We start from the raw sequence: 61,366 nt of genomic DNA, 5'->3' as shown, positions 1-61,366 counted from the left end.
TGTTTAACATTTTAACCTGCTGTTTTATATTTTTCCTGTTTTACCTGTTTTATTCACATCTGTAAGCTGCCTGGCTTTGAAACAAAAAGGCAGTCGATGATTATGGTGATAAATGTGTGAAATAATTAATGTGATAAACACTGGGGGTCTTATGTTAAATAAATCAGTCCTAACCCCAAGAGAAAGAACTCTGAATTGTGATGTGCTGGAGCAGTTAAAAGTGGAGTTCAAGTAAAAATTCACTCTGCATCAACATTTGATATTTTCAGTAGCATATCAAATTTCAAATCCATTTTTAAAAATGTAGTTAAAATTATTATAACTGAAGACTACCAAATTAAAATTCTAAAGATGTCATGGAAAACACTCAAGCAGTTGCAACCCATTCAACAACTTCAACAAGAAAAGTTAAGTGCCAACCGTTTTGTTCCACTGATTTGTGACATAGGTGAGACTGGCTGACAAATTGCAGCCTTGCTATGTGGGTGGCAAAAACCACAGAAACCTAGTCCAATTTACATAGTGAATAAAACACGTTCCCAGCTCTGTTAACCAGTGACCAACATCTGTCCAGATCAAAATGAGCTTAAATGAGGGAGGGTGAGTAGCTCATTTAGCAACTGAAAAACGAAAGCAGCAACAGCCCAGGTCTCCTTTTCCAGCCCAGAAACAGACTAAGGGAGCACACTTTCCCATCTGGGTCTTGCTCTGCCCCTGAGAGCTTCTCAAGGGACCAGATTGGCTCTCATAGCATGCAAAGGACCAAACCTTGCTAGCCAGAAAGCAGCCTGACTTCCAGCTGCTTGCTGCAGTGAGAGTGCAACCTAGCCTGCTGTGGAGGGACAGTAAACCTGCATTTATGGGAGACAAGCCTAGTTTTATTACACTAGTCTAACACTATGGGTATCAGAGAGTACTCAAGACAAACTGAATATGGCCCAGGAAGCATCTCCATTCCATTAAGATAAACAATTTATTTCTACCATTCTTAATCTTTGATTCCACACAACGGCATCTTGGATAATGCTGAAGTTCTGACTTGACGAAACACTTCCAACCAAGACTTTTAGGTAGGACTGGTTAGGGAAAGTGACCCAGTTGATGATATCATATCCAACTGACATTTCCTTGTTCTCAAGCAAGACTTCTTGGGCAGCTCCATTGTTAAAATGGATGTTTTCCAGGAAAGGATGGAGCTAGATTGGGATAAAACAGAATAAAGTTTATAAAGTGCCATCCATAGTTTCTGTGTGCTCAATCTGGCATTTGATCATGTAGAAGCATTGGACCTGAAATAAAGTTCAGAGGAATCAAATTCAGAGGCTTTCTGTCCCTTTATCTCCACACAGTAAAATAGTAGAAGAGTGGATTAATTTCGGATCTTGACTGAGAGAAACTGCAACAAATATTTAAAATGAAATCCATTTTCTCAGTATGCTCTCTCAGCAATCTACAGCTCTACCACTGTTGACATGAACTGCACAGCAGACTCCCACCAGTTCCTCATAGGTTTACCAATACTTAGGACAACCAAAATGTTGCCAGATAGTGAGCAAACTTCCATATTCTCCAGAGCTCTTTGTTAGATAGTGTTTTTTTGGGTGGAGGTGTGTGGAATGTTCCCATAGAGTACTTTGGTCCTGTCTTTTCTTCTGGTAATCTGATGCAGTAGCCATCCTGTGTTGAACCATGCTAAGCTTGGTAGCCATCGGGTGACTGATGCTTTTCCAAATTCCAAACCTTAAAGTGATTCTTTACCTGCCATGGCTGGACATCCACATGCTCCAGTTTGCTTTTATGCAACATAGTTCTTGGTTTGGAAAGGTATCTGGCATGCAAAGCATGTGCCACAGCATAGACAGCATTGTAGATACCAAAGCTCTCACCAGACATATCCATCTCAAAAACCTTGGCAGGAAGATCCTCTAAATCCCCCTCTCTACACCTTTCACATCGTAGCAGTGCTAATTGCCAGAACAAACAGAGGAACATCATTAGTGTCTTATGAAGCTTTACATTATGAAGAAATTCCCTGAATCCTGGCACTGTATCTGCATGGACTGAGAAAGAAAAGGCACCAAAGAAAATGTTTCTGCCAATCAGTTCTCCATTGGGTAATGTGCTGAAATACCACCCAAGGGGCATGATCCAAACCTTTCCTATTTTGCTCATCATATTGATTTCATTTGCTTCCATCAACTGTGCTAGAGTATTAAGCAGGAATGCATCCACCTTGAGAACAATCACACTGGCATCAGCTGAAACAAGTGTTTGTATTAAGTCCTTGATTCTTACAATGTAATTCAATTGCACGTCATTGTTAAGAATAAAGTTAATTATTCTTTCCCTTTTCAAAAAGGCCATGCATATACTGTTCTGGGCAAACAAGGGTGTTAGTTTCTTCACAAAACTTTCCCCAGCATCATCATCAGATACAATAAGGCCAATCCATGTCCATCTGAAATGCAGAAGAAGCTGAATGATCCCCATATGGTAGGTAGTTTCCCTTGGTGCCATCCGGTACAAAAAAGGGAAATCACTTTTGCCTCTTTCTGTAGCTTCAAATGAACCAAAAGTGAGCTAATGAACAGACAGACAAAGTATATATTAAAACTAAAAGAAAAATAAACCTGCCTTTATTATAAGCAACTGCACCCAATGGAAACCATCCATGTGATCATTGTGGTCACACATTACATTCAACAAGGGTAAAGGTAAAGGTACCCCTGCCTGTACGGGCCAGTCGTGTCCGACTCTAGGGTTGCGTGCTCATCTCACTTAAGAGGCCGGGAGCCAGCGCTGTCCGAAGACACTTCTGGGTCACGTGGCCAGCGTGACAAAGCTGCTCTGGCGAGCCAGCACCAGCGCAGCACATGGAAACGCCGTTTACCTTCCCGCTATAAAGTGGTACCAATTTATCTACTTGCACTTATGGGTGCTTTCAAACTGCTAGGTGGGCAGGAGCTGGGACCGAAGGACGGGAGCTCACCCCGCCACGGGGATTCGAACCGCCGACCATACGATCGGCAAGTCCTAGGCACTGAGGTTTTACCCACAGTGCCACCCGCGTCCCATCAAAAAAAAATAAAAATAAACCTGCCTTTATTATAAGCAACTGCACCCAATGGAAACCATCCATGTGATCATTGTGGTCACACATTACATTCAACAAGGGTACAGTCTGTGTATTTGTGTGTTAAGCTATAAACTCATACCCTTATTCATATGCAATTTTCAATGAGTGTATGGTCTGTGAACAATACAATAATATATGTAAGAATAGAATAGGTGTCCCACTAATGCGCTAATTTTCATGAATGTGCAAATAATGATAGAATGTTTTCTTTTTGATTTAAAGAAAAACTGAAAAAAAATTATTAAGAGGAAAATGTTTTGGATAATTCAACTCAAATATAGTCACTACATGTGTTGATACAGATCATGTCTCTCTGTTATAGCCAGCACCTTGTATATGTAGCTAAAGGTAAACCTACAGACCAACTTTTTATAACCTTAGTGATGGATTTATTATGCTTTATTAGTTGTTCTATGATACTTCCAGTATGGGTGCATGAGGCCCTTCTCTGTGTGTCCCCTCCACGAGAGGTCTGGAGGGTGGCAACACAAGAAAAGGAATTTTCTGCAGTGGCTTCCCATATGTGGAATGGTCTCCCTGGAAAGGTTTGCCTGGCACCTTCATTAGACATCTTCAGGCACCAAGCAAAAACATTCATCTTCAACCAGGCCTTTGGCCTTTAACTATTTTTAGCCTTTTAGAAGTGAGAGGGATGTTTATAATATATTTCTTTTTCACTCTTGGCTTTAATGTATCTTTGTGTGTGGTGGGTAGGGGGGTTCTTCCTGTTGGCCTGTTTGTAAGGCATTTTGGGTTGCCCTGGCAGAAAATTCAGTGAAGAATAATAATAATAATTTATTATTTATACCCCGCCCATCTGGCAGGGTTTCCCCAGCCACTCTGGGTGGCTTCCAACAAAATATTAAAATACAGTAGTACATCAAACATTAAAAGCTTCCCTAAACAGGGCTGCCTTCAGATGTCTTCTAAAAGTCTGGTAGTTGTTCTTCTCTTTGACATCTGGTGGGAGGGCGTTCCACAGGGCGGGCGCCACTACCGAGAAAGCCCTCTGCCTGGTTCCCTGTAACTTGGCTTCTCACAGCAAGGAAACTGCCAGAAGGCCCTTGGCACTGGACCTCAGTGTCCGGGCAGAACAATGGGGGTGGAGACGCTCCTTCAGGTATACTGTACCGAGGCTGTTTAGGGCTTTAAAGGTCAGCACTAACACTTTGAATTGTGCTCGGAAACGTACTGGGAGCCAATGTAGGTCTTTCAAAACCAGTGTTATGTGGTCTCAGCGGCCGCTCCCAATCACCAGTCTAGCTGTCACATTCTGGATTAGTTGTAGTTTCCGGGTCACCTTCAAAGGTAGCCCCACATAGAGCGCATTGCAGTAGTCCAAGCGAGAGATAACCAGAGCATGCACCACTCTGGCGAGACAGTCCGCGGGCAGATAGGGTCTCAGCCTGCGTACCAGATGGAGATGGTAAACAGCTGTCCTGGACACAGAATTGACCTGCACCTCCATGGAGAGCTTCGAGTCCAAAATGACTCCAAGGCTGGGCACCTGGTCCTTCAGGGGCACAGTTACCCCATTCAGGACCAGGGGACCACTGGAAATCATTGACCAATGCAACCAAGGCAGTTTCAGGCCCACGATGAGGCCTGAATCTCAACTGGAAGGGATCCAAATGGTCCGCATCTTCCAGGCATGCCTGGAGTTGTTCAGCAACCACTCACTCAATCACATTGCCCAAGAAATAAACAACAATCATGTAGCCTGCATGTAAAATCATTTATACATATATTGATATGCACAAACCTGTGGAAACTTATAGTTACTTAAGAGGATGGCCATCTGCATAGAGTGTTCTGAACTGAATCCCCCAATAACAGACAATGCATTTTTCCTCTCACACCTGTAATTGGGCATATTCTTTTTCTGCTTAAAGAGTAGATCCAGGATGACCTCGTATGTTCTTCTGGAGTTAAACAGGTTGTCATAGATATCGAACCCCAGTGTGATGTTGGGCAGGAGCCCTGGGTTGTCATTAATCTCATTAATGGCAAAAATCAAGGCAAAGACATGTTGATAGTATTTCAGCTTTGTTCTGTAATGAGGTTGACAGTGAAACTTAGAGACATCAATTAGAGAGAACATAAATTGCTATTAGCAGCAGAGATATCTCTTTAAAAGAGATGCCACACACATCCAAACAAGACTGAGAAATGCAGGTTAAGATCAGAAAAAACTGAATCAAGGGAATGTATTTTGAATCATCATGTATGAACAGAGATGCTCAACTGAAGCGGGGTGAGGGGGAAGGATAATATTTGATGGTAAATCTGGGACAGATGAAGCCACATTTAAATACTTTAAATCATGGACAACTCACTGCGGGTATGAGAAAGGCAGGTTAAGATAAAAAAATAAATGTGGAACAGAGGAATGTATTATGATTCAGAATGTGAGAGGAGAGTTAGACCAATGGGGAATAGGGAGAATATTTCTTTGTAAATCACTGGCCTTTGGATCGACTGGACTTAATATTTGAAACATTGGATGGAGCTGCCTTTCTTCAGTAATAGTAGTGGGGATTCTCCATTCCTTTCTCTACTTCCCTTTCATGCTCTCCTGGCTCTGCTTGTCATGTAAGAGAGATACAGTGAATTGACTCAGCTTTGTACAACAGGCTGTTTTAAAGGGCTACACCTAGGAGAATAGGGTGGGGTCAAAATCCTTCCTATTATGGAGGCTCTTTGGGGTAACAGTTTCCCCCACTAGGGGGTTGCATTTTGACCCCAAACCTGTGTTTTGCAGCCTAGATTTCTTCAAAGATATTAAGGAACTGCTATGAAGATTTCTCACTGGGAAATCTGGGAGTGGAAAAGACAAAAGTGAAGTTTAACAAAAAGCCATTCTGATAAAAAGGTTTCATGCATAGTGTGAACTTATGGTCCCAACTCTAGTTCTTTCCAGGGTCACTTATTCAGGGGTGCCAACTTAAATAAAATATTGTGGGGGCCCAGGTAAGCCCCACCCTGCATAACTGCTCACATGATGCAGTGCACACACACCATTTGAATGGGAATGCCCATCAATTTGGGGGGAGGAGCTCCTAGGAGTTGGCTGCTATGCACTTATTCAAAGTCAGAAAAGCTTATCCAGATTGGATTTTAGGAATTCAGGGATTTGAATGCTCGCCACTCCTTTAAGGCAAATCTACCTAGGCATCAAATGTTGTTTCTGGGTGTTTATTAAAAGCAGAAATTTGAACGATACATTTTCCTCATTAACTTCAGTTAAACCCTTTGAAAAATTAGCTGTTTTGGATATTCCACAAACACACCTGCAATGTGACTGTTGTCAAATGTAATGTTGGCAAATATGAATATGAGTTATTAAAAAAAAGACTGTACAAAACTTACAAAGGAGCATCATGACTTCCATCTGGAGCAACTTTAAAATTGAGCAAATATACCCCAGGTTGACTTAAAGAAAGAGCCCCACCAATCACTACTTCTCCAGGCTTATACAAATGGTCTTGGGTGTTAATGCATGCTCCTGTCATTTCACTACAGGCAAAAGGAGGAAGCTGAAGCTGTAACAATAGCATCAATAACCAGCATCTTGGTTTAAAGACAAGCCTACCATGCTGCAATTGAACCATAGCATGCTTTGCCACACACACAGCAGGGATAGAAGATGGTCAGTTTGTCCTTCCTGCATTTATCTCTGCGTTCTCGTCTGTAAGTGGCACATTGCATCCAGCACTTGTGTGAGGTCAACATTTCTGTTTTAATTTTTGTCACAGATGAAGTAAAGCTAATAATAGTGCTTCACATAATTACAGAGTAAATTAATTTCTCCCTGATGTCACCTATGCTGTTTGTGAGAACCAAATAATTTTTTCCCCAGACTCGACCAGGTTTCCACCTGCTTCAGTGAAGTTACAATGTTTGATGGTTTTGGTAAAAGAAGTGGATGAAGTTCCAAGCTTTTCCGAGGCAAAGGTGAAGGACCCCTGGACAGTTAAGTCCAGTCAAATTTGACTATGGGGTGCAGTGCTCATCTCACTTTCAAGCCTAGGAAGACAACGTTTGTCCATTTTTCCAGTCATGTGGCGAGCATGACTGAACCACTTCTGGTGCAATGGGACACTGTGACAGACGTTCTTTCATCTTGTACCCACACTCAACTCCATCCACCTTTGTCTAATGAATGAAGCCTTTCCCCCGTTTAAATAATGCCTTATGTAGTACTTGTTTCTTGTCCAGTATCCTATTTAAGCCACACGATCTTGTCATTTTGCCACTATGAGTAAGCCTGACTAGTTCTTCTTCTTCTTCTTCATATCCCTGCATTCCCTTTCAAAGAATAAAATGGGGCCCTACAAAAAAAAGCTGGCTCATCTAATGGCAATTAAGATTCAGGCAATTTAAGCTGTCTGTTACGAGAAGCACAAAAAGTGTACTAGTACAAAAAAAGACACATAAGAAATAAATTTGCATTCAGTCATTACTTTCATGGGGTTAGCAGTTTACTAAGTCCAGTAAAAAAGTGCTTAATGGTAATACAATAGAATACAATACAATACAAGTAGGAAACAAAAACTGGTCAATCATTTGCTGTTTGAGTTATCAGCATCTTAGTATTGCTCAGTCAATTTTATTGTATATAGCCAAATGCCTTTATAATGGACAGCAAAGAATAAAAGGGAAACTTTCATCTAAAATCATACAATTCAACCTGTAGCAGTTTACAACCTAAAAAAATTGCAACATTAAAAATTAAAATTGGAGTGCATTCACATAGCTGGAACAGAGTTTCTTGGCTGCTAACACAAAATTGGCTACCTGGTGTGTAATGTATAAATGTTTATCTGCTAGGAGTTCAACTGTGTCTTCCTGTGTGGATTACCCTGCAAGCCAATTAAGAATTGGTGATATAAATTTTCCTGTGGGCGTTGTATACAGGGGACAAATCAGCAGATAGTGTGTGATGTCCTCTACCTGATGGCATCCATATATACATTTGCAATCCATATGGGGAATTCTCCAATATCTCCCCTCTAAATTTGCTGAGGGCATCTGTTGGAATCCGAGTTATACAAAGAACCTGCATAGTTTTGGGAATGTCAGAATTGGGCCTTGAGTGATTTGCTTTAATTTGAAGGTACCAAGTAGAGTAACGACCTGCAGCGATGGATGGCATCCTGGTCCTGGTTGGCATCCTGGTCCTGGTTGGCATCCTGATCAAAAATCCAATTTCTAAGGTCATGTGGGCAAAGGGCTAATTAGTTATCCATCTGAAGCTTATAAGACCTAAGCTTATCTTGGCACTTTTGTGCCCAGCCCCCTGTCCTTAGTTGCTCTAACCAAAGCTTAGTAAGGTTATGATCCTCAAAGGCATTTAGTCTGTGCCAGTATCTCAGATAGACTAGATCAATTCTGGCTACTAGCAAGGGAGGCCCAACTCAGTTCTGAGGTGGACTACTGGTGTCCTGCAGGGAAGCCCCAAAATCTGCCTCATAAATTTATTTTGTAGGACTTCTATTTCAGATTTTACACCAAATTCATCTTAGTATTGAGATTGGCCCTGAAAACAATCATGTAACATTTGGGGAGAAAGATACAAGCTAATGCACAGTTTACTAAGTTCAGGAAAGAACTTTTAAATGGGACCCCCACCCCCAAAAAACATGTAGCAAACAAAAACTGATCAATCATTTCCTTTTTTGGTTAGCAGCACCTTGGTATTCAAATCAGCCTTGGGGAGAAACGATGCAACATTTCATGTGGGAGATGCAAGCCAATAGCCCAGTGTTGGAGGCCAAGATGGCAAAAACCTCCACAGCCATTATATATTTTCCCTTGATGCTTAGGTAACTTGGAATAAATGGCATCGAAACACTGCAAAACACCAACACGCTGAAGGGGATAAATTTGGCTTCACTGAAAGTGTCAGGCAATATTCTAGCTAAGAAAGCTACAGTGAAGCTGATCATGGCTGGAAAATCCATGTAGCCCAAAATGCAATACAACATGATAACAGAACCTTCATTACATTCCAGCAATAAAAAAGCAATATATCATCAAAGTGAACAGATTGCAGGAATTACATATTTGGATGAAAGAATGGAGATTTAACAGGCAAAATCAGCCCATCCTTTTTCCAGTTAGCAGGTTCTTTTTGTTGAGATCAGCCCTGAAAATAATGATGTAACACTTGGGGAAGAAGATGCAAGCCAACAGCCCAGTATTGGAGGCCAAAATGGCAAAAAGCTCCACAGCCACAATGTGTTTTCCCTTGGTGCTCAGATAACCAGGAATAAAGGAGATCCAAACACTGCAAAACACCAACATGCTGAAGGTGATAAACTTGGCTTCATTGAAAGTGTCAGGCAAGCTTCTGGCTAAGAAAGCGACAATGAAGCTGAAGAGGGCCAAAAAGCCAATGTAGCCCAAGACACAGTAGAACATGGTGATGGAACCTTCATTGCATTCCAGTATGATCTTCCCAGTCTGTGAGTACATGTCAACATCTGGGAATGGTGGAGAGGACAACGACCATGCAATACAAATACACACTTGTTGGAGGGAGCAGGAAAGAACAATGGTAATAGCCACTTTTTGGCCCAGCCGTGTTCTGATCCTGTTGCCTGGCTTTGTGGCCCAGAAGGCCAGGATCACAAGGATTGTTTTTGCCAATATGCAAGAAACTGCCACAGAGAAAATGATGCCAAAGGTCATTTGTCGAAGAAGGCAGGACTTCCCAGGTTTGCCAATGAAGAGCAAACAAGAAAGATAGCACAACAGGATGGCAATGAGAAGAACACAGCTGAGGTTCTGGTTGTTGGCTTTGACAATGGGTGTGTTCCAATGCTTTAGGAAGGTTTGTGTCACAAAACAAGTGATCACAGCAAAGGAAAGAGTAAAACTAACCAAAACAATCCCCAAGGGCTCTTGATAGGATAGGAAAGATATAAGCTTAGGCATACAGTGGTCGTGGATCTCATTTGGATAGTGATCTTCTGGGCACATGGTACAATGAACTGCATCTGAAAGGTATAAAGAGAATATATTATTGAAATAGCACTCTTTGCTTTAAGCAAGAAGGATTAAATGCCATAATGCCTTGTGAATGCCGGACAAAAATGATTCAATCCAAATGTTTTAATGAAGGCGTCTCAATTCCAAATATGTACTAAGCACAGAACAAAGCCGAAAGACAGGAGGGTTACATTCAGCAAGGTACCTCAGGGTGACTTGAAGAAATGATCATTAAAATAATAATAATCTTTTTGGTGGGGAAATAAGACCTCACTACTTGCCGTAAGGTGGGGCCCAGGCTTTGGGGCTATATCTTGTCATGCCCTTTGGAATGGGAAGTGTTTGGCTTTGCCAAGCAGAGTCAGCCCACCATGTCCCTGAGTCACACTGAGCCAGTTGCCTCAGGCAGCAGACAGGGCACAGCTGGGAGGGGGGAGAATGTCCCTCCCACTACCACCACCCATGTTGCCCTCGAGGGAAAAGGTCCCTCCACCACTGGCTGGGAAGAGTGGGGCCACTGCTGCCACAGACTGTTCCTTTCCATCTCTTTTTTTTCTCTCTCCCACCTTCTTCAGCATGCTGGGGCTGATTTCTCAGGAAGCAGCAGAGGTGGCAGCAAGGGGCAGATTTTATGAATAAAATGTTCAAATCATCACTTGTGTCTTACTTCTTTATTTCTGGGTCTGGTTGCAAAACACAACCGTTTTAACTTAAGTGTGTCCATTGACAAAAATATCCTGAAAACTGATTCACCAATACAGTTCCAATATATTCCCTTGCAATCATGATTCAAAACACTGAAGGCTGATTCAGGACAGTAGTCCCAGGGTGGAGCTATGCTCATCATTTTTAATGTTAAGGAAGGGTTAAGAGATGGTTTCGATAATGTAGATGAACACATGATGCCCTCCTTTTTACATTCATAATGTGTTATCACCTTGTCTTTTTATCACTTAATGAATAATCATTTTATGCTGCGATATTGGTAAAACACTGCTCATATGTCCCTATGTAGCATTTTACCTTCTTTTTTATGTCATTGAAACTCCCATCCCCCTCCAGTGGTATTTGAGGGGCACAGAAATCAAAGACAATGGAGGGAGGGAAAGATGGGAGGGAGGAAGAATTAAAATGTAACACCAGAGGACAAAGCAGAGCAACCAGTGACCAGGAGCAGGGAAAGAAACAACATTTAGGAAAATGTTGTGGCCGGGTATTATTTAAATTAGATGCAAAAACCAAGGTATAAAACATGTTAATTAATAAGTATGCCCTGTGACGTTTTAAAACAACATATCTACCATCGTCCTAATAACAGGAAATAACATTAAACACGTCAGTGTAGATCCCGCCCTGGACATTGTTGACCACTGAACTGCAAAGTAGCTCTGTGAAGCAGAAGCAGTGCCTTTCTTGAACAGTTTTTCAGTTGAGATGTCAAACATGCCCAGTGAAAAGCACTCAATTGTTGGTGGCTTTTCTGTAGAGAAGCAACTTGCAAAAGTGCATTATGCACAAAGAAGGATTGACACCTCTGACAAACTGAGATGTGAATCTTGTGGGGTGTATGCTTGCTTCTTTGCAAGCAGCTTCCCTGCTGTCAAGCCACATGTAAAGGAGCAGGATTGGCACCTCTGCTGAGCAACCGTTCAGTGGAGGCCCTGATCCTACATGTGACAGGGTGCTGCTGTGCAAGAAGCTTGTCAGAGAATTGAACTCCTGCTCCTAGTTTGGAAGTGGGAGGAGAGGGAAAGCAATAGCTCCTTCCTGCTTCCCCTTCCCGGTTACATGTTCATTAAAAATAAGTTCCTCCCTAAAATACTTCAGAACCAGGTTAAAGGTAGAGCAGGTGGTTAACCCTGATTCAAGAGCCCTGGATTGAGGTTTAGTATTGTATGTCAGTGCATAGCCCTGCACACTACAGAACTATACTGATAATTCTTTTGCTATGTTGATAAATCCTCAGTAGTGCCAATCTGCATAAACACGGACTTGCAAATTGTAATTTCTCAGGGACCTGAATAGAATTAGGAATGCACTGCAGATGGAAGAGTGTTTTTTACTTTTTCCTGCTGTGCTGTGGTCCTGATAAAGTATAGAACACAAAACTCATGTTTCTAAAATTTATTGTACACTGTCACATACCCTTCTTGTTAGAAATCATGTTTTCTGAGCATGGAGTGCAGTCATAGCAACAGGCTGGTTTTCCTTCTTGAACTATCTTACTGTGTCCAATATGGTAGCTTTCAACGCATATGGAACGTGGTGGCACCTATTCATTAAAAAAAGGGGGGGGGAATAGAATGCATGAACCTTGTCCTCAAACATAGGACAGCCCATCACTTCTGTCCTTGCATGAAATTTGATGTGGTTAGGGTCTTTTTAGTGGTGGTGCTGAGGTGATGAAATTTCTTCTTTCTTTTATTATATAAAGTTTTAACCTGGTGTTTTATTTATTTCCTGCTTTTTATTTAGACTTATTAAGGTGTTATGCCTGTTTTGGAATTTTGTAAATATGCAGATTTGTGAAAGGGGCAGAAATGGGGAAACGATGAAAGCAAACTATAAGGGGTGTTTAAAGATATGTAGCAGCCTGTATTCCTAATGCTCCACTGTGCTGCACATTTTGTGATTTTTAAATATTCTGCTGGGAGCTATGACTTCCTAGAAAGTGCATATAGCCCCACACTTTGACTCTTTTATTAATTGCCATACACAGCTTTTTTTACTATTTCTCTGACAAGAAGCACTATATACCACCTGTTCTGCACTACAGCTCTAACACTAGGAGCTAATCAAGTTTGCTATTTGGTTGCATGCCCTGAAACCCACCCCATGGAAATAAAGACACAGTGAAGACAGAATTTAGTTTAAAGGTTAATGAGCAAATTTAGGCCACAACTTTATTGAATACACAAGTGTGACTGGTATTGGCTTAGGCATTGGTATCTAATGACTATAACAGGCTCCTGCTAACCCAGCAGGGAACCCGCAGGGGTAAACTACCAGCAGAGAGAACTCCATCAATGTATATTGACTGGAGCTCACCCCTGGGGTTCCCGGGGGTCCTGGCATGGCCCTAGCCCCTCCCCGGGCTTTGGACAAGATCCATCCCGGATTCCTTTAACGGAATACCCTATCAAAATGGCGGGGCAGGTGATGGCTGCACATCCCCTCCCCACATCCCCTTAAACCATTGCTTAACTGTCAAACCTTACAAAGTTGTGACGATTGCTAAGAGGTCGGCAAAAACCAAGTGGCCACAGCCAATCTGCCACACTGGGGAAAATTCCTACCCGGCCCCTGTTCCAAAACACGTGACCAACTGAAGTCCAAAGCAAGGCCAGACATGACCTAACTAACAGGTGGGAGGGCGGGTGTTCGGCAGTGCAAAGCAAGAGGAGGTCCCCACATCGTGCTGTCGATTAAATACCCCCAACCCTTGTCACGTCGCCGATTGGCCAAGCCATTTGGGGGGGGGGAGTCCCAGAGCAATATGGACCCTCTGTTAAGAGGATACAACTTCCCAGAGCAAGCAAGAGGCCAAAGTCCTGTCAGCTGGAAAGCTGACAGGCCCCTAGCTGCGTGCAGCAGTGGGAGTGCAACCCAGTCTGCTGCTAAAAAAACCGTGAACTTGGATTTGTGTGATATTTTATTACCCAGGTCAAGCTCTGGAAGGCTCGGAAATTAGTAAAGAGAAATTATAAACTGAAGGGTCTGCAGCGGGAGTGCAAAATGGCACAGACAGCAGCTCCATTCCATTAAGATACACAATTTCTTCCTACCTGCTTTAATCTCTGATTCCACACAATGACATCTTCCATAACGCTGAACATTTGGCTTGGCAAAACCTTTCCAACTAAGACTTTGATGTAGGACTCATTGGGGAAAATGACCCAGTTGATGATATCATACCCAATGGACAATTCCTTGTTCTCAAACAGGACTTCTTGGGCAGCTCCATTGTTAAAATGGATGTTTTCCAAGAAAAGGTGGAGCTAGATTGGGAGGCAGCACAACACCTTTTATGAAATGGCATGCATAGTTACTGTGTCTATTCTACTGTGTCTATCTTCCATTTGGTCATTTACAAATATTTTAAAATTGGACCTGAAGAGAAGCACAGAGGATTCAAAATCATAAGATTTCTGTCACTTTATCTCCACATAGTAAGATAGCAGTGAAGGTGAACTGATCATGGAGTTCAATTGGGAGAAACTACAATAAATATAAAAATTGAATCCATTCTCTCAGTATGCTTTCCCAGCATGCTTTCTACAAACATACCACTGTTAAAATGAACTGTACAGCAGACTGTCCTCGGTTCCTCATCAGTTTATCAGTACTTAGGGCAACAAAGGTGCCACAAAATAGTTAGCAAACATTAATATTCTCCAGGGGAGTGTGTAAGAGTGGGTGAGTGCCAGTGTATACACCAATACATCCTGGGACAGCTGTAAAAGGTAAAGGTAAAGGGACCCCTGAACATTAGGTCCAGTCATGACCAACTCTGGGGTTGCGGCACTCATCTCGCTTTAATGGCCGAGGGAGCCGGCGTACAGCTTCCTGGTCATGTGGCCAGCATGACTAAGCCGCTTCTGGCAAACCAGAGCAGCACACAGAAATGCTGTTTACCTTCCTGCCGGAGCGGTACCTATTTATCTACTTGCACTTTGACGTGCTTTCGAACTGCAAGGTTGGCAGGAGCAGGGACCGAGCCACAGGAGCTCACCCCGTTGCAGGGATTCGAACTGCCGACCTTCTGATTGGCAAGTCCTAGGCTCTGTGGTTTAACCCACAGCGCCACCCACATCCCACAGCTGTAAAAGATCTCAGTAAATATATTCTCAAATATCTACAGTGAATGACAGTTAGTTTGTTCTTCCTGATGAGTTTCTGTTTGAAAGGGCTCAATCTCTACATTGAAAACCCCTGTTTAGACGTGCTCGCACTTCTTTAGTGTCAAAATTTGAGAACTAGTCTGCCTTCTATTTTGAACAAATAAGGGTGGGCAAGGAATATATTTTTCTAAGCATGTGCAGTGAATGGTGATATAGATTCTTTTGCTGAATCTCAGGCAGTGGTGGTGGAGATATGTCCATTCAGTTTCGCATCCATGTCTATTTTTCTGGTGTTTTGATAGATTGCAATGTTGTGTTATGCCATGTTAACCATGGTAGCCACTTTGTGACTGGTGTCCAAGGCATGATCTCAAATTTTCAAATAGACAACACCAGCCTCAGTGCTTTTTTTCCAGTGGAGTACACCGGAACACAATTCCAGGAACTATTTTTTTCCGGGTGGCAATGGCCGTGGTAGGCTTCTTCACCTGGGTGGCAGCTCCCCAGTAGGTTTGTGTATGAGAGACAGAGCATCAAAACAACTAACTTCTCAGCCTTGGCATCAGGCCACACTCCTCCCCCATGCACTGGCCCCTTCCCCATGTGTGCCACTACCCCCATCTTTTAATGTGAATATGCCCTTTCTTTCTAGAAAGAAAAAGCATTGCCCAGCCTTAAAGTGATTACACTTTACCTGCCATGGTTGGACTTCTTCATGCTCAAGTTTGCCTTTATGCAACAAAATTCTTTGTCTGGAAAAGCATATGGCATGTAAAGCATGTGCCACAGCATAGACAGCATTATAGATACTGTAGCTCTCACCAGACATTTCCATTTCAAAAATCTTTATAGGAAGTTCCTCCAAATTCTCCTCTCCTCTACAGCTTTCACACAGTTTAAATGCAGTTTTCCATGGCAAACAGAGAAACTTCTCTAAAGTATCATCAAGATTTACATTCTGAAGAAATTCCTTGAATTTTGGCATTGCAATTGTGTGGACTGAGAAAGAAAAGGCACCAAAGAAAATGTTTCTGCCAATCATTTCTCCACTTAGTTTACTGACAAGATCCCACTGAAGAGGCATTATCCAAACCTTTCCTATGTTGCTCATCACATTGATTTCAATTGTTTCCATGAACTGTGCTAAAAAATTAAGCAAAAATGTATCCATCTTGAGAACAATCACATTGGCATCACCTGTAACAGATGTTTGCATTAACTCTTTGATTCTTACAATGTAATCCAACTGCACGTAACTGTTAAGAATATAGTTAGTTACTGTTCTCAAGAAGGCAACACATATTTTGTTCTGGGCAAGCAAAGGAGTCAGTTTCTGCACAAAGATTTCCCCGGCATCATCATCAGATACAACCAGGCCAATCCATGTCCATCTGAAATGCAGAAGAAGCTGAATGATCCCCATATGGTACGTAGTTTCCCTTGGTGCCATCTGGTACAAAAAAGGGAAATTGCTTTTCCCACTAACTGCAGCTTCAAATGAACCAAAAGTGAGCTAACAAACAAACAAAAAACAAAAGAACTCTGCCTTAATAAGCAACTGCACCCAAGGACACATTTCATGTGGTCACTCTGGTAACACATTAAATTCAACAACGCTAGTCTGTGAATGTGTATACTGAAATACCTTAGTTAAGCTATACACTTATACTATTAATCACATTAAATTTACAAACTATAAATAATATCTGTAAGAATAGAACAAGTGCCCCATGAATATGCTTATTTTCATGTACATGCACCTAAACGTAGGATTTCTTTTTGATTGACAATGTATTTATTCAGCGAGAAATATTTTAGATACCTCAACTCAAAAGTGTTTCAACACATCTGTTAAATGACTTTTCTCTGCTACAATTAGTCACTAGAATGTGTAGATAAAGGAAAACCCAGGTCTCCCACAGAGCCGTGTTTTACTGAAGGTGTCTTCTGCAGCAGGTTCTTGATGCAAATATAGTGTTCTGGGGGTGGGGTTATGCTGCCTTATTAGTTGTCCTGTTATACTTCCTATAGGACCACATTATTGCTATCTGTAGGTATAATAGGACAGCTAAAGTGGGATAAAAGCTACAACAACACAGAATATCTGTGGCCTTGAAATTTACAGGATTTCAGGACATTACAGCATGTGCACTGATTGAAAATGAAGCAATATGACCACACCAAAACTTTTACAGGCACAAATGGTACTGAAAGGGATGTTGTATGATCCCTCCAATTGCTTCATGAGCACAAATCATCATGAGTGCATAATAAAAAAAGTCTGGAGAGCTCTCTAATGTTCTTGTGTTACAGCCCTGTATAATAGAATAAGAATAGTCTCTTCATATTCATATTTGTATAGATCTGTTCATTATTAATTAATTAGTCCAAAACATAGCACTGCTGAGTTTACCATGTAGAGCTTCTTAGCAGCTAAATATTTTTCTGTTACCTTTAGTCATTGTGCAACACAGATAGCCCAAAGTTATTTGTTGTAGTAGCTCATTAATTTAGGTAATCTAAGTCTATGGTTTTAAATGGCTCTAGTATGAATGTAACGAAGAGCAAATATAACCATATTTAGGTGTTAATTTATGTGTAGAAGTTTAGTTTTTAATCAGCATTCCAACACAGTATCATTAACCATTAATTACTTCCACTTTTGAGAAACAACTTCTCATTTTTTTCATACTCTTTTTATGAAAAAGGAAGATTGATAGAGCATAATTGAAAAGCAAGTGGACATCATCCATATGAAGCTTGAGTGTGCATACCTGTGGGATCCTGTAGTTGCTTAAAATGGTAGACATCTGCTTGGAATATTCTGAAGTGAGTCCTCCAATTACAGATAATACATTTTTCCTGTCACACTTGTAATTGGGAATATTCTTTCTCTCCTTGAAAAGTAGATCCAGAACGGATTGGAAGGTTATTTTTAAATTGTATAAATTGTTGAAGATATGGAACCCCAGGGTGATATTGGGCAAGAGCTGTGGGTTGTCATTGATCTCACGAATGGCAAAAATCAAGGCGAAAACATGTTGATAATATTTGAAGTTTGTGCTGCAATGAGGTTCACATTGAGATTTATAAAGGTGAGTTTGGGATTGTTCAATTTGCTATTAGCAGCACAGGTTTGTTTGCTTTTTAAAATTGCTGCTGGATAACTTTCTACTAGCTGGAGTAAGGGAGGTTAAGATGAATGTATTTTCGTTCAGTATCTGAGATCATAATTGTTCAGTTGAGTCAGACAGAGAGGGAACAGGTAGAGTAAGTCATTGTAAACTCAGGGCAGATGCAGCCAGATTTTATCCCATTGATTAGCTGTTTGCCTTTGGATCAGTGGGACATAATATATTAACATTAGATAGTTCTTGCCAGTGGAGCAGCCGGTTTTGAGTGGGGAAAGCTATGCAGGGTACTCCCTTGTACCTCTTTCTCTTCCTGCCTGGTATATTTCCCTGGTGATTCATGCATACACTATGCATAACATGCAGTGAGAAGGCAGTGAATTGGCTCCGCTTTCATTCTTTCCTTTCCTTTTAGGTGGGGGCATATATAATGGGACACAACATTATAAAGTGGGCTGTTTTGAAGTGCTTTCCCTAGAAAAAAACTGGGGGTGGGGAGCTCAAAATCCTACCCCATTACAGGGAATCTTTTGGACATTGCTCCATACAGGTGACAGGATTTTGACCAATAACCCACATTTTCTAAGGGACACGTTAGTTATGAAAAGGAACACTTTGTGGCATTCCAGAGGAATTTCTGCCATGCAGTTGTTGGCAAATCTAACATTGTCAACCAGGATTAGAAGTAGACAAAACTGTACAAAACTTACAAACCAATATCGTGATTTCTGTCTGGAACATCTTTAAAATCAAGTAAATAAACCCACTGTTGTTTTAGAGAAACAACCCCACCAATGATTACTTCTCCAGGCTTATACAAATGTTCTTGGGTGTTTCTGCATTCTCCCGTCATTTCCTTACAGGCAAAAGGAGGGGTCTGTAGCTGCCACAACAACAGCAACAGCAAACACCAGCATTTATGTACACGCCTTCCCATAACAACATGAATGCTTCACCATACACACAGTGAGAACAGTAGGTGGTGATTTTATCTTTCGTGCATCTATCACCATATGTCCAGCTCTAAGAGGCACAGTGTAACTAGCACTCAAAGGAATTCAGCCTTTACCCGCCCTTGGTTTCTTTTATTTAATTCTTTGTTGTATTTTTGGGTTACATATGAATAATAGTGTTTTGCATAATTACAGAGCAGGTAAATACCTCCCCAAATTGGTGCATTCTCTGCTTGTGGGAAATAGCGAAAAAAATTCACAGACACAGCCAAGGTACCACCTGCTTCACTGTGAGGCTGTCTGAACACGGTTGGTTCTCCTTACAATATTGAGTTCAGGGATGAGGAGTTTGTGGTGTTCCAGATGCTGTTCACCTACAATTACCATCATCCCTGACTAATAGTCATGCTGGCTGGGGTGGGTGGGTGTTGCAGTCCCACAACATCTGCAGTACAGGAGATTGTCCATCACTGATATAGAAAGCATTCCTATAGCAAGATACACTGGGGTCTTGTATCCAATCCCACTGCCCAATACTTATGTCCCTCTAAGGACTTTGGGGGTAGGATTTAGACTGGATTCTATTTGGATTCAGGTCAGTCAAGTGACCTGGCAACCTGCTGTCTGTTAAGTCAGCAAAAAGGGTGGCGTAACTCAAATATTATCTTGAAGGTTTGTTTTCCCTCTGCAATGTTCAGGCTGGCTCATCCAAGAGTAGTACCCTTTCCTGGCAAGCCCCTTTGCATCTAGTGTACTGTATGCAGGTTACCTTATGCTGTGCTTGCTTTACACCAGTTTCTTGGGCATAAGACCATTGCCTTACATTAATTATTTACTGACCATAAGAAAAGATTACCTTATCCCAAATAAATGGGAATATCATGCAGGAACAGTAATGGAATTTACATCCTGCAGATGCCAACACAGAGTCTGCAATTTCACACATCAGTAATTTTAACCAGACTGGAATTGAGCAGAGCCAAACCTCATGGGACTCCACTGCAGTCTTTTGGAATTTTCTCTGATGAGAACTGAGCAGTTAGGAGTTTGAAGCAACAGGTGTTTTTTATTGTATTTTATTGGCAAAAGAGTGAAGCTGTGCAAAAGTGTGATGATGGTATGTCTCAAGTTGCTCCAATGAATATCATTGGAAAACGTTTTTCATTAAACTGTGGGTGATGGTGGTGATAAAAAAGCTCCTCTCTTTTTCAAACTTCTTTTGCAGGCCATCATAATTATACCCCCCCCCCCAAGACATTAACTGAGAATATTGGGGGTGGGGACAAGGATAAGCACATCACCTCCATCCTATACAGAGCTGATTCTGTCACTTTACAATTCATACAGGTAAACTGTTTGCACTGAGGAGTCTCTACTTGTTGTGGAAGATCAATATATATCATCTATATATCCAAAAGATGCAAATAATAACAATCATATATACCAAACTAAAAAAGAAAACAATTATTCTTTGGATGGTTGTGACCAACCATGGCAGTTAGAACGGCTTGCCTCATTGCCCAGACCATGAAAAGGCAGGCATGGGGTGCAATGGAGGCTCTTTTCCTACCACAAGTCAGCCAAGCTCACCTGTGCTCTGGGAGACCTGAGTGGGGAAGTGGGAGGGCACAATTAAGAAAATGTGGCTCCGTCCTCACAAGGTGGGCAGCAGCTCAGCTCTGCAGGTGGCCCCCCATCATTAGAGGAGACCACCAGGGGCCAGCAGGCCACTTGGTAGTTGAGTGAGCAAACAGGGAAGGAGGAGTGGAGCGCACATATGAGACTTTCAAGGGAACTTCTGACACCATCAACACTTATGTGAATATCTGTTCATGTTGCACATTCATGGAAGGGAAGAAGGCTTGGCTTTTAACCTGAGGTGATTGATGGGGATAAAAGAGGCTGGGGAGTCTGGTGTGTATTTTGAAAGATGTAAGAAAATTGGCCTCTGGTGGAAGTGAAAATGTCCAAACTTCCACTATATATCCACCTTTTGTGTGTTCAGGTAAGCAGGTTGGAAAGAAATCCACACAGAACAAAATAACAGCATGTCAAGGTTTATGAACTTGGCTTCAGTGAATGTGCCAAGCAATTTTCAGGTACAATAAAGCTGTATCTTTGAACAGTGAGAATGGATAATTCTAATAATAGTACATGGTAACACAGGCTTCATTTCATTCTAGTATGAATTCATTGGTTAACCTGACACCTAAACTATGATATGGTTTCCTTGTCTCAATGGCTTAACAATTGAAAGTTATTAGCCAACATGCAGTTACACAGTTTACTGAGTTCAGTAAAAAAGGTCTTAATTGGAACCCTCCCCTCCGGGGGGGGGGGGACATGTAACAAACAAAAACTAATCAGTCATTTCCTTTTTTTGTTAGTACCATCTTAGTATTGAAATCAGCCCTGAAAATAATGATGTAACATTTGGGGAGGAAGATGCAAGCCAATAGCCCAGTATTTGAGGCCAAGATGGCAAAAAGCTCCACAGCCACGATATATTTTCCCTTGGTGCTTAGGTAACCTGGGATAAAGGAGATCCAAACGCTGCAAAACACCAGCATGCTGAAGGTGATAAACTTTGCTTCATTGAAAGTGTCAGGCAATTTTCTGGCTAAGAAAGCAACAGTGAAGCTGATCATGGCTAGAAACCCCATGTAGCCCAAGACACAATAGAACATGGTGATGGAACCTTCATTGCATTCCAGTATGATCTTCCCAGTCTGTGAGTGCATGTCAACATCTGGGAATGGTGGAGAGGACAACAACCATGCAATACAAATACACACTTGTTGGAGGGAGCAGAAAAAAACAATGGAAGTAGCCACTTTTTGGCCCAGCCATGTCCTCATCCTGTTGCCTGGCTTTGTGGCCCAGAAGGCCAGGACCACAAGGATTGTTTTTGCCAAAACACAAGAAACTGCCACAGAGAAAATGATGCCAAAAGTCATTTGTCGAAGAAGGCAGGACAGCTTCCCAGGTTTGCCAATGAAGAGCAAACAAGAAAGATAGCACAACAGGATGGCAATGAGAAGAACACAACTGAGGTTCTGGTTATTGGCTTTGACAATGGGTGTGTTCCAATTCTTTAGGAAGGTTTGTATCACAAAACAAGTGATCACGGTAAAGGAAAGAGCAACACTAACCAAAACATTCCCCAAGGGCTCTTGATAGGACAGGAAAGATATAACCTTAGGGATACACTGGTCATGGTTCTCATTTGGATAGTGATCTCCTGGGCACTTGACACAATGAGTTGCATCTGAAAGGAATGAATAGGATATATCATATAAATGACAGCTTTTATGCAGAAGGGAAGAAATGGCATAATGTATAATTAATACTGGACAAAAATGGCTCAATCCACATTTTTATACGAAGCATAAAAGCAAAGTTTAATTAAGCAATCCCCTTCTCTGATCTTTCATTTTAAGAAAGGGTGGGTAGGATTATTTGCCCAATTTCTCTCTTCAGCAAAGAAGCTGAAGTTGACCGGCAAGAATGGATAGTACATACATACATAATACATACACTAAAGAAATAAATTTAACAAGGCAATAAGGGAACAAAAATATGAGGGATAGGCTAGGTACATTCCACAGCCTAGCCATCAGCCTAGTCATCCTACAGCCTGGTTTAAAATATTTGGTGGTCCGAAATGTGGTTGTTATCCTTTCTTGACATATGTATCACAAATCAAGTTATTACTATGAGATGCTTATACTTCCATATCCTTATCAATCAGGTTGGATGGGATCACTCAGAGCAGTCTGCAGCTATTGGGGGATGGGGTACCGAGCAGGAAGGACCAACATGTATCGGGGGAGGGGGGCTGAATGAAAAGGCTGGAATCTACCCTGACCACTGGAAGAAGATAGCAACCCATCGCATGATTCATCTTTTTGTTTGTTGTTAAGGGGCAGAAGCAGAGCCACTGATTTCATCTGCACAGCTGCTCCTTTCCAAGCCACCTCTCTGAGAGGGAGGAGGGAGAGCGGAGCAACATCTCTTTCCTCTGGTGGCTGTATGATAATTAAAGTAAGACCTACCTATAAACTAGTTCAGAATAGGTCCAGGTTAACCTCTGGTTTAGCCCAGGGTTGGTTGCCCTGGTTAGAGACTCCTAGATTCTGTTTCTGGGGAAAAGGGGATGGGTAGGTATTGAGGACTCTTTGGTTCTATATGTATATATTTCTCTCTATGTTGAGAAATCCTCAGTTCTCTGGATAACCTGGTGTCAGCCTATATAAACTCTGTCTTGCAGTATGTGAATCTTTAAAAATTGCAAATTGTAATTCCTTGGCGGCCTGCATAGGTTTAGGAATATACAACACAAGAAGGAGCTTTTCCCCCTTTCCTGGTCCTGACAAAGTATATAAAAACATGAAACACATATTTGATTCCCCCCCCCCCGCCCCTTTGCATAGCTGTGTACTGTCACATACCCTTCTCGTTGGAAATCATGTTTTCTGAGCATGCAGTGCAGTCATAACAACAGAGTGGTTTGCCTTCTTGAACTATCTTGCTCTGTCCAATATGGCAGCTTTCAACACATATGGAATGTGGTGGCACCTATTCATAAAAAAATGTATGAGTCCAACCATACTTACCTCAGGAATCCAGTATTCCTACAGCTCCGTTCTCCTTTTATAGCTTGGATGCAGACCAAGGGAGCACAGTTTACCCTCTGTTCTGTTCCCTGGATGTACTCCTAGGAGCTGATTGGCTCCCAGAGCAAGCAGAGGCCCAAGCCCTGCCAGCCAGGAAGGAGCCCGGTTTCCAGCTGCTTACTGCAATAAATGAGCAACTCTGTCTGCTGTGGAGAAACACTGAACCTGAATATGTATAGGGTGAGTCCTTTAAAAGAGGCCCCATGGATACAGAGTACACATGTTCCACGGGGCCTCTTTTAAAAGACTCACCCTGTATAAAAGAAGCCTAGTTTCATTGCACCAGTCTACCTCTGTGGGGCTCAGAGATTATTAAAGACAAATAAGAGGACTTAAGGTTCTACAGCAAGAGTTCGGATAGCAGCTCCATCCACAGTTGATTCCTACCTGCTTCAATCTTGTATTCCACACAATGGCATCTTTGATAATGCTGAAGTTCTGACTTGATGAAACCCTTCCAACCAAGACTTTTAGGTAGGTCTCATTGGGGAAAGTGACCCAGTTGATGATATCATATCCAATGGACAAATCCTTCTTCTCAAAAAAGAATTCCTGGGCAGCTCCATTGTTAAAGCGGATGTTTTCCAGGAAAGCATGGAGCTGGATTGGAAGAAAATAAAATGAGTTTTATAAAATGGTAGCCATAGTTTCTGCATGCCCTCAATATGCCATGAGGTCATTTACAAGCATTTAAAATTATAGCTGAAGTGAAGTACAGAGAAAAGTTCAAAAGCTGTCTGTTACCTTATTTCCACACATCATGGGTAGCAGTTTTATGATTTAATTCTCTCCAAGTAAAGACCAGGATTCGGTACCTAGCCTACCTTTTGTTCTAAACAGAGAAAACAGGCAGAGATTTTTCTTTCTTTCTCAGCGAGCACAGTTAATGCTGATATAGATCCTTTTCCCCCATGGATATACCCATACAGTTTTGTGTTCCTTTCTCTTTTCCCAGTATTTTGCTGTGTTAGCCATGCTGTGCTATTGCCTAATAACCATGGTAGCCATTTTGTGACTGGTTCCCACAACATTCAAAAAACCGTGAATTACAAATAGGTACTCCCAGCCTTAAAGTGATTAATTTACCTGCCATGGGTGAACATTCACATGCTCCACATTGACTTTATGCAACATAGCTTTTGGTCTGGAGAAGTATATAGCATGCAAAGCATGTGCCACAGCATAGACACCATTGTAGATACTGTAGCTCTCACCAGACATATCCATCTCAAAAACCTTGGCAGGAAGATCTTCTAAATATTCCTCTCTACAGTTTTCACACCGTAGCAGTGCTAATCGCCAGAAGAAACAGAGGAACATACTTAGTGTTTTATCAAACTTTACATTCAGAAGGAAATCATGGAAACCTGGAACTGTATGTGTGTGGACAGAGAAGGAAAATGCACCAAAGAAAATGTTTCTGCCGATCAATTCTCCCTTTAAGAAGGTGCTGAAATACCACTGAAGTGGCATGATCCAAACCTTCCCTACATTGGTGTTCATCTTGAATTCATTTATTTCCATCAAGTGTGTTAAGCTATTCGACAACAGAGCATCCGCCTTGAGAATAATCACACTGGCATTGCTTGAAATAAGTATTTGCATTAATTCCATGATTCTTTCAGTGCATTCACGTTTCCAGTAATTATTAAGAAGAAAATGAGTTACTATTTCCCTTATCAAGAAGGCAATGCATATGTTGTTGTGGATAAACAAAGAAGACAGCTTCTGTGCAAAGCTTTCCCCTGCATCATCATAAGATACAATGAGGCCAACCCATGTCCATCTAAAATGCAGGAGTAGCTGGATGATACCAACATGATGTATGGTTTCTCTTGGTGCTGTCCAGTATGAAAAAGGGAAATCACTTTTATCATTCACTGTAGCTTCAAATGAGTCAAAGGTGATCTAACAAATGAGCAAACATATGTTTTCTTTTAAAACTCAAGATTTTTTTTTAAAAAAACTGCCTTTACAAGCATCTGCAACCAAAGGACCCCATCCAGGTGATGACTATGTTCACACATGACATTCAAAAAGTATACAATTTGTGAATTTGTTTACACAATAGTTGAGCTATACACTTACTGTTATTCACATTTAATTTTCAATGTGTGTACAATCTGTGAACAAAACAATGATATCTGTAAGAATAGGAAATGTCTCCAACATTAATACACCAATTTTCACAAATGTGAAAGGATCCCCCTTTTTTTAGTTCCCTCGGAAATGCTGAATGAAAAAAAAATATTTCTTTTAATGTTCTACATACTTCATTTCAAAAGTTGATCAATAGCTTTGCTAAATAAAGATTTACAACACCTGTCTCTGCTAAACTAGTACCTAGTATATAAAAGTAAGCCTAGGGCTCTTGCAAACCAGTGTTTTCTTGTGGGTGTAATCTGCAATGTGGTCTTGAAACAAAAACAGTGTGTTGGTAGTAGATTAATTCTGCTTAATTACTTTTTCTGTGATATATCAAATGTAATTACATTATTGCCGTCAAAGTGAGATAGAACAATCCAGAATATTTTTGGTATAAGAAGGTACAGGATTTCAGCAAATGTACCATGTGCATGGCTCAAAAATTGATGTTTACCTTTTAAAATGATGTTTACTTTTGAAATTATGATTATATATATGTCAATTAGAAAGAAAATATAAACTATTCTACAAACTTTTACAGTAATTGGTATATATGGTAACTTTTACAGTAATTGGTATATATTTTGCATTCTTTATTTATCTTCAGGTTGTTCCTAAAGAAGAAAATGCAGTTTCTTCACATTCTTCACATTCTTCACAAGCACATTGAGCTTCCCAAACTATTAATAATCAGCACTTATGTGAACCAATTACATTTTTCCTATATCTTTTCTTTTCAAAGAATGAAAAATTGAGAGGGTATAACTGAACAGCAAGCATGCACATACCTGTGGAATTTTGAAGTTACTTAAGATGGAGGCCATCTGCATGGAGTATTCTGAAGTGAGTCCTCCAGTAACAGAAAATACATCTTTCCTACCACACTTGTAATTTGGTATATTATTTTTCTGCTTGAAAAGTAGATCTAGGGTGGCCTCGTACGTTCTTCTTGAGTTATATAGGTTGTCAAAGATATGGAACCCCAGTGTGATATTGGGCAACAGCCATGGGTTATTGTTGATCTCATTAATGGCAAAAATCATGGCGAGGACATGTTGATAATGTTTAAACTTTATGCTGCAATGAGGTTCACACTGAGATTTACAAAGGTCAATTAGATATTATGCATTAGCAGACTGCAAATAGTCAAGGAACATACACAGAGAATGGGATAAAATTAGGGCCCCTTTATTAAAATAACATAAGAACATAATGAAGTCATAAAATTTCATAGTGGGCAATGAAAACTATGTGAAACCCAATTCTATCAGGCTCCTTATCATATTGACTGGGTGAGCCTACCATATGGCGAGTTGGTTCTGAATTCTAACTTTCACCTTTTGGCACTCTTAAGAAGAGGATACAAAACCCCAAGAGAGTGATGCAGGCTATCCCCAAAAGTGATCCATATCCTGCTCCATGGACCACAAATCCTAATGTGTAAGTCTCTGGAATCATTATTCATCTCAAACATGCCTCAGAGTACTCACCATCTGTTTCAGCCTCTTCCGTTGTCCACACACACATGCCCCCAAATGAAGACAAGTCCCCTGTTTCATTTACCTTCCAGCTTGGTGGTGTTTTTAATTACAGAAAAGCTATTAGACAACTCCCTAATAGCTTGAGAAAAGCAGGTTACTATCAGAAAAGAAGTGTGAATTTTGATTCAGCATCTTCAGGCAGAGTTGTTGAACTGAGTCAGACAAATGGGGATTAAGGAAAATATTTTCTTGTAAACCTGGGACAGATCCAGCCAGAATTAAGCACTTTGTCCTAATGATTAGCTTGCTGCCTTTCGATCAGCTGGACTTAACAATTGTCTGGTTATTGCCAGTGGAATTGCCTATTTTTAAAGCATGGTGGGCAGGATACCATATTTTGGGCAGGAAGGGTGCCATGCACTAATTTCTCTTCCTCCCTCCCTCCCATTAAAGTGTGCTGTTTTGAAGGGCTTTTCCTAGGAAAATTGGGGATGGGGTCAAAATCCTACACTATTGTGCCACCCACAGTGGGTAGGTCTTTAATAAATGTATTACAAGTAGAAATTGGAATTATACATCTTGCCCATTAACATCATATGAAAAGCAGAACTTTGTAGCATTCCACACACATCTGCTGTGCAATTGTTGGTATATGTAATATTAAGTAGTAAAAATGATTACTAGTAAAAAAATATATATGCAAAACTTACAGAGGAAAATCATGAATTCTGTATGGAACGAATGTAAAATTGAGCAAATATACCCCATGTTGTATAAGAGAAAGAATCCCACCGATGATCACTTCTCCAGGCTTATACAAATGGTATTGGGTGTTTGTGCATTTTTCTGACGTTTTCTTGCAAGCAAAGGGAGGGAGCTGTAGCTGCAACAGCAGCAGCAACAGCAAGCACCTTAATTCAAATACATGCCTGCCCATACCACAACTGCACAACGGCATGCTTTGCCACACAAAAAGCAGCAACTGTAAGAGGTCAATTTATCCCTTCTGCATGTGTCACAACAAACACACACCCTCCAACCTATGCAGCACATTGTAACCAGTACTTAAGTGAGCTCAAAATTTGAAGCACTTGTTTTTAATCTCTCCGTCTCTCTTTTTTGATTACAGATTAAGGAAAAACAATAATAGTGTTTTTCATAATTACATAGTGGATAAACATCTCCCTGATGTCACAAAGTGTGAAATACTTGTTTTTCCTTCCTTGTTTGCAACCTTCAGAGGGGCACATGGCAGTACTGCACAGGGGAAACTGAAAAAGTGGGCGAAGCAAGGCACTCAGATTTTACTTTTGTTCAGAAAATTAGTTTGTGGTTCGAGGACCCGATCCCCCCCAAAGTGGAATGAATACACAAGGACACGTGATATAAGGTTAATGGGCAAGAAAAGGCCACAACTTTATTGATTACAGCAAGTGAAAAGGTATTGGCTTAGGCATTGGATTACGTCATCTGACTCCACCCCCTCAGAGAGGGGTGAGTCTGAAACAAGGGGGGTTTATTCACCAGTAGATGGAGCCTGTTGATGCTAATCCAACTATAGGCTCTCCCCTGATGTCACCGAGGGTCGTGCCATGGCCTCCCGCCAAGCAGGCATCGGACAGAATACACGACTGCCGGATTCCTTTAACGGAATACCCAAAAATTGAAGGCATAGGCGATGGCCACACCTACCCCATTGACACCACAACACATTATTCCAATGCCTAACCTACCCACCAATACCACGAAAGTTGTGACGATTGCTACGAGGTAGGCGAAAAAACCAAAAAGCCTAATGCCAAATGGAAAAATCTCCTACCAGGCCCCCCAGACAACCAGGGCGACCAACCTAAGGTCCATAGCAAGGCCAAGGAAAACTAAGACCCTGAGCTCAAAGGGAGTGGAGGGTGGGTGAATCGCGAAGGGACGACGAAGAGTGAGGCCGAGGAGGGGCTGGCGCCGCAGCATTTAGGCTGCTGTACACCCCCCCCCTCGCAGGCACCTGGTTGGGTGCCTGCCGATGGGCGTGGGCGCCAGCCAGGGGTGTGGGAGGCAGGGGGCTAACGCCCCCTGCTAGAGGCGGAGCTCGGGCTCCCGCCCACAACCACTCCCCTCTCTTCCAGGAGGAGAGTCTTTCTACACTCACGCACCCCTTTCTCAAGTAGGGCCAGTGATGGATGTGGCCTGGAAAGAGATAGGGTGGCACTGGTATTTCTCCTAATATACATACTTTAGTGTACCAGTTTACCAAATATATCCCTTTTAGTAAGCAGTTCTGCATAATGTAGTATACTGCATGTTTGCGTGTAGTTTTCACTAATGTACACTTTTAATGTTCACTTCCCCCCAATATATGCATTTCAGTATACATTTTAAGATTAAAGAACTGCACACAATATTGAGAACAGTGTGAATTTTGAAGAATATTTGTGTTTACATTTGCCTGTTGTTTCGGGAATTGTAGTTACATAGGTCTGCAATAAAATTTGAACCAAATTGAATTTCTAGTGCAGCTGTGAAAAAGTTGTGAAAAAGAGGAAAAGTGGAGGGGTTGGACAATTTGCACTTGCTCAGCGTAGAGACAGAAAGAGGCACTCTGTATGTGCTCAAAGATACTTTTACTATATTCTGGCTAGCTAGTAGATTTTTTTTCTTTTTGACTATGAAACCCAGACATATATATATATATATATATATATATATATATACTTTAGAAAGTTGGTGAGTGTTCTTAAGTAAACAAGGCTTTGGGGATTATGACTTTTGGGAATATAGAAGTGGAAATAGTTCCATTGTCTATTTATTTCTTTAAAATAAAATAAATTTCTAATGTAATTTGTCTCATTTCCACATATGTTAATCAGGTAGAAGTTTTATTAGACCCTAGCTGCCTTTTGTTTATTTTGCTAATAATGCTGTAACATCAAATATCCCATCTATGGTTTCTAATTACTCCAACTATCATGGGGGGGGGGGTCAATTTTTTTGGGGGGGGATGTTCTTACCTTGACTTGAGAAGCTACTTCCAGAATACCCCTCCCCCCCACAAAAAATCCGTCATGTTAATTAATTGCATGTTGAATGTTTATTACATATTTATATAGTTACTTTAATTCAACGACCTCAGTATGGCTAAGTTATAGACAATTGCTTTTGTGAATGAGCTCTCCTTTATACAACTCCCCATATGAACTGACCTGAACCCTGCAATCACCTTCTGAGGCCCTTCTTCGTGTGCACCCTCCACAAGAGGTCAGGAGGGTGGCAACACAAGAACGGGCCTTTTCTGCAGTGCCTCCCCACTTGTGGAATGCTGTATTGGAAAGTGTCATGATTTTAAAAATTGCTGCTGCTTTATTAAATGACAGGGATGTATGCATTTGTATAATGTAAAACAATACCTGAGAAGGGCAATATAATTATTTTTTTTACAATTAATTGGATGGATCCCAATATATTCATACTTAGAGTTGACCCGTTTAAACCAACAGAACAAGTTAACCAAGCCTATATGGTCCCATTGATTTCAGGGGAACTACATTAAGCATAGCCAAGTCTAGATCCACTGAAAAGTAACCATGCAGTCTTTCCATTTGAGTACTACTGCTGCTACTACAATGATTGCAATGAGTTTTTTAATGTATGACATATTAGTGTATTTTTGGTCTTTGTGGAAGCTGCCCAGAGTGGCTGAGGAAACCCAGCCAGATGGGCAGGGTACAAATAATAAATTATTATTATTATTATTATTATTATTATTATTATTATTATTATTGCTTCTGCTAACATAAAAACAACCTGCTGGATAGGACCAATGACCCACATAGTCCAGCATGTTTTCTCACAGTAGCCAACCAGATGCTTGTAAGAAATCCAGAAACAGGACCTGAACGCAAGGGCCCTCTCCCCTTCTACAATTTTCTGTAACTGATTTTCGGAAGCATACTGCCTCTGACTGTGGAGATGGAGCATAACCATCATGACAAGTAACCACTGATAAACGTACCCACCATGAATTTATCCAATCCTCTCTTAAAACAACCCAAGTTGGTGGCCATCACTGCCACCTGTGGGAGAGAGTTCTCTAGTTCAATTACATGCTGTGTGAAGAAGTACTTGCTTATGTATATTGTGAATTTTCTAATATCTAGCTTCATTAGATATCCACAAGTTCTAGAATCCTAAGAGAAGGAGAAAAACTTTTCTTTATCTACTTTCTCCATGTCATACATAACTGTATAAAGTCCCAAATGCTGCAGCCTAATTCCATAGCACTAGGGAAGCATCACAAAACAAAAACACCCACACACAATGTTATATTATTATAACAGAGGTTTCCAGCTTTGTTGAGTCCACAGCTCCGTTGACCAACTGCATTCTTTCTGTGGCACCCCTGTGGGGCTCAGGAGCCGAGTTATGCTACCCTAGTGCTTTCCAAATGCACTCAGTACTTCTGCTCACTAGACCTGCTGGTCGTTTATCTGGCTGAAGGCAACCTATGGACACAAAAGGCTGTTTACTTGGAGTGGACCATTTTAAAAGACATTGCCTCGTTGCCTGATGGAGATCTGAAAATGTGCATCACCCGGTCATCTTGGTGCAACAATGCTCTTGGAGGGGAGATCAGCCTCTGCAGGTGGATAGGGTGCAATGGCAGTGGCACGTGGTGCGTGCTGTAATGCTCTAGGGTGGCCTGGAAAATCTGTCACCCCTTGATCAGGTTTTCGGACTTCTTTCGCCTAGGTGGGGTTCACCTGTCAGAAAGCGGCAATTAACATTTGATTGGAAGATCTTTATTTGGGCCTTTGGATTGGCCGTGGGGGCAGGTTTGGATTGACAGGAGCCAGACCGTGGTAGGTCCTCCCTTGTGGTGGAAATGGCATTGGTCAGGATCAACATAGTATGGGGGGGCATAATGGGCCTAAGAGGAGGATTGACCATGGCAAACCGAAGCGTGGGTTCAATATTTGCCTGGTTGAAATCTGCACCCTGGTCCCCCTGTGAGAATTTGTTTGCTTGACTTGCACCACAGCAAGGTTCAACACTGGCTGACCTCCGTCGTACAGGTTTGGAACGATCCAAACCCAGAGGATCCATTCCAGCAACCTGAGGCTTGTGAAATGATGAACTGATCCTGGGACCCGATGCCATGCCAACCTTTGCCCTGCCTGTGGCTGTGAAAAACGAATTGGCCTAATTTTATCCCATCACCATTGTACAGTCTGGTTCTTTTGCTGCGCTCATGAGTCACATGGGCAAAAATATCCTAATTAGCAGAATAGCATCCCTTCTTTGGTGTTCTAAAATAAATTAAGCATGTTGGGATTATGGCCAGTGGGGATTTTGAAGAAATAGTGAGCATTAAAAAATGAAAATATCAGATTAAAAGCTCCCTTCTAGACTAAAGTTAGGCTTAACTCATCAGTTAAACAGATTTAAACCCCCACCCCAGTCTATTAGGATTGTGTGCTAGGAAATTTCCAAAATGATCTTACATCCTGTTTTAATGAGCAGTGTTTGATCAACAGCATTAGCAAATCCTTCTACTTGATCAGTTGTTGAATATCAGCCTATATAACAGGTATTTTAGTCAAGGGGTAGAGAGAAAGAGAGGGAGGGGAGTATTTTGATTTTATAAACATTTATGTCGTATCATAGGGCTGATATACGTACGGAATCTCCCGGACATTACTGGAAATTTCCAAAAGGTGGTGCTTTGTTCTGGATCTTCAGCAAGTCAATTTTAGGCATATTTTTTGGCATTTTTGTAAAGAAAAGCTCAACAACTTTCGGGTTGTCCTGGTTTTTACTTTTTGAAATATGGGAACCCTAGGTATCATTACAATAAATCAATAACTGGGAGATGATCCACTATCATCAACTTTTCTTCTACTTTTCAAGGAATACAAAGAGGCATTGTTTTGTTTAATTCCCTACTGGGGAGGCTATTTTAAAAACAGTTGAAAATAATATTAACCAATTTGTACTTTAATATCAATTTCTCTCTTTGATAGCTCCGGTCCAATATATGGAACCCAATTAGATAAAGGATATTTAATGTAGAAATTAATTCAATTGCTGATTTCTAGGTTCACTTCACAGGAGACCCATACTTTTACCTGTATAGTTTTACATATAAAATCATTCATCTATTTGCTTTTTCTAACATTGTAAGCTACCCCACTCTAGGAAAGTTGGTAATAGGTGAACAGAGGTTAACTGTATTGTATTTTTTACGAATGAATGTGATGTGACACGTAAAAGAACTTCAATGTCATAGAACTATTATTTTCAAAAACAGTGTTTTGAAGTCACTTTTCATAATATTGGCTTAATGCTTTCTAAAACATTGAGATGTGATGGACATGCTTAAATTTATTGTGTTTTGCTATTCTGTATGTCTGGCTGTGAAAGATGCAAACATGCCTACCCACAAATGAAATAATCTGTGGAATAATGAGCCCAAAGGACAAGAAATAACAGGTAATAAAGAAAAAGGAGATAAAGAGACAATGCATTTCCCTTTTTCAATTTCAGATCTGCCCTCATGCAGGACATAGGGGAAAATGAGACAGAAGTAACTGAATTTGTTCTCGTGGGATGGTCAGGTCGACCCAAGGCAAGAATGGGATTGATGGTCCTCTTCATTGTATCCTATGCAGTCATCCTTGTTGGAAATGGACTCATTATTGTGGTGGTAATAAATGACTCCCGGTTGCACAGTCCTATGTACTTTTTCCTCTGTAATTTGTCCATCATTGACCTTTGTTTCTCATCGACTGGCATCCCACAATCTATAGTCAACTGTTTAGTGGATAGACCTGTTATGCCTCTTCCGCTGTGCTATTCTCAAATTCTTCTGGGTCTCCTTTTTGGAACGTGTGAATGTTTGCTGCTGGCTGTCATGGCTTATGATCGCTATGTGGCCATTTCCAACCCACTGCGATATACACTCATCATGAACAGGAACATTTGCATCACCTTTGCTGCTATGACATGGACGACTGCCTTCATGGTTACAATAGTTCCCTGTCTTGCGAAGCCAGCACGATTCTGTGGGAACAATGAGGTGGACCATTTAGTATGTGAATTCAAAGCTGTCTTTAAGTTACTCTGCACTGATACGTCTGCGAGCACGCTGGGCATGTATTTTACAAGCATTTTCACACTGATTTTACCCCTAGCTTTCATTTCTTTTTCTTATATGCGCATTCTTATTGCCATCATGAGAATGCACTCAGATTCTGAAGGGGGTAGGATGAAGGCTTTTTCCACATGTGGGTCTCATCTGGTTGTGGTGGTCATGTACTATGGCTCAGGTATGTCTGCATACCTTATCCCTCAAACTAAAGAAACTCATTTAGGTGACAAGATTGTTTATATATTTTACACAGTAGTTACACCTATGTTTAACCCTATGATTTATGCACTCAGGAATCAGGAAGTGATGGGAGCACTAAAGAGACTAATGAGCGGGAAGAAATAATGCAAAATTATGTTATTAGATGTTTCAAATCTAACATTCTGTTGATTTTTCAACTGCAGTCTCAGCTTATGTAAGGGAGTGTTCTATGAAAATCTTATGTAGATAGAAATGTGCACAAGTGCAAATTGCCCATATGGCATCACAATTTTCTCCTAAGTGTTGGAAGGGATGTTGAAAAAGAGGCACCTTTTTTCACTTATGGTGGTACAGCTCACAAGTATTCAAATTCAGGACAATGGTTAGTTAAGAAATGACCAAAATACCCGAATATCCCATTGCAACTTCACTGTAGCTTTGTTTACCAAATCAATGGAACAATCAACTGAAAGATTTCTGCCAGGGCTTTTTTTTCAGCCTGAATTCATTGGAACACAGGTGGCAGCTGCCAGAATCTCAATTGCCCCAAATGGACAGGACTTGCAACTTTCATTTCGGTATTAAAATGTATTAAATTTAGCATCAGCTGGGGGGGGGCGCTAATAAATTATGTGTTGCCAAGTGCTTGGAGTATCATGAAAAAGTATACTGTTTGGTGGGATGTTATCATATAAGCAACAAATGCAAACATATAGGACTCCCTCTCCATGGTACAATGTGAAATTGGGCTTCCTTAATGGTCTTAATTACTTTAAATCTCTTCCATATATACTGCGCTGCTTTTTTGTATTTTTATATCAATTATGTTCAAGCAGTAGTAAGGGGCACTCATTGTAGTAGAATTTTAAAAGAATGGGAACTCCAACATGCAACCAACATCTTCCAATAACTAGAATGGAGGTATTTATTTTCAGATTAGGATAATTCAGATTAGGATAATTGTGCCTTTTCCAAAACTAAATATAAGTTTTGGATATTTGAAAACTAATCTGTGAAACTATTGTATTCAATAGAGTTGATGATCAGAAAATAAAATATATTGGTTATTTGGGAATTGTACTGCCTGAACATTCTGAGCATGCCACTAGAGAAGGACTCGTGTGTCCAACAACTGATGCCAAGTGAGAACTGTGCCCTTACAAAGCACCGTGTTCCTAGCCTATTCTCTTAGGGAGCTGGGAAATAAAATGACCATGGGTTTTGCATGTAGGGGATACATGAAGCCACCAAGAGTTGAAAAGCAAACCCCTAGCCATGAGGTGATGGAGGAGTGGGAAAAGGTCATTTAAAGTGTTCCCAAGAACCAGTACATATGGTCACCCCAGGGATACACAATGTGGTGAATTACAAACAACTCCCATCCAGCATGGCCAATTCGATGTCTACCTTCCCAAACGCTTCCATTGTTCATCCTATTGCCCACAATAGACCCTGTTGGTTTCTGTGCCCTCACTGATTTATAGCATCTTTTCTCACTTATATATTCTTTGAATATATAAACCCCATTGTTTGAGCTGAATCACTATTTTGTGCCTGTCTGAGGTGGCAAGATCAGCTGGACTATTTAAGGTTTGTAGAAATGACAGGGAGAAGCTGCATGGCACATTATGTAGTATGTTATGAGATGTGTGGTGCCATCTGATGAAAGGGGAGTTGGAGGGAATATATGGCTGTGCTGCAGTTTTGCAATTGTATTGCATTGCTTAATTGTAGAATCACACAAATAGAAAGAGAACATTGGTTTGCAACTATGGCATTGCACTTACAGAAAAAAATCATTTATATCAATTTGAAAGAAGAAGCAAATTGACGCTTCTCTGTATCCTAACATATATAACATACCAGGTGAATGCAATTCTGCTATTTATACACTGCTTAACCAACAATGTTTCTAAGTGGTATACATAAAGATTACAAAAAAGGGCACAACATCCATTAAGATTAATCATAAAACAAAAGTACCATAATAAGTGGTATAGAGATAGGGTGAAATTCTATACTTTTCTCACTGTAATGGGAACCGAGTTCATATTTTCTGAAACAATATGCAAACTGGAACACTTTTATCCTTCTGAAGTGGGTAGGATGAAGGCTTTTTCTACCTGTGGTTCTCATTTGCCTTTGGTGGTCATGCACTATGGCTCAAGAAAGTCTGCATGCCTTATCCCTCAAACTGAAGAAGCTATTTAGGTGCTAAATTGTTTATATATGTTACACGGTAGTCACACTCATGTTTTATAGCGATCCTTCCAAATTTGCACTTCTCCAAATTTTGAACTGCAGTTCTGCAGCAAAAAAAAAAAAAAAAAAAAAAGGCCACAAGAAAGCATATATTTTGGGGAAGTGTGTATACACACAAAAATAACACACAAAAATATATTGGGGGAAATCACTTGCAAAAATGTGTATATTAGGATAAATAAACATTAAAAATGCAGACAATCTTTCATTAGGTCATTTTTAAATATAAAGGAGCTTCCAATATGTGCATTGGATTCATGTATACTCGGTACTTTTTTCTGGCAGGATGCAGGGGTACGCATACCCCTAAACATTTTGTGGATTTTTTCCATTTACTGTATTTATTTTTCCCAGTTTGAACTACAAAATTGTGGTTCTCTTGAGTCAAAATGAGAGCACCCCTATATATATATATATATATATATATATATTAGTGGGGGAAGCACTGTGTATACTCATGTATTAAAGTATAGGCAAATTAACAGAACAAAATTCAGTCCCTGGTTCTAAAACAAATGAGGCATTTGGGATTATGGCCATTGGGAATTATGAAGAAATTGTAAGTGTTTAAAAAAAAAATCAGATTAATAATTCTCTTCTAGACTTGAGATCTACACCCAACACTATTTGAATTATTTCCTAGGAACTTTCCAAAATGATTTCCCACACCCTTTTAATAAATCGGCACAGTTAATAAATCCTTCCACTTGATTAGATGCTGCATTTCAGTACAGAAATTTGAATCAAAGGGGAGAGAGAAGAAGACAGAGAGGAACGATTTAGAATTTATTACTATTCATGTTGCTAGATTTTATTCTGTCTTCATCACCCTACTCACATACTTGTGATATCAGTGCAATCTGGAAGATAAATCACTAACTGGGGGACGATTCACTTTGAAAAACTTATACTTCTTCTTTTCAAGGAATACAAAGAGGCAAGTCCTTTGTTTAATTTTCTTATTGCTATATTGATATATTATTCACATTTTTTTAAAAAAGGAAATAATACTAATTAACTGATTTGTACATTTATGGCAATCTTTATGTTTAAATACTATATAATATTGATGCCTACATTTAATAATTGAAATCCAAAATATATGTGTACAGTCAAGAGAGCCATATTCCCAATGTGTAGAAATCAATTCCGTTGCTAAATTCTTGAATGATTTTAAAAGGACTTCAACGTATCATTCAATGGATTGTGCCTGTTGTGTCTAATTGAATCTCTCAGCCTCTATATCATCACAGTCAAAATGGAGTCGCAAACATCATTTAAAAGCTTTTTTAATTTTAAATTTTTTATCCATCACATTCTTCCAATGAGCTTAGGGTGGAATATATGGTAGCCACCTACACACTATCCTTCCAACAACCTTGTAAATAATGTTAAGTCAAGAAATTGGCCTACAGAGAGCTGAATATAATACATTTTATGGGCTTAACAATTTTTTCAGTGGTTTGCAAGTAGAAGATACATATGGAGGGGAGGGAACCTAGATCAGTGGGAGATGGTGGGTGTTTAAATACTTTGCCTTTTGTTGTGGTTTCAGTCCAGACTAGTCCCTTGCATCTGTTATTTATACTGGAAGTAAAGCTTCCACTGGTGAGAATGGTACTCAACACCCAGTGTAAAGAGCAGGTGTGGTATGCATGTGGCAGGTAGAATCCAGATTGAGATTGCAGCAGGAGACTAACAAAAGATTTTCCTACTGCCTCCAAAGTATAGCCTTCGCATGAATTAGCACATTTTAAAAAATCAAACAATTATCTGTTGTGTGAATGATGCCACGTTTAGTTTATCCTTAAGCACTGTGACTGAAAGGATTGGAATTTTTCATTCCCTCATTGAAGTCCATCTTCTATACTAGCAATAGCTAACATGGTGTCTTCCATATATCTATTCATTTTACTTATTTCATAAAAATTATATACTGCTTGATCATAGAAGACATCAAAGTGGTTACTGAAAGATTGGTGCTGTTGGACTACAGCCCCCATCATCCATAGTCAGCATGTCAAATGCTCAAAGATAATAGGAGCTGTAGTCAAATATCATCTGGAGGTCACTACATTGATATTCCCTGAATTATTCAAAAATGGATCTATTTTAAAAAAAGTTTTATTTGGAATGATTTCCAATATAATCAACATGTATTCATTTGATAAAATGTTGCCCACGGATATACCCAAAGTGAAAAGAAAGGAATGAAATGAATTGTTTCCACTTTGATTAAAAACTGACAGAAGCATTGTATTTTTGTCCATTTTCTAAAATTATTAATCTATTTGCTTCCTCTAACATTATTGAAGGCTACCCTGCTCTGGGATGGTACGTAATAGATTGAGGAACAATTACTGGGTTACATTTTTAAAAACATTTTAAAAAAAAAAATTGTATCTCCCTCATGGTCTCTAACCATAAAACCAAACATTGACAATCACTTCTTAATGTATACCTTTACATATAGGCACAGTACTATGTGTGATAATGAAAACTCACAGGACAATAAATAAACAGTAAGAAAGAGAAAGGAGATCAAGAGATAATGCATTTCCCTTTCTTCTGTTTCAGGTCTACACCCATGCAAGACGTAGGGGAAAATGAGACGGAAGTAACAGAATTTATCCTTGTGGGGTGGTCAGATCGACCCAAGGCAAGAATGGGATTGATGTTCCTCTTCATTGTATCCTATGCAGTCATCCTTGTTGGAAATGGACTCATTATTGTGGTGGTAATAAATGACTCCCGGTTGCACAGTCCTATGTACTTTTTCCTCTGTAATTTGTCCATCATTGACCTTTGTTTCTCATCGACTGGCATCCCACAATCCATAGTCAACTGTTTAGTGGATAGACCTGTTATGTCCCTTCCACTGTGCTATTCTCAAATTCTTCTGGGTCTCCTTTTTGGAACGTGTGAATGTTTGCTGCTGGCTGTCATGGCTTATGATCGCTATGTGGCCATTTCCAACCCACTGCGATATACGCTCATCATGAACAGGAATATTTGTATCACCTTTGCTGCTATGACATGGACTACTGCCTTCATGGTTACAATAGTTCCCTGTCTTGCGAAGCCAGCACGATTCTGTGGGAACAATGAGGTGGACCATTTAGTATGTGAATTCAAAGCTGTCTTTAAGTTACTCTGCACTGATACCTCTGCCGATACATTGGGCATGTTTTTTACAAGCACATTCACGCTTGTTTTCCCTCTGATTTTCATTGTTTTTTCTTATATGCGCATTCTTATTGCCATCATGAGAATGCATTCAGATTCTGAAGGGGGTAGGATGAAGGCTTTTTCTACATGTGGGTCTCATTTGGCTGTGGTGGTCATGTACTATGGCTCATGCATGGCCTCCTACCTCACCCCTCAGAGTAAAGAAACCCATTTAGGTGACAAAATAATTTTTGTATTTTACGCAATAGCCACCCCCATGTTTAATCCTCTGATTTATACACTCCGGAATCAGGAAGTAATGGGATCATTGAAGAGACTGGTGAGTGGAAAAAAGTAATACAGAAGTATGTTATTAGATGCTTTTAGTTCACTGATATATATTGGTGTTTTCCTATATATAAACTGTTATATTCATACCCCAATCCAATCTTTTTAAAAAAATAAAAAATAAACTTGATTTGGTAGTTTATTTAAAATAAATAGGAATATGTACGAATTTAACTCTGATTCTCAACAAATTGTGTATATGTATATGTGTGCTCATGTACATAAGGTGTTTATTTAAAAATTAAAATTAAAATGTAAGATTTCAGACTACTTCTGTCCATATGCATTGATCATCACAAAGTAAAATAAATTGGTTGTTCAGGAGCTATACTGCCTGCACAGTCTGGCTCTGGCATTAGACAGACACTCAAGTGCCCAGTTCCTGATGCCAGGCTATTCCTAGTCTAGCCTCTGTGGCAGATAGGACAGAAACTATTGGCATACCCCATTAAAAGCTCCTTATGTCCCCTGAAGATCTCAAAAACGCAAGCAGGTTTGTATGTGAGAAGAAGGTCTTTCAGATAGCTTGGACCTAAACCATATAGGGATTTATACATCATAAAACTAGCGCTTTGAATTGTGCAGGAAACAGGCTGGAAGCCAGCCTCTATTGTTTTACCAAGAGAGTTGTATGCTACCTATTACCAGCCCCAGTCAACCATCTGGCTGCAGGTCTTTGACCCAGATGAAGTTTCTAAGTCGTTTTCAAAGACAGCCCCACATCATGCATTATAGTAATCCGAACAGGATGTAACTAAGGAATATATCACAGCGGCCAAATCAGATATATAAAGGAATGGGTGAAGCTGGCAACAGGTTCATTACTTCCAAAAGCTGTCCGAAAGCACTCCTGGCCGCTGAAGAGACCTGGGCATTTAGGCTGCGAACTTCTATCTTCAGAGGGAACGTTACTCCATTTAGGACTGGCAGAATTAGGTGAAAGCGTAACTAAAAACGCCTATGTTCATGAAAACAACACACAAAAATGCATTGCAACTCAGAAAATTGCTTGCAATATTAATCAAAACTGCACACAAAATGTGCATCTTTGGAGAAATGTGAAGTAATGTGATGAATTTTAATGAGGAAAGGTTTTTTCCCATGCAAAGTACAGTACTGCAGAAATGTGGAGATCATAATTCTGCATACTTTCCAAGTGTCCCTATTTTCCAGGGACATATTGTTACATGGACAAAGTTTATATAATTCTTACTGCAGTTCCTCTTGAAGCAAACTGTTGCAGACTACAGACTCTGGGCCTTTTAGGTAATTCCTGACTCCCTCTCTCTCCTCTACCCCAGCTTACTCTCTCAGTTGTGAAATCTTGATCACAACTCTGTGACATTTAAATGGGCCAATCTATTGTATTACTATAGCCATCTAACTGAGAGCATCAATGGGGTCTGATGTACTTGTCAAGAGACTTATTTCAGATTTTGGATACCAAAGGAGGCGTATGTTCTGTGCCCACCTGGTGCACATCTGAGAGTGAGGGAGATATGGGGAAGAGCCTCAGAAAGGATATTTCAGAAAGGGAGGGGGAGGCTCCTTCAAAAGGTGCTTTTGCCAAGAACTTCAAGACAGTCTCTATGTCTTAAAACTACAGATAAATCTGAAGCAGCCTCTCCCCTCTTTAAACAAGGGGGCAGATGGCAACAGAGTTGTGACTTTTTTGGTCATGGACCATTTGTGATAGCTCCACATCTCTCATGTGGAGATAAATGGTCTGGGGATAAATGATAATGCCAAATTGCCAATGGTAAGCAAGCCTAGGACTGATCACTGCCCAAATGGAAGTCAGCCTTGAAAACCCATAAAGATCCATGGTTGAAGAAAGCTGGGACACAAAAAATGCTAAACCAATGTACTAAATAATGTTGATGTATAAATATACTAAATAATAATACTGGCAAGGATGCTACATAAATTCCGCTGGAGGAATGATCTGAAATCAACATGGCATTTCACATTGACTGATATTTAACAATTATTTTACCTTCAAGTTGGTTTTTGCAATGTTATTTACTGCGGTCATAAGTTTTAGTTATGGAGTAACTTCAGAAAGTAATGAGACATTTGGGAATGCACCCAATGGGAAGACAAAAAGCAGAGTACTAAAATAAAATCTAGCCCATTGTTTCCTATATAAAAACTCCCATTGAAAATTAGTTACATCTCTATTAATTTACTCAGGCGCTGTCTGTGTGGTTTGCTTGGCACTTAAAAAATAATAATAATCCTGATTCTCCAGTGCTAATTCTTCTAAGAGTGCTCGAACTATTAGTGCATTAAAAGGTAATGTAAATTGTATTTGTATTAATGAATAGGACTATTTCAAACCAGGATTTCTACCAAGTTATTTCTTTTCTAGTTTTGCTTACAGTTAAATTCTACCTATGTTTTCTTTTTTAAAACACCACCACCACAGTTTTAACCAATTTGATGCAACTAGCTAATACATAAAGTATGGATAGTACTATTAAAATACATAATATAAAGAAGTAGAATTTCTTCAATGGCTTTTGATTTCAAGGAGTTTTAAGAAGGTAATGAATTTTCTTACACATTTTATTCTTTATAATAATTATACATCATAATACATGTTTTATGCATTTATATCAATTTTGTTCCATATATAATGTTCAAAATACTATTCTCTCCCTCACTCTCCTAGAAACAACAGTAACTAGTCATTAGTATTATAATAAAATTATTGATGTTTCCATTGGCTGTGTAATTTTCTTACTAGGGGGCTGCAACCACTGGTAGTCACAGTCTAAGTACTAAAAGACCAGTTAAAATTAATAGAAATGGCTATGCAAGGTTTGCTCATTTCTGTTTTTCTGACTGTATGGGGAAGGGAGAAATGAAAATGTTGTGAATAAAATGTTCACCATGTTATTTTCTTGTTCTGTTTCACAAGACATATATTTGCATCATAAATTTTCCTTAAAAGTTTACATTGTGGAAAGGAAACATGTGTCCTTTTACCCTCTAAATGGCCACCCATGAAATAATAATAATAATAATAATAATCTAATAATAATAACGAGACCCTCCAAATCTCTATATTTTCCAAGGACAGTCCTGGATTTACAGAAGGCATCCTAGTTTTTAATTTGGTCCCAGAATGTCCCACTTTTCCTTAGGGCATCCCTATTTCATTGGAGAAATGTTGGAGGGTATGGAGTTATGGGACCCCTGAACCAATGTGATAAGTAACTGTACAGACTTTAGGAGAAATCTGAAGGCAGCCTTGTGTAGGGAAGTTTTTTTAACGCTTAAAGTTTTATTAAGTTTACATATATACTGGAAGTTGCCCAGAGTGGCTTGGTCAACACAGTCAGGTGTGCAGAGTAGAATTCTTCTTCTTCTTCTTCTTCTTCTTCTTCTTCTTCTTCTTCTTCTTCTTCTCCTCCTCCTCCTCCTCCTCCTCCTCCTCCTCCTCCTTCTTCTTCTTGACTAGGACAGCCCTATTTTAATCAGAGAAATGGAGGGTATGATAATTTAAGAAAGTTCAGTGGTTGGAGTCTCTTACTTGAGTATAAGAGACGTTTACCGAGGCAAAGTAGAGGTATAGGCTCAGCAATAGGCAGTGAGTCACAGAAGCCTTTGCACTCTAGCCAGGTGACAGGAAAGGTGAGAGTAGGTAACCTAGAAAGAATAGTTCAGCCCTGCAGAGTCCAAGATCGGGGCAAAGAGTTCAGAACTGAAAAGAAGCAACCGAGTTGTCACAACAGGTCGGGCTAGATGAGCTTGGTGGCAAACTCTTTTGAGTGTGCAGACCCTTGCTGTGTCAGGGGAGGGGTACGTCCATAGACTAGTTCCTGCACACACACTCACACTCCTCTCTATCATCTGTCTAGGCAAGCAAGAGACATGATCAGACTTCAAATGCATATTTCAGCCATGCAAATGTACTTAAGGGTTCAAAACAGAGTTGCTGAGTGTTGCAACCTTGAAAGAAAAGAAAGGCCGGGGGGGGGCAGAGACCCAGAGGGTTGCATTCAACTCCTGGATCTGAGGGTCCCCAACCCTGCCATAGAAGGGGGTGTGCAAAGAAGGAAACATATTTCTTTCCATACTCTTCTATGTTTCTTCATGCCAAGAGTCTAGTAATCAACTCCTTAATTTGTGAATGACATTGTTTAGTTTCCTAACTGATAGTCACTCATCTACCTGAATTCACTATTACAGAGAATTCTGGCCCTTGAAAGTTATGGACCAAAGTCATATTTATAGTATTATGTAGAAGGATTACTCTGTTTCTAAAGATGCAAAATAGGAGAAATTAATGGAAAACTCCATTGGAAAAGGCACTACCTTCCTTTCCCTCAATAAAATAAAAAGTAATATATAAATACATCAGTGCTTTTATATTTTTGCTCTTTTTATGTTTTTATCATTCTGTTTTACTGTTTTTATGTTATCCTTTTTAACACTTAGGGATTAAACAAAATTAAGTTGCTTAGAAATGATGGTAAATAAATGAATAAAATAATTAACTCAACCATAACAATTCTAGACACAAAATAACATTGTAAGTATTCCCTGGGATCTCCACATATCAGGCATTTTGTGTCAGCCCACATTAATACACTCATCTGAGATTTAGATGTTTTTTTATGCTCACAAATTTTCCTATATGGTCACATTTAATCTCACAGTCTGATGCTTTATTGCTTCATCTTCTGTTACATAAACTAGGCATCTGAAAAAATGGATATGCCCAGTAAATAACAAATAAATTTGTTCAACTGTATTCTAATCTATTTCAAAACTATTTAAACATCATTATTTATCTCTCCCCGTCCCCGTCTTATCAGCCTTTATGCAGGAAGTAGGAGAAAATGAGACCGCAGTGACTGAATTTGTTCTCATTGGATGGTCGGGCCGCCCTAAGGCAAGGATGGGTTTAATGGCGTTCATGATAATTGCATATTTGATTACAGTTGTTGGAAATGGACTCATTGTGGTGGTGGTCATAGCTGATCCCCGGCTCCACAACCCCATGTATTTTTTCCTGTGCAATTTGTCCATCCTTGATCTGTGCATGTCATCATCTGGAGTCCCCCAGTCTATAGCCAACTGCATGGTGGACAGACCTGTCATATCTTTTCCTTTATGCCTCACCCAACTCTACACTGGCCTTTTCTTTGGCACAACCGAATGCTTCCTTCTTGCTGTCATGGCTTATGATCGATTCATTGCCATCTCCAACCCACTGCGCTACATGCTCATAATGAACAATACAGTTTGCTCCGTCTTGGCTTCTGTGACTTGGTTTAGTGCCTTTATGCTAACAGTAGTCCCCTGCCTTGCAAAGCCAGCTAGATTCTGTGGAAACAATGAGGTGGACCATTTATCATGTGAATTTAAAGCTGTTTTCAAACTCATTTGTACAGATACCTCTATGAGCCAAATAAGCATATTCTTCACTAGCACTGTGACACTGGTTCTGCCCCTTGGCTTCATCCTTTTTTCCTACATGCGTATCCTTGCAGCTATCCTGAGGATGAAATCAGGAGGCAGGATAAAGGCATTTTCCACCTGTGGGTCCCACCTGGCTGTGGTTTGCATGTTCTATGGCACATGCATATTTACATACCTCCTCCCTCAAAATAAGAACACGCGTTTCGTTGACAAAATAATTTCTGCATTTTATGGAGTGCTGACACCCATGTTTAATCCTTTAATTTATACACTCAGAAACCAGGAAGTGTTGGGAGCATTGAAGAAGATTCTGTTTACAAAAAGCTTATAGGTAACTAATTACACTTTTAAAATAACTTATTTTGTGTGTAGATGTCTTATCTGTAACTGAAATCTGTTATCTGAAAACTGTTGTGTCTGTTGTACATACCCATCCCAATTTCCAGTCTAGAAATTTAAAATGGTTCTTTTAAATAGTATCTCTATGTAGAACACTAACTGTGGTAGGAAATGAAATGTTCATCTTAATTTCTACTCACATTGTCATTTGGGGCTGAGGCAACTCTTAAACATGCAAATCTTCCACAAAATTTGCAGCTGAAAGTGGTGAAGTGCCAGTTAAACCTGTTAAATGTGTGAACTGGTTATTGTTACAGATAGGTAGCCGTGTTGGTCTGCCATAGTCAAAACAAAAAAATTCCTTCCAGTAGCACCTTAAAGACCAACTAAGTTAGTTCTTGGAACTAACTTAGTTGGTCTTTAAGGTGCTACTGGAAGGAATTTTTTTGTTTGAACTGGTTATTGTTATTGTTGTTGTTCTTTAGTCGTTTAGTCGTGTCCGACTCTTCGTGACCCTCTGGACCAGAGCACGCCAGGCACTCCTGTCTTCCACTGCCTCCCGCAGTTTGGTCAGACTCATGTTTGTAGCTTCGAGAACACTGTCCAACCATCTTGTCCTCTGCCGTCCCCTTCTCCTTGTGCCCTCCATCTTTCCCAGCATCAGGGTCTTTTCCAGGGAGTCTTCTTTTCTCATGAGGTGGCCAAAGTATTGGAGCCTCAGCTTCACGATCTGTCCTTCCAGTGAGCACTCAGGGCTGATTTCCTTAAGAATGGATACGTTTGATCTTCTTGCAGTCCATGGGACTCTCAAGAGTCTCCTCCAGCACCATAATTCAAAAGCATCAATTCTTCGGCGATCAGCCTTCTTTATGGTCCAGCTCTCACTTCCATACATCACTACTGGGGAAACCATGGCTTTAACTATGCGGACCTTTGTTGGTAAGGTGATGTCTCTGCTTTTTAAGATGCTGAAACTGGTTATTAGAACTGAACTGGTTATTAGAACCCCTGAATATTCAGTCACTTCAATAGTTTGCATTGATTGGTTTATAACATATATTTGTAATATGTGATTCGGTGTGTTTTAATTTGCTCTGCTCCGCTTAGAGATGTTGAATACATTAATTGGTATAGAAATAATAATTATATAATAATTATATTATATGCAGCCATCTGACTGAAACTGTGTGCAACAATATTTTCATTTTACCAAGCTGGTGCACCATTCCTGACAATAGATGTCATTCCCCAAAATTCTATTATAACAATATTATAAAATATATGGTTTCAGAGCATTACAGAAGTAGTACAGGAAGTTCATAGCCTTTCCTTGCTTCAAAAATGGGGTTGTCAGAAATGCACCTCTTGAAACCGAAGTTGCATTTTAGCAACAGAGAGGGCCTTTTAACTTAGGACTTCTCCTCCTTGTATACTAGTGGGTTTATTCTAATGGAAAGGATCATGACAATATTTCTATCAATAACCTAAGAATTTTCCTCCCCCAGTGTTTGCAAATAGTCTTCTATCTGTATAAGCCTCTTTCAAATTACACACACACACCCCAATAGCCTAAAATGCCTTTTACTTTCTAGCTATTCTGGCTTCACCTTTCTGGCTATTCATTATTCTAAAGATGAATTGACTAAGAACATATAAAATTAGTGCTGTGCCAAAATTTTCTCCAGTATCTTAAAAACCATTTTAAAACCATTCATCATCAACTGATGGGGGGGGGGTATTCAAAAACTATCAAAGGCGAAAGCAAATTCCAGTGAAATTATCATGGGCAGTGCAGGGTACGGGGGTTGGTTGTGTTCAATTATTTTCAAAGAGGCCAAAGGGGACTAGTGAGTGTCCTTCCTACAAATCAATTTCACAGTTGTCTGGATTCTGTTTTGTAGAAAAGCATTACTGTTAGGATATGAGACCCATTTTTTATGTTTTTGTAGTTCTGGAGACAAGTGGAGAGCATTTCAACAAGCTGTCCCAGTCAGAGTATACTTGAGACTTATGTGGAAGGCCATTTAATCAGCATCAACACCTGCAGCCTCCCAGGAGCTCCTGCCTCCTGAAAAACTAGCCAAGCTTTCTTGTATGTGTCTGGTTGCTCTCCATTGTTATTCTTTTTATTTTTTGAAAGTAGATGGTTTCATCTTAAAGAAGTCAATGTGGATATAAATAAATGCAGAGAGAGGAGGAGGAGGAGGAGGACTTCCGTTAAGAACCATATGCACTGAGGTCAGGCTATCAGCAATTCATAGCTACCTTTCCCAGTTTCCAACACTTCAGTGAAAAGATTGGATAATTCCTCCCAATGCAGCTTTTTCACAGCAGGAAACCCAGGTAGCAAGGAAGGCTGTAGAACTCTGAAGAAATGTTTAATGGAAAGAAATATGAAACACACAGTCCCATCCCCCCCCCCCGCGCCAGCCACTTCACAGTGATAAAGGAAGCTCAAAACCACACCAGAATCCACTGGAATCCAGTGTCCCAAGAAAGAGATAGGAAAACGGAAGTCCCTTTTACAGGGGAAGAAAACTTTTGAGAAAAGTGGAGAATAGGCTTTGGCACAGCACTACATAGAAATTCTGCAATGGTCTCATGCTGTTAAGAAGAATATATTACTAGTTGGAGAGTTAAGCAAAGAAGACTCTCTCATTGAAATCAGAACAGTTACAGATTTGAATACATTTCCCCATGTGTATACTAAGAAACTTTCTGTCATGCTCATCTTTATGGTGACTCAGCTCTTTGAATGATGAGCAGATTTCTAAAATAGATAGGAGTCACAGAGGTAAAAGCCTGTATCTATGTATATGGCAGAGCTCTGGACTGGGCTGAATAAGAATGTAATGTGGAAAGCCAAAGCATCAGCCTGACAGAACTGAGAAAAAGAAAGAGTGGGAAGAAATCTCTATAATATTTTTTTAATGCATTAGAATTGAAGAGAAGCTAAATTTACACTCAAACCTTAATGCTTTAATGTAGCTAATCATAAATACATTCTACATCACCATCATCATCATCATCAGATATGGGACTAAATAGTCCTCTAGAACTGACTGGGATTGCACCTGTTAAAGACCTTCTGTATCACAGTAATAGGGCTCTGCATCAGGCTAAGAAGACTGATAATCTCTGTGATATGTATCAGTTTTATTCTTAGATGAATGGTGGTGGAAATACAGTGCAAACAACAATAAACAATAATAAACAATAATAGGAGTAAGTGTCTCCTTGACCCATCCAGTCCCCCTTTCCCAAATACCCTCTTTAGGGACTTACACTGGTGTGAGTTATACCAGGGGAGCCCTGAAGTGAGACATGTACTCTCATGTATCTCTGGTTCACCTGGGAGGTAAGGAACGTACGCTGAGCTATCCGTGGCTGAGCCCTGACCTACCCAAGAAAGTACAAGATTAGCCAAATCCAAATTCTTTTGCCCTGGTGGATCCTGGGTCTGGTTTGTGCTGTAAACATGGATCTTTCATTTCTACTATAAAATAATGCTACAGCCACTATTAGATTGGATGATCGACATAGAAATACCAAATAAGTTTTAGTAATCTCCCTGGCAAGCATTTTACGCATAATTTTGCAAATCCAGTAGGCATAGTAAATGTATTTCCTTATTTTCCATTTGACTCTTTCTGCTTAATAACTATGACTGCAAATGGACTTGTTGCCTAATGTACCATTTCCTTTGCTACTGGCCCATACTTGATATCTATTTTTATTGCATCTTCATTACCACAAGCTATTGCTAACTACTTGTTTTCACTTTTCTGCCTATTCATTGCTCTGCTATCACATGATAGGCAAAAAAAAATGTGTTAGCCCTAGTATTATTATTATTTTTTAAGGTCTAGCCCAGGATTATGTGCGGCAATAATTAAGAACACTGCTAGCACTTGTGCTAAGGGTCTTTCCTTCATGCATAAATTGTTGTCATTTGCCCACAGGGATTCCAGGCTAAATGCCATATTCTTTTTGCGATGAGGGGGGATCATGGCCTAGAGACAATGTGGCAGAATGATTCAACAATTGAGCTATGAAATTAATTAAAGATTACAGCCCGAAAAATAATCATTAATTTTCTGATAGAATAAACAAATTGCTTCCAGTAGCACCTTAGAGACCAACTAAGTTTGTTATTGGTATGAGCTTTTGTGTGCATGCACACTTCTTCAGATACACTGAAACAGAAGTCACCAGACCCTTATATATAGTGAGAGGGAGGGGAGGGGTATTACTCAGAAGGGTGGTGGGAATGGGTGATTAGCTGATAGGTGTGGTAAACCTGTTGACAACTGTTAACAACTGCAATTGGTTTTACAGGAAAAAGCAAGGGGTGAGATGGCTAAAGATAGCTTTATCATGTATAATGAGATAAGAATCAGATGGCTCTATTCAGACCAGGTCTCTCCATGGTTTTAAGTTTGGTAATAAGTTGCAGGGATGCGGGTGGCACTGTGGTTCCACAGAGCCTAGGACTTGCCAATCAGAAGGTCGGCGGTTCGAATCCCCGCGATGGGGTGAGCTCCTGTTGCTCAGTCCCTGCTCCTGCCAACCTAGCAGTTCGAAAGCATGTCAAAGTGCAAGTAGATAAATAGGTACCGCTCCAGCGGGAAGGTAAACGGCGTTTCCGTGCGCTGCTCTGGTTCGCCAGAAGCGGCTTAGTCATGCTGGCTACATGACTCAGAAGCTGTACACCGGCTCCCTCGGCCAATAAAGCAAGATGAGTGCTGCAACCTCAGATGCCACGACTAGACCTAATGGACAGGGGTCCCTTTACCTTTACTAATAAGTTGCAATTCAGCAATTTCTCTTTCCAGTCTATTTCTGAAATTCTTTTGTAATATGACAGCTACTTTGAGATCTTGTATAGAATGTCCTGGGAAACTGAAGTGTTCTCTTACTGGTTTCTCTGTCTTGTGATTCCTGGTGTCAGATTTATGTCCATTTATGTCATTAACAGTCGTCAACAGGTTTACCACACCTATCAGCCAATCACTCATTCCCACCACCCTTCTGAGTAATACCCCTCCCCTCTCTCTCCCTATATATAAGGGTCTGGTGGCTTCTGTTTCAGTGTATCTGAAGAAGTGTGCATGCACATGAAAGCTCATACTAATAACAAACTTAGTTGGTCTCTAAGGTGCTACTGGAATGAATTTTTTTATTTTGTTTCGACTACTGCAGACCAACACGGCTACCTACCTGTTTCTGATAGAATATTGTGTGTGTGTGTTTATAGTACAATTTATTACACATGATGAAAGATGCAAGGCATATCATATACTGATCAAGAGTACCAAAGATTCATGTTAAGCTCATATAGCTGGTCAGACTGCTTAGTTCCTGAGGGCACCACATGGTTTTCCATACACCTGTTTCATCCTTGATGGACAGAATGAGAATTAATTGAAATTTGAAAGTGCTTGCCAATGTGTGTGTGTGCAACTCATTCACACACATGACACACATGCACAAGAAAGATCGCTGATCCAGAGCCAGACAGATATGACACTTTTTCCCCAGAGACCTAAAAATATTTAACAATAAGCTTAAATCAAATTGAAGGAGGGCAAGAACAGACCCTCTAAGTTTCCCTATTTTCCAGGAACATCCCTGATTTAGAAAAGCTATCCTGGTTTCCAATTTTATCCCAAAATGTCCTACTTTTCCTTAGGATGTCCCTATTTACATTGGAGAAATGTTGGAGAGTATGGAGTTATCCGACCCCCAAACCATCTGAAGGCAATGCTGTATAAGGAAGTTTATTTAATGTTTAACGTTTTATGATGTTTTTATGAATGTTGGAAGCTGCCGAGAGTAGCTGGGACAGCCCAGTAAGATGTGTGGGGTATAAATATTAAAATTATCATTATGGAATGGGAGGTCCCTATTTTCATCAGATAAATGTTGGAGGGTATGTAAGAATGAGTTGGTGGCAGCATAAAGCACAGTGTTACCTAATTATCTAACTAACACTCAAAGTAGAAAAATAAAACAGGCAGTGTAAACAAGAGTTACGGTGCAAGGGATTGACTTTTAGAATAGAATAGAATAGAATAGAATAGAATAGAATAGAATAGAATAGAATAGAATAGAATAGAATAATAGAACTGGGTTTATTTATATATCAACACACTTGACTTCTACAAGAAGTTAAAATGCAAAAACAGAGCAAAATTCACAGCAGCATTTCCAAGCATCTGGGTGGGCTTGTCTAATCAAGAATGTTTTTAGTAGGCCCCTAAAAGGATGCACTAAAGGGTCCTGCTTGATATTAATAGGCAGGAAGTTAAGATGAAGCAAAACACAACCCTCAGCTCCACAACTCTTGCAGTATTGCAGCTCCTGCACACAGGAAGGAGAGATCTACAAGAAACCAAGTTTCAATCTTATAGGCCCTTTAAATGAAATAAGTTGTTGAATGATAACCTGTTTTTCTTCTTCCAGAAAGGTATACTATTGACTTAGTGTTGCTTTATACAGAGAGTGACTATTGGAACATATGCAGAAACAATAACAGGGAATGCAGGGCAAATACTATAGAGCAAATACTATAGTAAATGTGGTGGTGTACACTGCAAATATATTAACAATGCCAAGCTGCAATCGCAACTGATAGTATAGTTACAAAACAGACGAGAATAAATTACATCACTGCTAACGTTACAACAAACAGAATTGCAGGGAAATACATTTTTGAAGAATTCTGGATGGTGAACATTCATTTAAAGGGCCTGCAATATTAATCTGAAGTTTGCTGAACCTAAAATGAAATCTGGTGAAAATAAAACATACACAATTAGGTGATTTACAAGGGAAACATCCAAATAAAAAAGCTATGTATCTATTTAATATGTCATGTCTGGTTTTTTCTTACCTATCAGTTTTTTCAATGCTCCCAAGACTTCTTGGTTTCTGAGTGTATAAATTAAAGGATTAAACATGGGAGTCAGCACTGAATTAAATGGAGATATTATTTTATCTATCTCATGTGTCCCTGCATTTTGTGGAAGGAGGTAAGTGAATATAGCTGTGCCATAGTACATGATCACTACAGTCAGATGGGAACCACAGGTGGGGAAAGCCTTTGTCCTACCTCCTTCTGAGTGGATCCTAAGGATGGTCACAAGAATGCGCATGTAGGAAAAAAGGATGAAGCCCAGAGGGAGAACCAGTGTCAAAGTGCTAGTGAAGTACATGCTTATCTGGCTTGAAGAGGACTCTGCACAAATGAGCTTAATAATAGATTTAACTTCACATCCTATATGGTCAACCTCATTGTTTCCACAGAATCGAATGGGATTAGTAATAGATGGAATCACAGTAATCATAAAGGAAGCAGTCCATGTTGCAGTGGCAAGGAGGATGCACACTGTTCTGTTCATAATCATGGTGTAGCGCAGTGGATTGGAAATGGCAACATAACGATCATAAGCCATGACAGCCAGAAGGAAACATTCTGTTGTACCAAACAGAAGAAGAGAATACATCTGTGCATAGCACAAAGGAAGAAGCATTACAGGTCTGTCCACTAAGCAATTAGCTATCGATTGTGGGATTGCTGTTGTTGTGAGGCAGAGGTCAAGGATGGCCAAATTGCAGAGGAAGAAATACATGGGATTATGAAGCTTTGGATCGTGTATGACTACCAAGATAATAAGTCCATTTCCAATTACTATTATTGAATAGGAAATGATCAAAAAGGTCATTAAAGCCATTCTTGATTTGGGTCGATCTGACCACCCAGTGAGAATAAATTCAGTCACTTCTGTCTCATTTTCTCCCGCTTGCTGCATGAAGATGGATCTGAAAGTTTACAGTATGTTATATATTATATATTAGCACATTTAAATACATTTAATTAGAACAAACTATTGTGTACCGTGGTTGGTCTATTTTGGAATCGTAGTTCATACACAAGCAGCAGATGCTGCTGTAGAAGATTTCCTGCACTGCATCATATGAGATTGCATGATAGGTTGCTTCTCAAATCCCCACTTAAAAACAATAAACTGGGAGAAGATTCTAGACTAACCTTCTAGCTGATATGCAAGGCTGAAAGTTGCAACTGTGTCTAACACTCATTCTTTTCATTGAGCCTATAAAATCTTTCAAGAAAGATATCCCAGGATTTTGACAACTGATCAGTCTTTACACAACACATGCACACAAAAGCTCATACCAATAGCAAACTTAGTTGGTCTCTAAGGTACTACTGGAAGGAATTTTTTTATTTTGTTTCGACTACGGCAGACCAACACAGCTACCTACCTGTAACTAGAAAAACACATATATGTATATTTTCTATATCATATTGTATGAAGATGTAATGAAGAGAATCAGAAACAATACATTGAAAAGCATATTATGGTCACAGATATTTTCAATTAACCCAAATAGTAAGTTATATTGCACTTTTTTGAAACACAGTGTTATGCATATTTACTCATCATTGCTGCTATGTTCTGTGAGGCTTAGTTCCAGGGAGGTATTCATAAGACAGCAGCTTTATTTGCATGCATATTAAAATACACCCATACATTAACTACTGTTTAATTATGTTGAGTTTAATAATTCAAGGAAGAGTCTGATAATAGAGCCTGACATATAACTGAGAGAAAACCACTCCAATTCCAACAATAGTCAGTCAGCTAAGCCATGACCCAGGATACATCTATTCCATTTCTTTTCCAACTGAGTTTTGCATATCTCTCTACCCTCCTCCAATAGTGAGTCAGCATTCCACTGGCCACTGAGCATGAAGTTTATTCCCCATTGAGCTACCTCAGGGGTTACCCACTTGGGGTTTTTATCCAAAAAAGAAAATCGTGTACATCTGCAAAACTTTATCCTAAAAAGAAAATGGTGCACAAATGCTAAACCTTTGGTTCTCACCCCCCGCCACAAGCCTTCTGATAAATTTCCCTTTCTTCATTCCAAAAGTGGGATAGGAGTATTTTAGGATTAAAGAAAAAAGAAAAAGAAATAAACAATGAAAAATAAATGTGTCTGCATAAGCAATGGCACTACTACCAAACAGACTGAATGAGAATTCTTGCAATGAGGACAACGAAAAGTAGGCAAAAATTATACTTGCCTTCTTAAATCTCATTGAACTCAGAAGAAGATAATCCACTGTTTTTGGATTGCCTAGTGTGTTTAAGAAGTCAGCAATTACAGATTCATAAAAAGAAAGAAAAATGCAGACAAACTGCTTGAATAAGACTCCCCATATCATCTGTGCAAATGAATGGAGAAACAGCTATCTGGCTTTCAGTGGGAGATATTATTTAAGAAACTATGGCATAGCATTTTATTTGCATACTTATTTACTTACTGTTTTTTATTCCCTCTGAGCAGATTCTCTATTGCCTCATTACTGTTTGAAATTATTACAGTAGTTTTAATTAGTAGAAGTTTTAATGGGTTGCCTACAACTAGTTTTCATGCTGAGTTTGGAGAACACCCTTTGCAAAACAGTGTAAACAAGCAAGAGTTTGTAGAAGTCTTCTGAAATTTCCTCTGTGAATTTGTCTAATCCTCTTTTAAAGCTATCCATGTTGGTGGCCATTGGCTGCCTCCTGTGGGAGCGAGTTCCAGAGTTTAACTATGTGCTGTATATAGAAGTACTTTCCTTTTTCTGTTCTGAATTTGCCAACATTCTATTTAAATGGATGTCCAAGAGTTCTAGTGGAGAGAGAGAGAGAGAGAGAGAGAGAGAGAGAGAGAGCTCTTCCACATCCATTTTATCTATCCCATGCATCATTTTAGAAACATCTATATTTTCATTTCTGAGGAATGATATATAATGAAATGAAAAGGATATTTAAAATAACTTTTGTAACAAAAACTAGAAGTTTTTCTTTTGGGAATTATAGTGACCTAAACTGTATAGAAACTTATTCATGTATGCTACTACTGCGGCAAGAATGTTACTTGCCCCAAAATGTAAAGAAGCAGAACTCTCAGCAAAGGAAGCATAGATACAAAAACTTATGGAATATGCAGAAATGGAGAAACTTACTGGAAAAATAAGAAATCAAGATAACAAACCTTTGATTAAAAAATGGAAATGGTTTATTGAATATTTAAAGATGATTTGTAAACAGATAAGAACATTGGCAGGATTATTGTAATAACCTGTGGTTTCACAAGAGTATATATTTAAAGAAGATGAATAAATGAGCACATTAATTTGGATATGCAGAAGATATTAAAAATAAATTTAAGGAACTGCAGAAAGAGGGGGAAGGAAGTCAAGTTTTGAAATGTCGAAATGATTGTAAAATTAGTGAAATGTATAAACTTGAAAAGTATAATCATTTTTAAAAATAAAATAAAATAAATGGCTATCTTGTCACCACTTACTCTCCTTGTGATTTGAGGACCCGATCCCCGCTTGGGGAATAAAGACACGTGGACACAGTATATAAGGCTAATGGGCAAGAAAAGGCCACAACTTTATTGATTACAGCATGTGAGAAGGTATTGGCTTAGGCATTGGACCACAGAACATTAGATTCCACCCACTCGGAGAGGGGTGATTTGGAAGAGGGGTTAACCACCAGTAGGGGGAGCCTGTTGATGCTAATACAACTATAAGCTCTCCCCTGATGTCACCGAGGGTCGTGCCATGGCCCCCCGCCACACGGGCATCGGACAGGATCCAAGCATCTGGAGCCAGGATAGGCTCAGGCCCCTGACTCAGCCCAGCTGGTATTTGTTGCAGGGGAACCTGTGCAGACTGGAACTCTTCAGGGTCAGGCCCCAGACTTGGTTCAGATGATGCCTGCCTGAGGCAAAGGATCCGGTGCAGACTCAGACTCCTCTGGTTCCGAGTCTGAGCCTGAGTCCCAGGCCATCACACAGAATTTCAAAACTTTCTCAAATTCACTTTACTTTCAAATTAACCACACTACTGATATTCACTATGACTTGAAGTTTTAGGTAAGAATAACTTTGTGAAGTAATGAGACATTTGGGAGCGTGCCTAAAGGGAATAAGAAGCAAATAGTTTTTCTTTTTTTCTTTTTAAAAATCAAATACGAGACAAAGTTTTCTCAGATAAAAACTCTTGTTAATGAGGAAATATTTATTTCTCCATCCATTTTTATTGATGTTAGTAAGGGAATTACACTGCAGCGTCTTACTTGCACTTTTTTTCTACTTATAAATGCATGTGTTGTATCCTTAGCCATTAATATACAATTCTGTATTTAAATTAATATCTGATTAAAGTGCATTTTTTAAAGTAGTAATCTGTTTCAAAACAAGGCTTCCAACATTTGAAACACATTTATATTGGCTTAGGGGACATTTTTCATGATTATTATTTTTTAAAATCAACTTGCTACAATTCAGCTTAGATATAAGATTTATACAAATTAAGATAAGAATTCAAAAGACAGTTTGATATTGTCAGCCTAAAGGATGGTGATTTCTGCTATGCAAAGGGCTTAAAAAGGCAAGTAGTGAACTTTCTTACTCATTACTGACCTCGTTGTGATTATCTTTATTTTTTAAATGAAGATACGTTTGAATTCATAAATTTCCATTAATTCCCCTTGTATGATTTATGCAAACATCAATTTTCCCTCCTCCCAGTTTTACTTTAAAAACCCTATATGGTCAGCCTGTTCAGTACAGCACCAGTTTTCATTTTAAAAACTGATACAGAGGGTTGAGAAACCTTTGAGATATAACAGAAGGTGGTGCAGGGGGCTGCTAGGGGTGTGTCAGTTGCCCCCCAAAACCCAGCCTTCTTCCCTGTTCCACTAGCAAAAGTAATTTTCTTAATTTATCTTACAGTAGTTTATTTGTTTTTAATGGGCATTTTGCAGAAAATGCTTGGTTGATGTTGTTCTCATGCTAGAATAAGTGCAATCTAACTTTGGTCCACAAAGATAAATATTATATAGATTTCTTCATGACACCCTTCTTATTAGTCATGCCTTCCCTGTGGAATGCCCTCCCATCAGATGTCAAGGAAATAAACATCTATTTGACTTTTAGAAGACATATTAAGGCTACCCTGTACTGGGAGGTTTTGAGTGTTTCTTGGGGGTTTTTTTGTTTTTAATATTTTATTAGAAGCTGCCCAGAGTGGGTGGGGCAATGCATTCATAAGGGGGGGCATATAAATTTTGTTGTTGTTATAAGAGATATAATTTGAGGTAAGCCTGAGAAAAATAAAGGACAGATCGGAGATTAACTTTGTTTATGGAAGCGTTGTACAGAGGCTGTCCCGGATCAATATGATTTTTGGAAAAGTACAAAATCCACATAGAATGCCAGCGGTTATCCTGCTTGTGAAAATCATCAGAGATTGCAAAGAAAGGAATTTATGATAACAACAAGAAGAGAAAAGAAGTAACAAAGGACTTTCCGGATCAAACTGGAGAGAACTGTCTAATTAATGCAGTAAGATAAGTGACGCTGTTTTGGACTCGAGCTGAGCTTGATGTATGGGTACCCCCAACAAAATTTAAAATTTGGCTGTATAATTTGGAATCAATGTGATAATGTGATGTGATTGGCCCGTTAATAAAAATTATTTTTTAAAAAAGAGATATAATTTGAGTCAACAAAAGCTATTTATTGAAATGCTTAAATATTTAATCGAAGAACTTGCAGAAACTGTTTTCCAGTGCTGAAATCCTATGCATTTTTACCAGTGAGTAAGCAAGCTACAATGAAAACAATAGGATTTACTTCTGAGTAGATATGTGCTAGCTCATAATGTTTGTGGGGAGCAGAGGCATAGCATAAAGAGAGGATTCATTTTCTTCTTTCCCCATCACTTGTTATTCTATTTGCACCTATCTGAATTTTGCAATGAAAAACTCAATGTACAACCAAAAACTGTCTACAAAAAATGCTTATATTGGGGAAAAGTATGCCTGAAAATGGACTCATTGGGGAAAATAGCATATTTGCACATTTGGCAAATGTGCATTCAATGTGTATTATAGGAGATTGCATACCAAATTGCTGATGAGTTTTTGTGAGGACCTTTGTTGCGAACTCCTAGAGCTGACTGGGGGGAAAAGATGAGAAACTTCAGTCAGGCTCTTCTAATGTTCATATGGCACACACGGTAAATATCGAGCAGTTCATGCTTACTTGATGCAAGAAACATTTCACATTTGCACTCTGGTGCCATTTTAGAAAGTTTAGCATATGTTCCATTTGGGTTGTGTAAGAGTCTGTCACCCAAATGTTTTGCAAACTTCCATATCTATAAACTTCCATACCTTCCAAAGGGAAGCAAAATATTTAAATCCTACCTGCTTCTTTACTATAATCATCTATGAAAAGCAGCATATCTGTGCACGCGTGGGTCGCGATTCGGTGCTTCTGCGCATGCGCAAAGCACCATTTAGTGCTTCTGCGCATGCGCAAGGGCCGAAACCCGTTCCAGTACTTCCAGGTTTGGCACAGTGCGCAACCCGAAATCACACAACCCGAAGCATCTGTAACCTGAGGTATGACTGTAGTATTGTCTGAAATTTATTGTATTTAAAATCTGAGGTTCAGGTACAACTCTCCTCTCTAACACCGCAATTTCTAAATGCAAGGTGCTTTCTCTATATCCAACCATGTTCTCTGAAGTGATATAGTCCTGGAAACATTTTACAACCTCATCAGCTGTTTATGTGAACCCAGACACCAAAGGAGACCAAAAGTACAACAACAATAGAGAAAGGTTGGCATACTATGTTGTTGTTGTTGTGGAGGGCAGTTCACAACAGTTCACAGCATAGAGCGCTGTTATTCTAAATTTGCTTAAGTATAGCTATTTTCAAATTATTCACATTGTATTTTTCTTTTGCTATGTTCCAGGCCAGCCTTTATGCAGGAAGTAGGCGAAAATGAGACAGCTGTGACTGAATTTATCCTCATCGGTTGGTCAGGTCGACCCAAGTCAAGGATGGTTTTAATGACAGTTTTTATAATTTCCTACTTCATAACAGTTCTTGGGAATGGACTTATTGTTGTGGTAGTGATATGTGACCCACGGCTCCACAACCCCATGTATTTTTTCCTCTGCAATTTGTCTATTATTGACCTCTGCCTCACAACAACGTCACTCCCACAATCTATAGCCAACTGCTTAGTGGACAGGCCTGTAATGTCTCTTGCTGCATGCTATACACAAATGTATTCTATTCTCTTATTTGGTACAACTGAATGTTTCTTCCTGGCTGTCATGGCTTATGACCGATACATTGCCATCTCCAATCCACTGCGCTACACACTCATCATTAACAGGACAGTGTGCATCATGTTGGCCACTTCCACATGGGTGGCAGCCTTTCTTATAACAGTAGCCCCTTGTCTTGCTAAGCCAGCTAGGTTTTGTGGAAACAATGAGGTGGACCATATAGGATGTGAATTCAAATCTATGTTTAAGCTCATTTGTACGGATACCTCTATGAGCCAAATAAGCGTTTACTTCACCAGCACTTTGTCACTAATTATTCCCCTTAGTTTTATTCTTTTCTCCTATCTGCGCATTCTAGCAGCCATTGTAAGAATGCACTCAGGAGGAGGCAGAATGAAGGCTTTCTCTACATGTGGGTCTCACCTGGCGGTAGTGACTATGTACTATGGCACAGCCATATTTGTCTACCTTTTCCCTCAGAATGAGAAGACTCATGAGATGGAAAAAGTACTTGCAGCATTCAGTGCAGTGCTTACACCTGTGTTTAACCCTTTAGTTTACACACTCAGAAACCAGGAAGTTTTAGGAGCACTGAAGAGACTTTTAGGTAACAAAAAGCCAGGCATTACATACTAAACTTGTTTATGCAGCTGTTTTAGTTGCATTGTTCCTTCATAATGTGAAGAACATTTCCTTGATTGTCCCATAGTGTCACTTCTTTTTACTGTTTTTGGCAAGGAAATGGAAATACACTACAAATGTAACAGGAATGTAAAATTAACGTTCATGTTATGGCATATCTTATCCAAAAATATAATTACCTACAGAATGTGAACTTAACTGTGGTGTTATTTTTATTCTCCCTGTCTTTTAAACCTATCAACAGCTTGATCTCTAGCTCAGCAGAGTCACAATATTGGTGGCCCATTCTTGTAT

The 61,366-nt window shown here is 39.7% G+C and overlaps 6 protein-coding genes across 7 annotated transcripts; 4 read left to right on the top strand and 2 right to left on the bottom strand.

Annotated features, from left to right (window-relative positions):
• Positions 1-21,209: 21,209 nt before the first annotated feature.
• LOC308461551 (vomeronasal type-2 receptor 26-like) lies at positions 21,210-24,362 on the bottom strand. 2 transcript variants are annotated; one of them, XM_080978553.1, is made up of 3 exons: positions 24,118-24,362; positions 23,506-23,632; positions 21,210-22,322 (listed from the first exon to the last, which is right to left on the bottom strand). In XM_080978553.1, exons 2-3 carry the CDS (start codon positions 23,522-23,524, stop codon positions 21,418-21,420), a joined length of 924 nt encoding a protein of 307 aa, XP_080834679.1. In that variant the 5' UTR covers positions 23,525-23,632; positions 24,118-24,362; the 3' UTR covers positions 21,210-21,417. The 2 variants fall into 2 exon arrangements, 1 of the variants encoding a protein (XP_080834679.1); XR_013978903.1 differs by lacking the exon at positions 23,506-23,632.
• A 9,619-nt stretch (positions 24,363-33,981) lies between these two features.
• On the top strand, positions 33,982-34,842 carry LOC308461566 (olfactory receptor 13H1-like; the record flags this gene model as incomplete). The annotated part of the gene is made up of 1 exon (XM_080978575.1): positions 33,982-34,842. The coding sequence occupies one exon, from the start codon at positions 33,982-33,984 to the stop codon at positions 34,840-34,842; it is 861 nt and encodes a 286-aa protein (XP_080834701.1).
• Positions 34,843-39,625: 4,783 nt separating this feature from the next.
• LOC308461565 (olfactory receptor 13H1-like) lies at positions 39,626-40,486 on the top strand (the record flags this gene model as incomplete). The annotated part of the gene is made up of 1 exon (XM_080978574.1): positions 39,626-40,486. One exon carries the CDS (start codon positions 39,626-39,628, stop codon positions 40,484-40,486), a length of 861 nt encoding a protein of 286 aa, XP_080834700.1.
• A 4,821-nt stretch (positions 40,487-45,307) lies between these two features.
• On the top strand, positions 45,308-46,240 carry LOC308461839 (olfactory receptor 13H1-like; the record flags this gene model as incomplete). Its single annotated transcript, XM_080979004.1, has 1 exon — positions 45,308-46,240. The coding sequence occupies one exon, from the start codon at positions 45,308-45,310 to the stop codon at positions 46,238-46,240; it is 933 nt and encodes a 310-aa protein (XP_080835130.1).
• A 6,874-nt stretch (positions 46,241-53,114) lies between these two features.
• Positions 53,115-54,062, bottom strand: LOC308460785 (olfactory receptor 13H1-like; the record flags this gene model as incomplete). Its single annotated transcript, XM_080977309.1, has 1 exon — positions 53,115-54,062. The coding sequence occupies one exon, from the start codon at positions 54,060-54,062 to the stop codon at positions 53,115-53,117; it is 948 nt and encodes a 315-aa protein (XP_080833435.1).
• Positions 54,063-60,118: 6,056 nt separating this feature from the next.
• Positions 60,119-61,066, top strand: LOC308460784 (olfactory receptor 13H1-like; the record flags this gene model as incomplete). Its single annotated transcript, XM_080977308.1, has 1 exon — positions 60,119-61,066. One exon carries the CDS (start codon positions 60,119-60,121, stop codon positions 61,064-61,066), a length of 948 nt encoding a protein of 315 aa, XP_080833434.1.
• Positions 61,067-61,366: the final 300 nt, after the last annotated feature.

This window comes from Podarcis pityusensis (assembly GCF_964106645.2).
Source record: "Podarcis pityusensis genome assembly, chromosome: 13".
Taxonomy (NCBI): Eukaryota; Metazoa; Chordata; class Lepidosauria; order Squamata; family Lacertidae; genus Podarcis; species Podarcis pityusensis.
This window is presented reverse-complemented; position numbering and strand designations above follow the sequence as displayed.